Here is a 72,089-nt window from a genome sequence, read left to right as displayed (position 1 = left end):
ATCAACCAAAAAGACTTTATTTGCATTTGATGCAAAAAAATAAGTATTTGAACCCCTGACAAAAATGACTTAGTACTTGGTGGAATACCGTAAATCCTCCAATCGTGGCCGGGGCTTGTATTTACTTAGGCTGCACAGCGCACCGGCCTTTATTTGGGGCAGGCTTGTATTAGGGGCAGGCCTTTATTTCTTACTTATCTTCTGTTATAGAAATGTATTATTTAAATAATGGGCATAATTGCAGTAGGCTAATATAATTCATTGCATATGCGTTCAACACTGCCTGCACATCGTGTAGCGCTTTATGTGCGGTGTCAACGTAAACATAAACATCGAAGTTAACGTCTCTACTGTCAGTCACGGAAGAAAAGATTTCCAAAGCCTTGATTTAAATCATTGAGACACTCTATTATGCTTACCACTGACTGAAAAGAGCTGGTTTGATATCCAGCCTAACTTTCTTTCTACATCCACCTGCTAGTCGTAGCCTATTGCATTCGTCTCGGGTCAATGTCAAATTTCTTTGCTGCTTTTTCTCCCGAATGTTCATCAGCAATCAGCATACACCATCTCTTTGAATTTAATATCAAAGTTACGTAAGTCTACTACTGCTTTATTATCCCTTCTGGAAAAAGTAACCTAGCCAACTAAAATGTTACAGCTATACGATACGTGGATATGTACATTTAGGCTAAACCATAACAAATTGCCAGACGCGCCTTCATGAACAAGATAGGCTACTTTATTTTACCCCCGGCTTGTATTCAGCCTTTATTTGTCCTTTATTTGTCCGGCCTTTATTTGTCCGTATGGACCACGACCCCGGCTACTATCTGGAGCCCGGCTTCTAATTGAATCCCGGCCTTTATTGGAGGATTTACGGCAACCCTTGTTGGCAAGCACAGACGTCAGACGTTTCTTGAAGCTGGTTACCAGGTTTACACACATCTCAGGAGGGATTTTGGTCCACTCCTCTTTGCAGATCCTCTCCAAATCTTTAAGGTTGCGTTTTCAATGGGAGGGAATGAGGGAATGAGGTTCAAGCCCAATATTCCACGTTACATGGCCCCATCCATAGTCCCCTTGATGCGGTGGAGTCGTCCTGTACCCTTGGCAGAGAAACAGCCCCAAAGCATAATGTTTCCACCTCCATGCTTGATGGTGGGTATGATATACTCTTGGGGTCATATTCAGCATTCCCCCCCTGTCAAACATGGCAAGTCGAGTTGATGCCAAAGAGCTTGATTTTGGTATCATCTGACCACATTCTGTCTTCCAATCCTCCTTAGAATCATTCAAGTGTGCAATGGCAAACTTCAGAAGGCCCTGTACATGTGCTTCCTTGAGCAGGGGGACCTTGCGAGTGCTGCAGTACTTCAAAAAATTACGGCGTGGTGTGTTGCCAATGGTTTTCTTGGTGACTGTGGTCCCAGCTGCCTTGAGATCATTCACAAGCTCCCCCTGTGTAGTTCTGGGGTTATTCTGCACCTTTCGAATGATCACTGATACCGCACGAAGGGATATCCTGCATGGAGCCCCAGACCTTGAGCGATTAACATTTGTTTGGTGTTGCTTCCATTTACGAATAATCGCACCAATAGTTGTCTGTAGCCCATTCCAGCCTAGTGCAGGTCAACAATCTTATCTCTGACGTCCTTGGACAACTATTTTGTCTTGCCCATGGTGGTGAGGTTGAAGGTGTGAAGTATGATTCTTTGGACAGGTTTCTTTTATAAACGTCACCAGTTGAGATCATGGTGTACCTTGTTAGACCTAATGAGGACTAATATGTGTGCTTCTTGGGCACATAACTGGTCATTGTGAGCCAGAATTCTTGCTGTTTGCTTGGGGGTTCAAATACTTATTTTTTGCATCAACTGCAAATAAAGTCATAAATGTTATAAAATGCAGTTTTCTGATTTTTTTTTTTTATGTTTCTCACTGTTAAAATACACCTACCAATACAATTCTAGATCACACATTTCTTTGCAAGTGGCCAAACTTGCAAAGAAATGGGGTTCAAATATTTATTTTCCCCACTGTATGTACAGATGAAGCGTCTGCATTATGATGTCATGACCAGGTGCAATGTCACAGTTCCAAGCATGCTGATGTCACTGTAGCTAGGCAACTTAGAATCTCAACATTCTAAAACACTTCAGGCAACCATAAAGACATGCTGGATGCAAACTAATGGTAAGCTATCTTCATTAATTGTTAATTTAATTAATGTTTTCAATTCAATTCAATGACTTTAGTTCAACTTCCATTTCACAATCTCAGGTAAACATCATAAATCCACATAGTTTTATTTAAAATAGCTACTAAGCGCTTAAAATTGAATTGCCACAATTCTATAGCATACAAATTGATTTGATTAATACAATCTAAAATATTCTTAAAATGATGTAATATATATATATATATATATCAATACAATTCCACAGAAATGTTTCACATGCCATTAATCCATTGACAAGAGTGAGATACGTAGATCTTCATGTCAATCCAGGATAACTCATGAACAGACACAAACGTACATATGTTAGCCTAATAACCACTCTCTCTTTCCCCAGATGACTTTGAGTCTTAGCGAAGATAGCTGGGAGAGATACCTGGGCTCCAGGTTACAGAGAGCACAGGTGGAACTAACAGACCACATGAAGGACATTGAACAGCAGCTGGACACAAAGTTTCAATGCATGGAGTTGGAGTTCCATGCCAAATTTGATAACGCTTTCTTCCAGCTGAGTACCATGGTCAAACCTACCAGGAAGGTTATGGCCGAGAGGCAGCAGGTAAAGTTCCACCATATTCCTAAAATATTATTTATGAATGTATTTGCTTTTTTATTTGTTGTATACTTCTACTAATATGACTATAACTACTTCTACTAACTATAATAATAATAACAATAATAATACTGAGAATGAGAAATAAGAATAAAATAATAGTATTCATTTTGTATGTGCATGGCTAAATAAATAGCCACAACTATGGCCAAGAAAGGCAAAGCTCATTGATAATTAGTTCTATAATAATGGTCAGCTCTCTGTGCAGAAGGATAATGAAAGAGCAGAGGAGGAGAGAAAAAGGCAAAAGGAGGAGAGACAGACAGAGAACGAGGACAGGCCACTGAGAAAGAAGTTGGAAAGGGAGATAGAAATGAACCATCGGAGGCAAGAGGAAGACCTTTGGAAAAATGAGAAAATGATGACAGACACAGAAAGACTAAGAGAGGAAATAAGACAAAGAGAGCTGCAGGCCGAGGTTGGCAAAGAGAAAGACACAACGATTGACGAGATGTTGAATGTGAGACAGCCAGAGGAAGAAAGACTGAAAGAGATCACCTCACAGATCGCAAAAGAGAAAGATGGACTGATGGCAGAAGAAATGAGACTAAGAGAAAGGATAGAGATAGCGATAAAGATAGTGAGTAGACTGAAAGAGTTGACCAAAGTACTTGAGAAAGAGAAAAAGAGACTGATGGAAAAAGAAAGGAACATGGAAAAACTGCAGACTGAGAGACTGAGGAAAGAAGACAGACTAAGAGAGTTGGCCATGATGCGTGAGAAAGATAAACTCATTGAAGAAGAAAAAAAGAGAAAAAAGGAAGAGACCAAGAAAGAGTTGCTTGTAGCAATTGAAAAGGAGAAAGATAGACTGATGGAAGAAGAAAAGGGACAAAAGGTGGAAATTGAGAGAAAGAAAGAGGAGGACCATTTTAGAGATTTGATCATAGTTATTGAGAAAGAGAAGGTCAGACTGAGGGAGGAAGAAAGCAGGAGAGAACCAGTGAAAGATGAAAGAATGAGAGGGGAAGAGCAATCAAGGGATTTGGCCACAGTATCTGAGAAAGAGCAACTGATGGGTGAAAAATGGAGGAGAGGAAATATGGAGAAAGACAGAAAAAGAGAGGAATACCCTCTAGCTGAATTGAAGAGAGAGAATGAGACATACAGAATGAAAGAAGTGATGACTACAGAAATAGAAAAAGACAGAAAGCAAGAAGAAGTCCAACTGGGACATTTAGAAATTGAGAGGTACAAAGAAAAGGAGCAACTGATTGAAGAACAGAAAAGAAACAAAATTGACACAAAAATGGAAGATGGGAAAGTTGGAGATTTGCAGATAAAAAAGAAACATAATTTAACAGAAAAAGAGTTGGAAATGGAGAGGAAGAGGGAAGAGAAAATTAGATGGGAGGAGCAGATGAAGAAAGAGCTTGAGATTTGGAGCGTAGAGACGGACAGAGAACGGCAAGACAATCTGCAAACGCAATGGCGAGAGATAGCGAGAGAACAACAAAAACAGGTAGAGAAAGAGCTTGGAATGGCAGAAAGAGAAGTGATGGAGAGACAGAAAATCAATGAAGGGGGGGCCCAGGGGACACAAAGAGTAGAGATAGAGAAACAACAAATGGGAGCAGAAGTAAAGTCTCCCCACTCACAACCTTCAGGTGACTCTGCAATTCACAATGTGCAGGGCCAGGCTCAATCTGATCAGGAGGTCCCCCCTGAGAAAGATACGAAGGACAAGAAAGACAAGAAAGGGTCCTTCCTCAACTCCATGGGGAGTGCCTTAAAAAAGACTATGTGCTGGAGCACTGGGCTAGCTGAGCACAGGAGGCAGCGTAAGCTCGTCAAGGAGAGGAGGCTCAAGGAGGAAGAAGAGCTCTTGAGGCAACATAAGCTCGATAAGGAGAGGGAGCTCAAGGAGCAAGCTGAGCTCAAGAGGCAACTTAAGCTCGAAAAGAAAAGGGAGCTCAAGGAGGAAGAAGAGCTCTATTGGCAACATAAGTTCATCAAGAAAAGGGAGCTCAAGGAGCACGCTGAGCTCAAGAGGCAACTTAAGCTCGACACGAAAAGGGAGCTCAAGAAGGAAGAAGAGATCAGGAGGCAACTTCAGCTCGAAAAGGAAAGGGAGCTCAAGGAGCAAGCTCAGCTCAGGAAGCAGCGTGAGCTCGACAAGAAAAGGGAGCTCAAGGAGGAAGAAGAGCTCAGGAGGCAAATTAAGCTGGACAAGGAGAGGGAGCTCAAGGAGCAAGCTCAGCTCAGGAAGCAGCGTGAGCTCGACAAGAAAAGGGAGCTCAAGGAGCAAGCTCAGCTCAGGAAGCAGCGTAAGCACGACAAGGAAAGGGAGCTCAAAGAGATCTAGACACAGGGTGTCCTGAAACTCTGACAGAAGCAGGCAGAGAAACACGCCAGATAAGAAGCTCTCCATGCTGCCACAATGAAGAAAGCTTAAAGGAGTCTGTATTTAGTGGAAATATCTACAGATTTAATAAACTAACAAATAAAAATTTCAAATACACCTTTTTATTGTGAATTTTTGAACCCCACACTAGAGTTTATTATAGGAGCAACAGACTTTTTGGAGGGAGTATTTTGGCCATCAGACATCTAAGTGTGTAGATATCACCCATAGCACACACTATGGTCAAAGCTCCACAGTTAACCTTGCTATTTAGGGTCACGTAAAATGCTGATGCCTAGCCTGTGCCTACTGTACTGTTCTATCTATGTGTAATGCTGCCTAAGGATATTAGCCTTCTTGCCCCTTTATTGACATAGTCAAGCTGACAACATTGAATGGAGTGAAACTACAAATAATAACAGAAAGTAGAAAAAAGTGCTTAATTATAAAATACATAACAGACATGAATTAGCTAACATGCTGTTCAAAAGAGACACTCTACTCAAGTATGCTCCTTATAAACTTGGTTTGCCATAGAGAACCCGATAAAGAAATTCTACCTCCTGAAGTTACATCCTGATTTTCTCCAGCAATACATTTGCTTCAACCTCCCTCAACAGCAGGACAAGTTCAATGCTATACATGGGTAGCCTGCCTTTTACCCATCAATTCCATAAAAGGGTTTCAAGAAACTGAGATGCAAAATTAGAGAAAGTCTTTTATTGTTTTAACCACAATATAAAGTGCATCCTCGATATCCATTGTTCCATATCCATGTTTGAGTATCCATGTTTGAGTTCAGGGCCTGAAAAAAGACAAAGTGAGAACTCCCTCCGACATGAAAACAGAATTTGAGAACAGAAGTGGACAGATACCTACATGGCAAAGATCAACCTGGCAAATCTAGCCTTTCCTAAAGAGAAATAAATTAGAACATTCAAACACTCACTTATGACCACAGACATACAGAAACACCCATGCCTACCTTGGAGTGTAGTCTACAGTTTGGTCAGTCTGGGCTTTATGTCCAAGAAAAATAGGGTCAGAAGCAGGATGAGTAGCACTTGGAACGTCCAGTGGGATGTATTTTGTAGAGGAATATACCCTTTTTCCACGCTCGTAACGATTGAAGGATTGAACAACAAAGCGTGTTTGAAAACCTGATGGCCCTGTGATCGCAAGGTAGCGTTCTTGCCCTGATGAGGGACCCTCAGCATCACCACCATTAGAAGAGGTTTCTCCACTGACATACATGGAGGAACTGCCAAGACTACCTAAAGGATTGGATTGGGTCATTTGAGCTAAGGGCATCTCACCCGGGATTGAGGCCATCTGGGCCTGCACATGGGGCATCTTGGCCGCCTGGCTCACTGGGGCCGGGGGCATATGGGCCCATAATGGGGGCATCTGGGCCTGCACCTGGGGCATCTTGGCTGTCCGGCTCACAGGGTGCATCTGGGCAGCCTGGCTCACTGGGGGCATCTGGGCAGCCTGGCTCACTGGGGGCATCTGGGCTGCCTGGCTCACTTGGGGCATCTGGGCTGCCTGGCTCACTGGGGGCATCTGGGAAGACTCACTGCCAGGATGCCTAGGCATGAAACCATAGTACCCATAACCCCGGGGAACTTCCAACCCTAGAACAAAACAAGGGCTTCAATTAAAATATACTCTAGTCTATATGCAACTATACAAAAAAAAAAAAAAGACCAACTCATACCTTGTTGAAGTTGTTGACAGCATATTTCACTTATTAAGTAAAGGCATATCCAAGGCAACCTGCAGAATACACTTTGTTTAGACCAAGTAATTGATATAAAAGGATATACTTAAAGAAAACAATTGAATATGTACCTGCACATCATGCCAAGAGTTATAGCCAACTTCAGGGGTTTGAATCAACAACCCAAAATTAACACTCTCCTGCTCAACACTGCAAGAGCAACTACCCAGGTTTAACTCCCAAACAACCAACCTGGTCTTTTATAGGCAAGGCTCCTCTGTCTGAATCCTAATTCACCAACTGGCTTCAGCTGATTGCAATTGCTGTGTGTGTGGTCAGGTGTGAACTTCTATTCAACACTTTGAGAAGTGTTGACCTAACAATATTCAATGTCACTTTGCCATTACAATACAAAAAGGAAAAGCAGCACCATTGTTTGGCCTAAATTAGCAGCACGTTTGTTGTATTCATACCTCTTTATTACTCTAATTCTCAGGGTTAGGGTTAGCAGCACGTTTGTTGTATTCATACCTCTTTATTACTCTTATTCTCAGTCAGGCCTTAATGAGCTTGCTTCAGCCCAGCGTATCCTACTTCAGTTCTCATGAATAAAGTGACTGAGATGGCATGAGTGACCTGCAGTAAAATAAAATGTGTAATGTGTTAATATTGCACAATGAAATTCCACATTTTAGTGTATGTCTGAGTTCAATGTTCTGATGGCCGTCCTTTAGACACGTGTTCCTTGCTCTGGGGGACCTGGATGTCTGCCGAACCCCGTCACACTGAAAAACAGGCATAGAGCGACAGAGGTTGGTGTGCCTCACGAAGCTCTTTCCCATATCCCGGAGATAGATATCCACAGCCTTATTTAGGGAACTCCTGGCCTGGTTGAGGCGACCCGGGGCGTCACAATTCCCCCTCATCTTTTGTTGGTGTTTGTTGGTACCTGTATTTTTATTATAGGAAGTCTAATGTAAAGTGATGCCATTTTGAATAATTTGACATCAGTGTTTTGGCACAGAAGGGAGGAAGGTGTTGGAGACGGTGGAAACACAAGAAAAGGGATCTTTATGGAAAAGCAAGAAACAGACGACAGGAGATTGTAATTATGATGCTAAAGGAAAATGTATTTATTTTTTACCATATAGTGAACTGTATGTGTTCTGTATATCTGATTTGTGTTATGGTTTGAATGTCCTGCATTCTTTAAGGCTGTAAAACAAACAAAAGCAATAACATTGACTTGTGTTACATTCTTTCGGTTTCAAGTAATTAACCATCATGAAAGTTTAAAACAAATAAAACTATTTTAAGGCTGACCTTGGGCTGGGTGGAATATATTTCCTGTCATGTCCACAGGAGTCAGCAGGGATGTTCATTACATCAATGTATCTGTTCCAGGTTCCTAGTGAACAAGACCACTGATTAGTAGCTGGCTGTAAATCACTACATGCCAATATACTGAACAAGAGGTTTTCAGCAGGGCTGGTTAATGTGCTAATAATAGTAAATGGAAAGCCTAGAATACCTATGGTCTAAGGGCTGAATATGATTATAAAAAAATAGAACTCTGGAGTGGAATATTTTGCCAAATAAATGATCTGATTTGGTGAAAACAACGACCTAAAGTAAAAGACAGACAGCTCTCAGTCTGTGAGATCACTCAATTGAATTGAGTGAATTGGTGTTTTCCTTGAAGTGCATCCTGAAATTGTGTAGAGAGTAAGCTATAGTTCAACTCTCACTTTAAGAACAATCGGTATCGATAATGAATTGTTCCTTCTAGCCTTTTGCAAATTAAAATGTTTGGTTAACTTTATCGATCAACTATTGCTAAAATTGTGTTATACCTGCGTCGGAAGAATATTGTCCAAGTCTCTGTTGCTTTGAGAACAGCATAATTACCTCCAGCAAGGAGGTTATGCGATCGGGTCCGTTCATTTATTTATTTATTTGTCCGTCTGTTTGTCTGTCTGTCTGTGGACAAGATTTCTCAGAAATTACTGGGCGGATCTTTCTGAAATTTTCACAAGAGGTGGATCTTGGTCCTGGGACATTCCCATTAAAATCACGTACAGTGACAACGTATCACATACGTTTAGTTAGTCATGCGAAGCACATGTCTCGGGCATGTTAGGATCAATATCGTATTGGGACATTGCGAGAAAGATCGTGTATTAGTCTAAACATCATTCCTTCTTTTGACAAATAACCTCATTGGGATTTTCCACGAACCAAAATCCTCACCCATACTACAATGTGAATCATTCGCCCCGAGAGATAGATCTTGCTTTACTATCAACGTCAACCCTTGCTGATGTCAGAAATCTCGGATTGCTCTTGTTTGATCATAAAATAATCAGGGGACTTGATTTGTCATACATTATGACCGTGAATCTCTCTAGCATCTGGAACTTCTCTGAGAAGACACTCAGATGCTGGAAGGGATGAGCTGCAATGTGGTCCAAGGCAGGTGTTACCATTACAGTGATAAAATAAAAGGATTTTGTTCAGATAAAATGATTCTCCAAACAGCTGTCAATATCAAGAAAACACAATATATATAGCCTCAGCTGCATCACAAATGTCAAAGAGAGTGAATCCGGGTTTGGTAATCTTGAAAAGTTTCTATCAGGATCAAAGTGTTCCAATCCGATGTTGAATTGAAAAATTGGCACAAAAGTAAGATAAATTAACTTATCTGGGATAGCAAAAAACAGGATTTCCATGAAGGCTTTAAACTAGGCCCTGGCTTTACCAATTGACCTATCGCTAAGCCCCGCCCCCCATTGTGACAGCTGCTAAATCGGACACTTTATCAGAGCTGACTAGAGTTTACAATGGCAGCTATCAGTGACAAAACTATATCCCAAGAGGCTCTAGACAACTTTTGGAGACAAACGGACCTGATTTCGCCTAGAAGCCTTCAAAAGGGACTTAATTATGCAATGGAGGAATATGTATACAATTTAAAACTCGATATGGTGGATAACAAGCTTAAATTTGAGGGGAGAATTTACAGAGCTCAATGCAAGAGGGAGAAGCCTAACTCACGGTCATCGCGATTGCAGATAAATACATCCAATACCAGCATTGTTCATGCACCGCATGGGAAAGATACAATGAATTCACAGTCAGTTAATTTAACTAATCTGGAAGGCACCGAGATGTAGGCTACACCTACGTTTACTAACTAGCAGGAACCTGCCCCTGACAGGACAGTGTCCAAACCATAGGCTATGGTCCTAACTGTTTAGCTTGTTAATGTAACCTTTTTAATTACCGGCATGCGTGTGTTTCGTTCACGTTGCCATGTTAATCCATTATTAAACCTATCGTTTGTTTAATAAACTGTCCCATAACTGACAAAGTTACGCTAGCGCAGCTATTGAATCATTAACGTTAGCTAATTTGAACCAGAGATAACTTGCCTAAGCCTAGCATAACATCAGTGGTGAAAGTAAGCAGGTACTGTGAATAATGAGTAGGCCTATGCATTTTATCATGTAGGCTTAGTTGATTGCTTTAGCAATGGGAAATTCTAACAAGAGTATGGCAGAAAGCTAATGAACGTAGCGTTCACTGTGCGGTCTGTCACACAGCTTAATCCACCGGAGATATTTTGGACCGGTCTTGTTTTCGTTTAGGAAATGAGATACAATATACCCCATTGCCTATCTTCTCACGGTAACTCGTATCAGTGTTGTATCTATCCCATGCACATCGTTTGGCCATTTATGTTGAAACTACATTACCACAATTACACACTTGTTTTTGTCCCGTTGTGGCTTGGGGAAAGGGATGAAATATACCCCATTCTGCAGCCTATCGGGATACCTACTGTCGGTGTTACATGTACCCCAAGCACATCGTTTGACCATGTTTTTTTTTTTTTCATAAGCAACATCAATCGATCATTAAATTATTGTAACATGTCTCCTCCCTGTTGTTTTCAATGGAGTTATCGGAGCCGATGTCCGAGTCCAGTTCAGGCTGGAATGTCATTGGTTCATCTGCGTTCTAAGGGCGGCGCTTAGCGACAGGTCAATTTCCAAACATATTAACAAACACATGACCAGGGCCCTGTTCGGCGTACAACTGAAGCTAAGATAATTAATTTAGCTCGCAACTGGAGATTAACTAGCTCGCTAAATGAGAACAGGCCAAGCCGGTCTGGCGACGGGCGCTAATTTATTTTAACCTCAAGTTAATTTATCTCGTCAGCTAAATTGCGCGTGCACGTCCTGGGTACTATTCGGCGTCACTCGCTAAGCGGTTTAGCGAGCTAAACTCCAGGCTAAAAAAAGACAACACCACTTTAGCGGATTCGGCGAAGCAACTTTTGCTCAATTTCCATGGTAATTAATCGCTTAGCCTTAGCCTGCTCCAGGGCAGGCTAAGCAAAGTTTAGCTGGCTAAACTTGCCATACCCACGCCAAAAGGAGGGATCCCATTGACAAGGAGTCAGTTTGATTAGCGTAGGAAGAGTTCTTTGCGATCGCCAAGAAGATCCATTTTTCCATAATGATGAGTTCTTGTATGAGCGCTACCGATCCACCCGACAAGGAATAATTAATTTAGAAGACCTTCTTGAGTCATTTATTGCATAGGCTATACCACCGTCAAACATTGAATGTCATCACTTTCTTGCCAGTGGTAGCCTTCATTTTTGTAATGTCGGCGATGCGGAGAACAAAGCACTCATAATTATATGACAGTGGTAGATAGTACAGTTGAGACATACAGTTGATAAACCCGAAATAACTTTCATGTAAACGTTAGTATTCATGTGCAAACTAAAAATCACGTGATTTTAGTTTGCACATGAATACTAACGTTTTCTTTGATCCCAGGAAATTTGAGCACATAACCCAAATAGATATTGGCTAAAGTTGTTTTACCTACTTTAACTTACATCATTGCAAACGTTTAGTTTTGGAAACGTGTCTAGTGTTTGTGCGGTAGTGAATGGTGGTGGAGGTGGGTGCATGATAAGAAGAGAGAAATAGACACAATTTATTTTCATTGCTTAAATGTATTGAATCTCTTATTAATATATTCACATTTAGTCATTTAGCAGACGGTTTTATTCAAAGCGATTTAAAACTACAATTCTTACGAGGGTGAGGGGAGTCGAACCAGTGATCTATAGCATGCATGCCAGACGCTTAACCCGCTGCACCATAGTACCATATCATTTAGGGAGAAGATGTCACGTATTATACCTCTTATAGACAGTTTCTTATATTGCTGTGGTAGCCACGGGAGTGTTGAATTTTGACATGATTATGGTCTTGAATTCTTCATAACGCGTTCATGATCATATCCTGCGTTATCGGAGAAAAAAAATAGTCTTTTTCTTTGAGTTTAGACCATTATACCTTTCAAAAAAATCATGGTTTTGGGGATCGACCTTTCTTGCCTTTTGAAGCAAGACGTGCACGCGCAATTTAGCTGACGAGATAAATTAACTTGAGGTTAAAATAAATTAGCGCCCGTCGCCAGACCGGTTTGGCCTGTTCTCATTTAGCGAGCTAGTTAATCTCCAGTTGCGAGCTAAATTAATTATCTTAGCTTCAGTCGTACGCCGAACAGGGCCCAGCTTTAAAAGGCATGAAAGGTCGATAACCAAAACCAGGATTTTTTGAACGGCATTATAGTCTAAACTCAAAGAAAAAGACTCATTGTTTTCTCCGCTAAGGCGGGATATGACCATGAACGCGTTATGAAGAATTCAAGACCATAATCATGTCAAAATTCATCACTGTCGCGAGTGCAACAGCATTAAAGAAACTGTCCATAGGCTGTCTAATTAGTGATATCTTTTCTTGACCCTAACATGTGACTTTGGTACAGCGGGCAGAGCGTAGGGCTTGCATGCAGTAAATCGCCGGTACGATTCCCTTCACCTTCGTAAGAATTGTAGTTTTAAATCGCTTTGAATAAAACCGTCTGCTAAATGACTAAATGAAAATGTATTAATAAGAAATTCAATAAATTGAAGCAATCCAAATAAATTGTGTTTCTTTCTCTCTTCTTATCATGCACCCACCTTACCATCCACCTCCACCATCCACCATTCACTACCGCACAAACATAGACACGTTTGCAAAACTAAACGTTTGCAATGATGTAAGTTAAAGTAGGTAAAACAACTTTAGCCAATATCTATTTGGGTTATGTGCTCAAATTTCCTGGGATCAAAGAAAACGTTAGTATTCATGTGCAAACTAAAAATCACGTCTCAGGCTGCATTATGAAAGTTATTTCGGGTTTATCAACTGTACCAATGTCTCAACTCTACTTTAGGCTACCACTGTCGGTGGTGCAATAAATGACTCGAGAAGGTCTTCTAAATTAATTATTCCTTGTCGGGTGGATCGGTAGCGCTCATACAAGAACTCATCATGATGGAAAAATGGATCTTCTTGGCGATCGCAAAGAACTCTTCCTACGCTAATCAAACTATGACTCCTTGTCAATGGGATCCTTCCTTTTGGCGTGGGTGTGGCAAGTTTAGCCAGCTAAACTTTGCTTAGCCTGCCCTGGAGCAGGCTAGGGCTAAGCGATTAATTACCATGGAAATTGAGCAAAAGTTGCTTCGGCGAATCCGCTAAAGCGGTGTTGTCTTTTTTTAGCCTGGAGTTTAGCGCGCTAAACCGCTTAGCGAGTGTCGGCGAATAGTACCCAGAGGTGGTGTTGAGAATAATGCCTAGCGGAAAGCCTAGTGAAAATGTTGATTGATGGCTAGTTTTTTTCACCTGACCCTAATTAATCAATAAAGTCTTTGATTGGCTGATGTCTACATGTTTTCCTCCATATATTCTCCACCGCAACTAGGTAGTTATTTTATGTTTTGGGACTGAGGTGGTTGGAATCATGGATATTGTCTTGATATTGAGGTAATTCTTTTTTTTTTAAAAAAAGCACTTAAAATGGTTTAACTTGATCTTAATGTGTTCTATTGGCATAGTTGTGGAGGTTCTTGCAGTTGCCAGTGCTGATTTTAAGCAGTTCTTAGGTGTGACTGGCTTTACAAAGCTAATTGTTCAGCTCTTTTGCTTAATCTCTATTTTGAATCTAAACTTGTTTACCACTTTCAGGGCTTTTGTTCTGTCTGCCATGCTGTGTTGTGTTTATAGCTTTCCAGCTCAAGGTAATATTATTTTATTATTATTATTATAATATATAAATATTATTTTTGTTTCTGAAGCATATCACATTGTAATTTCCTTTTGGCTTTATCCTGTTGCAATCTGAAAATGCCTTTGTAGGTTTTTGGAAAATTCGTTCTAATATTCTTTCATTTAAGGATCTAATGGCCATCAACCTCTACCGCAGCCTGTTCAAGATGGCATGAATCCTCAGTTTGATCCACATTTCAACAACTGGCAGCAGATGCAGCCTGGTCAAATGGAGACCGGTTGGCCATCTTCAAGCTCCACTGATGTTCAGCAGTCAGGTCCACCTCCACCTCAGACCCCTGGGCTATATGCACAGTCCAGCCAAGATGTGTCTCAGATGACCTTCTCTGCCTAAGCCAAGGGCTCCATGCCTCAAACTAGTTCTGGATATGAAGAGTTTGAGGCTGTCCCTGTAGCTTTTGATTCTTATGAACCACTTGAAGGCCGGTTTTATTCCCCTGCACCTATGAAAGGACTTCCTCAAGCAAGTCCAATGGATCCATACACATCGAAGCCTGAATCTCAGATGCTGTTTGACCCTGAACAGCCAAATCCTGAGCTTGTAGTTATAGCAGGTCAACCACCTGAGCCCTTCTACAAAGGTGGGAAACTCATTCAGAGGGTTGCTACTTATGAACATGGCAATGAAGAATCTGAGTTCCATGATTCTGGATACCTGCAGCCTCCTCCTGGCCCAGCCGTCTCTGAGAACGGTGCCCCAGAGGCCAGTAGTTATGTCAGTCCACCCCAGGAGGAATATGATGACCAGTTCTTTCAAATGTTCATCACTGGCCAACTTCCACCTGGTACAGTAACTCACTTCAGTTCCACTGACGAGCATGGCAGCAATGCCTGGACCGACATTAGCTTTGAGAGGATTCCTCAAACCCCTGTCAGGAAGGCTCCAGGTGGCTTGAACAAAGGGCAGAATGTTTCAAAGACCAACACTAAGGTTCCTCAAGGTTTTTCACAGCCCCCTCAGGCACCCTGGAAGTTAACTGCTGAAGCACCCTTTAAGAGAGCCTGGTGAGGTGGCGACCAGAAGTACCAGGTAAGGCACATGATCTTCATGCAGTGTCTGTTCTGTACAGTTTTTAAAGGTTCTAATGTTTCCCTTTTCTCAATAGGGGTTACCTCATGGATCTCCATATTTTGCTAATTGAATTAATAAAATATTACATTTCAAGTTCAACTTGTGTCTTTCTTTGAGGGAGGGGGTTGTATTGGTTTCCAAATCTGACAAACTTGTTGTGTTCTTTTGACAGTGAAGAATCCCATGTATTTTTCTTTTTTCAATTGAACCGTTTTAATGCCCATTGGCCTTGCCTTTCATCTTTTGGATGGGGGGTGGTTTGCTTCAAAAACGAGTCATGGGCTTCCATGGATCTGATGGAGCCCAGTCAATTTCTGTAGGTGTTATTTGGGCCTACAAATTTAAAATTGTGGTTCTGTCTACAACTGCGTACCATTAATTTGTCAAGAATATATGCTGTTCTGGGCCATGTCGTGATTTTGTTCATCCTAAACTAAGGGCTGTAATGGCAAACTGTTGCACATTTTAAAGTGATGAGGCCTGACTTGGTAATCGGTACCTTTTTGGTCTATTGAGGACATTTAAGCAGTGTACTGACTTGTTTCTACTGTGGGGCCTGTATTTTTAATAAAGTATATCTAATGTAAAGTGATGCCATTTTGAATCATTTGACATATCAGTGGTTTGGCACAGTAGGACGGAAGGTGTTAGACGGTAGAAACAAAAGAAAAGGGATCTTTATGGAAAAGCAAGGAACAGACAATAGGAGACTGTACAGTAATTGTGATTCTAAAGGAGTTTATTTTTTGTGGCTACTTTCCATTATGTCTGGTTTCTGTGAACTAGTTTGAATGTCCTGCATTCTTTGAGGCTGTTAAACAAACAAAATCAATAATATTAAACAGAAGGAATGTAACACAGGTCAAAGTAATTAACCATCATGAAGGTTTAAACAAAAAACTATTTTAAGACTGACCTTGGTCTGGGTGGAATATATTTCTTGTCAGGTCCACAGGAGTCAGCAGGGCCAACATGGTTGGTGGGGGGACAGACAGCCCAGGCTTATATCCACCTGGGTTCATTACATCAATGTATCTGTTCTGGGTTCCTAGTGAACAAGACCACTGATTTAAGTATTTTGCTGTAGATTAGACTACATGCCAATAAACTAGAGGTTTTTAGCAGGGCTGGTTAAATTGCTACTAATAACATTAAAAATAATACCTATGCTCTAAGGGCTGAATATGTTAAAACTGGAACTCTGAAATGGAATATTTTGCCAACTAAGTGATCTGATTTGGTAAAAACAACGACCTTAAGTACAAGACAGCTCTCAGTCTGTGATCACTCAATTGAAAAATCAAACTTACTCAAGTCAGGTCTTGTTGGTAGCACACTATAGACAAACTTGCCTGCTCTTTTCCGGAACATGTTAGCCGGTGGTCCGTTGGTTGGGGGTCCACTAGCTGGGCCTCCACTTCCAGTTTGACTGCCCATGTTACTGAGGGGCATCAGTGGAAGGCCCATGGGTGGAGGTGGAGGAATAGCTTTAGTCTTTGGAATAAAACAAAATCAATAATCTTGTCGTGTCTTTCATTCTGTAATCCATGGTACTATTTGATTTTCATTTAAAGAGGTTGTGCACACTTAAATGTGTAAACTAAATAATATGACATGATACGTAACACATAAACACATTGTTGATATTGACAAAAATACCTTTTTATATTTTAATCTGCATTTTATAGATTGAAAATGGCTCAAGACACCATCTACTGATTGAAATCAGACCTGAGCCTAATGAAATGTATATGTTAACGCCCTCTAATCATTTTATTTGCTAATTGAGACTTTTACACTCTCCCCCTCTCAGACCCTTGCCCACTCTTTAGCCTTTTTCATAATTATGCAGTGGATGGAGCTGGGCTGGGGGTGAACTTTCACTTTAAAACTGTAATTAAAGATCAGTGGAACAGAAATGATTGTCTGATTAATTCCTATTACTCATTTAAGACATTACCTCTTCCTCTGGTTCATTGCAATCCACCCATCGCTGTTTAGACTTGTCCCAAAAAATCTGTAAGAACACATTTGTATGCGAAAGATGTGATTAACATCTACCGTGTATCATTATTTGACCTGATTTTATTAAACTCAAATCAGATTCCTTACGGATTTGTTGGTGTCATCAGGAAGATGAACCTCTTTCTTATGAGCCACTATCCACCCTAACCAGCTTTGACAAAATCTCTGTGGAAAATACATAAAATCAATTCATAAGTGCAATCTATAGTAAATGAATTACCTAAAAACACCTTCTTATAATAATGAATTACTGCTGGAACTCTATTATTGTGTACTTTCAATACAAAATGTAATGCAAATCAAACTTGGTAAAAAACTCTCACACTAAACGAAACAGAACAAAATGTCATGTAGTTTTATAATGTCTGTAAAACAGCATTTGGGTCTTCAGTTTCTGTATCCAAACCTTAAAGGATGGTGCGCCATCCTTGGTGGAAACAGCCCTCACTGTTGGTTGCCAGGAGCTCGCTTCACAGTTTGCGCATCACTCAGAGATTTTATATGGGAAGCCTCCAGACCAAAGACAACCGGGCCCGCGATGGTAGCAAGATCAGTTGGCCTGGTGCCACACATCACCTCATGCTGAGAGGAGGTGTCACATTATTTCTCTTAGGATTGTCTCAGGTTGTCTATGTGAAACCATTTACCATTATCCACAAGTGGTTGTGATCACTTTGAACCCAAGACTAACTGCCTTACATTTTGCTTCAGGTTATGCATTATGCATAAGGAAACATATAGGTTTAATCTTATTTAATCTGTTGAGAGGATACAGTATAGAGGTTATGGCATTAGGTCAATCCTTTAAAATATTATTAAATCCTTAATTATACAATCCAGCCTGGTTATGTGTATTTTGTGTGTGTTGACTACCTGAGCTGGAAGACAGATTGCAGGTGTGGTCAGTCCAATCTCATCTGCATATACGATTCAAGAAACAAGCATCAACAGATTTGTATCTGAAAAAGTTCTCCACCCTTTAAAACTGCATTTAATTTTGCCAGGCACATTTTTCATGAAAACATTACATAACACAAGTACCAGTGAAACTAATGGCCAGCACAGGGAGCTGATCTTCAGTAATAAGTTCATATTTTGAAGAATGTGAGTGTTTTTTTGTGTGACTGACCTTGGTCTTCCTTGAGGTCGGGTATGACCATTGGTGTCATTAGGTCCCACATGTTGGGAGGGGCGGCTGATACTTCAGGCTGTGATGTATTAAGCACATCCATAAACCTCCTCCTGGGTCCTGCTGGAGAAAAGACAATCAGTGCTGCTTTTAGAAGCCTGCTGTAAATCACTAAACATCCCATAATAACCTACAGCTGACTGGAGTACATCCACATCAGATCTGGACCACAGTAAGCAGCTACTGGGAGTCTCCCTCCAACATGATGGTTTGGGAGACACCTTTATAACATAAACAAAGAGCCTCACCATTCAGATTGTAGCTCTCAACATAGGTCCGTTCCTCAAAGGACTGGGGCGAGATAGGAATTGGGGCTGCCACTGTGTCCCCTTCCACTGCGAGATGCAGATTTGTCATACTCTCAGATTGGTGTTCAGCCTGAGGAATGTTGACATCAAACCCAAGAGAGTCCTGGGCCGTGACCACAAAAGTTGGCAGTGAGTTAGATGATTGGTCATCTCCTGGAGACGTGCCAAATTTGATGGCTTTTTCTGCATCCTCTTGGTTGGCCAGATTCTGGATTGCTAGCGGCTGCAAGCAATCAGCCTCGATATCAGCTACGGGAGAATCCTGTAGCCCGCTGGGCTCAGAGTCACTTGTTATCTGTTGAGAGGATACAGGATAGAGGTAATGGCATTAGGTCAATCTTTTAAAATATGATTAAATCCTCAAGAACACAATCCAGCCTGGTTATGTGTATTTTGTGTGTGTTGACTACCTGAGCTGGAATACAAATTGCAGGTGTGGTTAGTCCAATCTCATCTGCATATAAGATTCAAGAAACGCATCAACAGATTTTTATCTCAAGATTTTCTCCACCTTTCAAAACTGCATTTGAATTTGTCAGGCACATTTTTTGACAAATAATTACACTAATTAATTCAGCTGTTTATCAGTAGCTGAATAAGGTTAATTTGTCAGATTCTTTTGCACTTACCGCCTTCTAAAAAAAAAAAGAAGAACTGAAATGACATGTAAAGTTGCCTAGAGTGAAAATCAGCCTAGAGAGGACCTTGTGTATTGTGGTGGTGCTAGTGGGAATAGCACCTCCACTAGTGGGCGCTCCGGTTCCAGAGTTGTATTGCTGTGTGAATCTTATTTTCTCCTGGCTCCCATCAACTGTCATCAACCCATTCTTATTCATCTGGGGTGGAGGATAAGGAGAGATTGTTTCTCTGTCAACCCCTCTTCATTGTATAGCACAGATTTACAATACAATGTAAGCAAACACAAGTCATTTTTCTCTTTAATAAATACACTTTTTTTAACAACTCGTGTTGCATTGCAATATAATGGAGCATCTCAGTACAGATAACAAAGAGGAGCGGTTCTACATTTGTTACAGACCCTGAGTCAGTTTTTGTCAGTTCAACACTCCGGCCAGGCTGTGTGGTCAACAGGGTGGTGTGTAGACTGAGGAGACCTACGAAATGGTAAAAAAAAAACCGTATACGCCAAGCTAACATCGCAAGGGGCCCAGAATGGTTGGAAGGTAAAGTTGTTCCCTGTTGAAGTGGGATGGATGGAGAGGGTTTTCCCTGGGCTGCAAGGTGCTATGAAGCTGAGGGGGCTCTCTTCTACATGCTCTCTTCTCAAGGCTCTCTTCTCAAGGCTCTCTTCTACATGCTCTCTTCTCAAGGCTCTCTTCTCAAGGCTCTCTTCTACATGCTCTCTTCTCAAGGCTCTCTTCTCAAGGCTCTCTTCTCAAGGCTCTCTTCTACATGCTCTCTTCTCAAGGCTCTCTTCTCAAGGCTCTCTTCTACATGCTCTCTTCTCAAGGCTCTCTTCTCAAGGCTCTCTTCTACATGCTCTCTTCTCAAGGCTCTCTTCTCAAGGCTCTCTTCTACATGCTCTCTTCTCAAGGCTCTCTTCTCAAGGCTCTCTTCTACATGCTCTCTTCTCAAGGCTCTCTTCTCAAGGCTCTCTTCTCAAGGCTCTCTTCTACATGCTCTCTTCTCAAGGCTCTCTTCTCAAGGCTCTCTTCTCAAGGCTCTCTTCTACATGCTCTCTTCTCAAGGCTCTCTTCTACATGCTCTCTTCTCAAGGCTCTCTTCTCAAGGCTCTCTTCTCAAGGCTCTCTTCTACATGCTCTCTTCTCAAGGCTCTCTTCTACATGCTCTCTTCTCAAGGCTCTCTTCTCAAGGCTCTCTTCTACATGCTCTCTTCTCAAGGCTCTCTTCTCAAGGCTCTCTTCTCAAGGCTCTCTTCTACATGCTCTCTTCTCAAGGCTCTCTTCTACATGCTCTCTTCTCAAGGCTCTCTTCTCAAGGCTCTCTTCTCAAGGCTCTCTTCTACATGCTCTCTTCTCAAGGCTCTCTTCTCAAGGCTCTCTTCTCAAGGCTCTCTTCTACATGCTCTCTTCTCAAGGCTCTCTTCTCAAGGCTCTCTTCTACATGCTCTCTTCTCAAGGCTCTCTTCTACATGCTCTCTTCTCAAGGCTCTCTTCTCAAGGCTCTCTTCTCAAGGCTCTCTTCTCAAGGCTCTCTTCTACATGCTCTCTTCTCAAGGCTCTCTTCTACATGCTCTCTTCTCAAGGCTCTCTTCTCAAGGCTCTCTTCTCAAGGCTCTCTTCTACATGCTCTCTTCTCAAGGCTCTCTTCTCAAGGCTCTCTTCTCAAGGCTCTCTTCTCAAGGCTCTCTTCTACATGCTCTCTTCTCAAGGCTCTCTTCTACATGCTCTCTTCTCAAGGCTCTCTTCTCAAGGCTCTCTTCTACATGCTCTCTTCTCAAGGCTCTCTTCTCAAGGCTCTCTTCTACATGCTCTCTTCTCAAGGCTCTCTTCTACATGCTCTCTTCTCAAGGCTCTCTTCTCAAGGCTCTCTTCTCAAGGCTCTCTTCTACATGCTCTCTTCTCAAGGCTCTCTTCTCAAGGCTCTCTTCTCAAGGCTCTCTTCTCAAGGCTCTCTTCTACATGCTCTCTTCTCAAGGCTCTCTTCTACATGCTCTCTTCTCAAGGCTCTCTTCTCAAGGCTCTCTTCTACATGCTCTCTTCTACATGCTCTCTTCTCAAGGCTCTCTTCTACATGCTCTCTTCTCAAGGCTCTCTTCCCAAAAACGCTCTCAAAAGTTCCCCCTCTTTTTGGTGCTCTCATAAGGCACCCTTTAAATAGGGTGGCCACTTGGATAAATTGGTCCAACTAGCTCCCCTTGGAGCCAACCACTGTTGTGGGGGAGGCCCGACCCAGCCATCGTGGTGGGGGAGTCCACCCTTCATTAGTGCCAGTCACGATGAGAAGGGGGGGAAATTCACCTTCTCACACAGTAATTAAAGGCAAAATGTCAAGAACCGCTTACGGATTCACAAACGTTCAAGCACCACTCTATGTTATTGTCATAGTGCCAAACAAATGGCGAAGTTACACCAATATGAATGCAATAATCAGTTTAATTTCAAATAATGGCATATTTACATGGTGTTTTATATACAGTGTTGATGAATATGCATGGTCCCTATCAAATAAACCAATAAATAAAAAGCCAGATTGGGGTTGAAAAAAAAAAGTAGTAAAAGGAACTGAAGAGTTCTTAGAGGATCCGATGATCCAAGGGATCATTAGCTATGTAGGTGACTTAAACAGCTAGATGAGACAGTCCCATCTCTGGAGTAGATTTGTTGGACAGCCTATGCAGTCTCTTCCAGTTTAGTTTGGTTCTCAGAAGTAGTCAGTTCAGCAGTAGCCTCATTGAGCCGAGTCTCAAAAGATGGCTAAAAAAGAGATGGCAATAAAAAAAACAATACTTTTCAAGTACCTCTACTTAGTGAATACTCAATACTCAATATAACAGTGAATGGATGTATCTTCATGTGTTCAGACTTTGACCTGATTTGATTTAGTTGTTTCACTTACCTGAGACATTGATGTTCCCTTCAAAGGACTATTTTAGCACCTTTCCTAAGTAAGAGAGAGTAAGAGAGAGATTAATCATTTCAAATTCAAATTTTAATGATTAAAGACATATCTAAACTGCATACTCACAGATCATGTTACATCAATGTGTTCTTCACCCAGTAGCCTCTGTGATCAGTACATATAATGTACATATAATGTCTAAAATTACAATAACATCTCGTATGGAAACTGCACGCCACCTTGAAGGAGAACTTGAATTTCGGCATCCTTAAGAAACAGCACCCTAAGGTTTCTTCCTCCTGTGGCATCTCCAGTGGGCCAGCAGAGACAGGAGCCTTGGTGACCTCAGCCAGCGTCTCACTGAGCTTAGACACTGTTTTTCTCATCTCAGCATTAGCTCTAGTCCTGTCAGACAATGATAGCTGCTTTCGTAGCCTACTAACTAGCGCTAATGTCACTTCAGAGGTACAGTACTAAGGACTAAGCCCTCAACAATAGCCTACATTTGTCGTTAGTAATAAAACCATGAAATTGGAAGCAATTGCAAACCATGAAACATCAAGGATCCACACCACTTGCATTGTGGTCTCTCATGCTCAAGCTCAGCCTCTCCATAAAGCACAGGAATTTAAACAACTCACAGACATGTCATGTTGCACATTGCTCTGTTCCACTGTTCTAACCTCTTTATTATCAATACAAAATGGAATTCATTTTCGCTTAACCTACAGTCTGCTCTGACCACTGATTTTATTAACCACCATAATGTGTAACTGTGCAGATTAAATGTTGGCTATGCGGATAGGCTAAACGTTGCTAGATGGAGCTTGACTACTTGTCACTACCGGATGGTAGTCCTCTACTCGATGGTAGTCGCCCATGCGCACTACTCGATCAATAGCCACCCGATGGTAGTTGCGCACATTGCGCATGAGTCACTTTGCGGCACTGTCGACTGCATATTAAATATATAACATACCCACATTATGCTTGAAGACAACCCTCATATGTTGACGTTGAACCTTATGCTGAAACCCGTTTACAAAAGTATTCAAAATAACGTTAAATAAACCCACATTAAACGTTAAAACAAGTAAACCATTTGTGTTTGAGCATGCGCGATGTGCGCGACTACCATCCGGTAGAGGACTACCATCTGGTAGTGACAATACTGTCTTCTGTCACTTTATTAGCGTGCTCCTGTCTTCTTCTCCGTTTTTTCTGCTGTCCGTAGCACCATTAAAGCGCCACCAACAGGTGTGGGGGATGTACTACAGCGGATTCAATCCGATCCGCTTGAAATTCACCCTAACCCTAACCCACAAAAATTCACAAAACAATCTAAACACATACTGTGACCACTAAGTTCTTCTGTTATTTGGCATTGGCTATCTCTCATATAATGCTACTATTAATAACTGTCCAACTTGTCCTTTCTATTTAAAACACAAATGTCCTGCTAACATTTAAGCCTTGTCTCACCAAGTTTTGACTGTGTGAGTTAAAGGCTGGTATAAATGTTGCTTATAACTCAACATTGCATGATTGAAGTTAAACTTAACTGAGAGAATCACTGAATAAACTAAAATAGACTTTTAGTGAATAGACATTTTCCAGCTTTGACACTGTTAATCAAATGTCATTCGTGGGTCCCTTGTGTCATAAGGTGATCGTGGGACTCGTGACATGCTTTATCTCTTCTACTCTGCTCTCAGTAATAACACATGAATTACGTGTGAAGTCTCAGAACCTCTGCTTCTCAGAGACGAGCTGACCCGTCTTATCTCCCCAGAGACCCAGCTAAAGCTTACAATGTTGCAAAGGCCACATTCCTCTGTCCTGGCCGTAACTGCCTGTCATTTCTAACTCTGGTCACAGAGAGACAATTGTTTTGTTTGGTACTCATTTCACAAATAAAACTATACTGAACTGATTTTATCTTACAGTTGTCACAATAGTAATGATAGTAAAACAGATTAAAAAACTTTCTCAAGTAATAAATGCTTGTCAGTTGTCACTTGTCAGTCAATGGTCATCAGATATAGTTCAGTTTCTTCTATTGAAGGGAAAAGTAGGTATATGGAGAAATGGCGGTGTTCTAACATGAGGGTCTGTTTTAGATCTTTAAGGGGAGAGTTAAGGAACAAAACGGTTTGTAAGAGAGTTAAAAATTAATATTAATTTCATGCTGTATGACTTTACCTGAAACTCCTGTATATATGATAATGTATATATGATAGTAAGTTTACATGGTTGAAGAGTTATGTGTTTATTGTTTTCAATGCTTAGTGGATATGTTTTCTTTTGATTCCTGTGAACTGTACGAGAAACTGATGTTTGGAAAGAGTCTAAACACTTGGGTGCTTGTCTGCCTATAGACCATAATGTCAGTGGGTTCTGATTGGTTAATATATCTTTTAAATTCTGGTTAGGTTAGAAGTGTGGGATGACGGGGGATTAGGAAAAAGACTGGGAAAAGAGAGATGGTGACCTGAGGCGAGAGACGGAGAACTAGAGGCGACAAGGTTCTTGCAAGCACTTTGTGCTTGTTGTATGTGTTTAATCACCAGTAGATAGTGTTTAAAAGGCCAACAAGGCTAAACAATCCAGAATGTGACACTGACAGCTAACCGGAGTGTGACCAAGTTGACAGATTAATACTCGACACTGCTGAGGGAAGACCTGTTCGCTGTAAACCAGGTAGACTCTTGTATTCTTTTATTTGCTCTACAGAGTGAAGCGGCCAATTATATGGGCCACAGCATCCACAAGCAACGATCCATGTATCAGGGCCGGGCTTGGGAAGCGAACACTGGCCGCTGGTCTTTTAATCATTATGTATTGTCCCTCCACTGTGGAGGTATTAACGTATTTATTCACCAGGCTCAGCAAAGTTTTCATTATTATCTGCCTTATGTCTAGTGTGGGCTGATGGTGTGCGTGTGTGTGTGTGTGTGTGTGTGTCTGTATGTGCGTGTGTGTGTGTGTTTGTTTACTGTATGTATTGTCGGGTATGGACACACCCTGCTGCTCCTCCACATCCGAAGTTCCTAGCGGAAAAATAAAGTACTTTGAATTGAATTGAACTGAATTGAATTGGTTCTCTGGTCCAGAGAGTGTTCACTGAGCTAATGAAGGACGTAGGACCCAAGTGCAAGGTGCTTGCAGGAATTGTTGTTTAATCAGATAATCAAAAACAGAGAACCAAAGCAGAGAAGCTGATCTTAACAAACATGAGACTAGGACAAACAAAAGATTTGCAAAGACTGTGACTAGACTGAGAAACTAGAACTAGCAAACGTGATGAGCCGTGAAAGACTAGAGAGCCCTGAGAGACTCAACACTTGAAACACGAAACACGTTATTAAACCTGTTGTTATTAATATTTAAGTGGATGAGCACAGACCTACACCATCCTAAGGCCAGGACGCTAAGTGTAAGTGACATGAACCGAGTGCCTGTGTCTTAAACATGTTTTACATTCATCAGAGAGTCCTGACCTTTGATGTTGAGGAGGACGCCATCACTGAGAAGAAGATGGTGCAGGAGATCCCTTTGGATACAGGTAAACCGGTATCCTTCTTACTATCCCTCTGGATACAGGTATGTTTAAAATACAGATTGAATGACAAAGTGATTTGGGGGATGTTGTGTTGTGGCATATGAAAGAAGAGTATTCATCAGATTTACCAGTGGTTTGTGAAAGAATCAGGAGACTGAATTTAATTTCTTTCATCATGAAAGTGGTAATTTTATACCAGAATCTACAGTGATATTTGTATGGTTACTGCTGAGTGAGGACCAATCATGGCCATGCACTGAACTGTGATTTGAACGTCTTTAATATTTGATAGGCACCGACTCCACCAGCCCCAATCTGTGTGAATTGGGATATGATCACCAAATGGAGGATGAGGTGCAATCTGAAAACAAGGAAGAGCAGGAAGTCCAAGACCTGAACTCGCTTGACCAAGCAGAAACTTACTGGAACACCTTTAGCCTGAGTGAGTCCAACTTTATAATTACCACAGAACAAGACAGAGAGGCTGAAATTCTCTGAGGTAGATTCTCATGATGAATAAGTGTTTATTTTCTTTTATTAAGCTTCCTGTCTAAGCCAGAGTACTATAGTCTATAACTAAGTGACGCTAATTACCTCTTTTTCTTATGTCTTGTAAATTGTGTTGCAGGGTGGCTGGGCTCTGTCAGTCTGGAGCTGTGGGCGGAGAGACCGGTGCCTGACTTCAGCCCCTATGACCAAATGAACACCCTCTCCAGCTACATGGACATGAGTGAGGTGAGTATACAAATTACTTCAAGGAGAAATAATTACAGAAGGTGGGTGTTTAGGTCGTTAATAGAAACTGCGACCATCTGTGATCATCAGGATGTGTAGGAAGCTTGGGTCATTCCATTGAATTTTGATTAATGGAGGAATCGACTGACTTGAATTAATGTCTGTTCTCTCTGGTATATTATGGCACAGGATATGATGCTGGTGACGTTACTGACATGTCTCCATACGTCACACTTGATGACTGCAGAAAGGCAACAGGAGCTACTATTTCACCTTTATTATTACTACTATTATTATCAGCTTTCTTTGTTCAGTATTTATTACCTCCAGCAAGGAGGTTATGCGACGCGATCGGGTCCGTTCATTTATTTGTCCGTCTGTCTGTTTGTCTGTCTGTCTGTGGACAAGATTTCTCAGAAACTACTGGGCGGATCTGTCTGAAATTTTCACCAGAGGTGGATCTTGGTCCTGGGACATCCCCATTAAAATTTCAGGATGATCCGGATCTGGATCTTATTATTATTTTCAAATTTTGTTTCCGTCCTGAATAGCATGATCCAAATGTTAAGTACCTTAATGCAAAATGAGTATATTTAATGTTTATATTTGTGTAAATAAAGTATAAGGAGTATTATTTGATGTGTTATGGTGTTATTTTATATAAAGTGTTCATCTTCTACCATTTACAGTATTATAATGCTAGTGAAGGTAAAATAATTAGATTCAGCATGGAAGAAAACATACAATTCAACACCAAGATCACTCAAATCCATCAAGTACATGCATATATATGAGCAAAACCATTTTTGGCAGACGCATTTGGCGTCCATCTTGAAAAATGACCGCCATCTTGGATTTTTGAATGGCACGTCAGGCAGATTTGTTAAATAGACCCTTGGGAACCACCATGCCAAATTTGGTGCTTGTATCACAATTTGCACAATATTTCTATTATCTGCCCCACTAGCTCTTTCTCCCAGCGGAGATAGAGTAGACACTGGAGCCAAGACTCCTCCACCCCACAGGACACGTTTCCTCTTAAACACACAGGCAAAATATGAGTGATCACACTCTTCAGTCAGTAAAGGCCTAAAGCTGGTTACAGTTACATACTCAGTTCCAAACATTAGGCTTCAAACATTTAAAAGTGCCTCCTAACAAGGGGAGGTCCTTAGAGATCTGGGGCCGTATTCACAAAGAATCTTAGGGCTAAAAGTAGGTCATAAGTGGCGAATTTAGGAGAAACTCCTAAAATAATGGGCGTGGCAGTCTTAAATGTAGGACTCCTAATTTTTTTTACTAAGAGCAATTCACAAAATATTTTATCCCTAAAAGTAGCACCTAAGTCTAGGACAGCTTAAAACTCCTCATGAGGACTCCTAAATCACTAAGACCTATTCACAAAAAATCGTAAGATGGCTGCAGCCGACTTGGAATTGATAAAAGACATTGCTTAAACCGTGAAGGTATTAATATTGTCGTAGAATTAGCGCGGGATGCAATGACGCCTTTAAACAACGATGTGTCCCGAAGTGAAATGTTTGGAAACATAAAGATAGCCTTATTTGGCTTCGCGGAAAACGCAAATGACGACCCTGGGAATCATCAGTCAGCCGTTTAATTCATCAAACTATCAACGCACTGTAGACCCCACATCATCCAACAGTTTATCCAGTTGCTTTTGGACAATCGCCCATTACACAATATCAAAGTAAATTCCATGGCGATCGCAGGAATGTCCAGTGACGGGACACACATTACAATAATTCGTCCACCGTGGCCTGGATGTACCGATGACTTGTGCATTTCAACGGAGAGCGGTCGCAGGTTTTTGAGAACTTACCAGCTGGATGCCGCTGGGGTGACAGTGGCTATTGGTCCTGGGACCAGTAGGCTTTCTCTTAGGCTATACGTTTCACGTTCGTTTCGCTTTGATCAATTAAGATTGGAGGGCTTAAAGGGCCGCATGTGCTGATATTTGAAGTGGTCAAGGGCTGGAAATATAATAGCCTTACAGTTTGCTGGGTGCTTTAATTATTACTGCCTTGATTACATGCAATTGCCATATTTTATATTGATCGCTTTATATTTCTCTTAACGTGCAAAGTGTCATTCCCGTTGGATGCACAAACTTGTCATCATGCGTGTGCATTCTGCTAACTGCACTGTCCATAACTATTTAATATGACTTAATTTGAAGCCTAGGTTATTCTCTTATTTTCAGTCGATATAGTGGGATTGTTAGAGAGACGTCACGAATGAGTTTTTAATGAGAGAGCCTGTCAACAACCAATCACCGTCCTCACCCCTTCTAAACTCGTGCATGAGAAGCGACGTCATCCATAGCAACGGAGTTTTTATCTTAAGCTTAGGAGTTGGTATTATCCTTAGTATGAGTAGGTCTCAGAGCCGTTGTGAATCACTTTTAAGAAATTACTCCTACGTAAAAGGTTTTAGCGCGAGTTAGGAGCACTCCTAGTGGTAAGATAAAAGGCTTTGTGAATACGGCCCCAGGGGCCGTATTCACAAAGAATCTTAGGGCTAAAAGTAGGTCATAAGTGGCGAATTTAGGAGAAACTCCTAAAAATAATGGGCGTGTCATCTTAAATGTAGGACTCCTATTTTTTTTTTACTAAGAGCAATTCACAAAAAATTTTATCCCTAAAAGTAGCACCTAAGTCTAGGACAGCTTAAAACTCCTCATGAGGACTCCTAAATCACTAAGACCTATTCACAAAAAAATCGTAACATGGCTGCAGCCGACTTGGAATTGATAAAAGACATTGCTTAAACCGTGAAGGTATTACGTAATATTGTCGTAGAATTAGCGCGGGATGCAATGACGCCTTTAAACAACGATGTGTCCCGAAGTGAAATGTTTGGAAACATAAAGATGGCCTATTTGGCTTCGCGGAAAACGCAACTGACGACACTGGGAATCATCAGTCAGCAGTTTAATTCATCAAACTATCAACGCAGTGGCGGTTCTGCATGGAATTGCGCCCCGGGCGATATCCCCTCCGAGCGCCCCCCCCCCCAACCCGAAAAAAAAATCTTACTTTTTCCAATTATAACAATATAAGTGAAAGAAAAAATGAAATGTATCAATTGCACAAATCCTTCAATAGAACATTTGAATAACACACTTAAGATAATTATTGCACACATAATTTACATTAATGTTAGCTAACCAGCCATCTGCAAGTTATGTTGTGCAAGTGCAACGCTTGCTAGTCTAGTGGTGTCAAAAGGAAATCTATGGTCTAACCAGCTAGCTATCGACCTGTTAATTATTAAGATTATACTAGTACTCTGTATGCTTTTCAATTGCACAACTCTTTCAATAGAGCATTTAAATAACACACTTTAGATAATCAATGCACACATCATGTGCATTAATGTTAGCTAACACCAGCTCTTTGCAAGTTATGTTGTGCAAGCACTCAACATGCATTATAGTTAGTTGAGTTTGCTAATAGTGGCTAATGGGATTTCGCTAACGCTTGCTAGTCTAGTGGTGTCAAAAGGAAATCTGTGGTCTAACCAGCTAGCTATCGACCTGCTAATTATTAAGATTATACTAGTACTCTGTATGCTGTTACATTATGTAGTTGTGGCTAGCGGGATTTCGCTAACACTTTAGCCTAGTGTCAGATGAATGAACATGTTCATACCCTATGGTCAAATCAGCTAGCTAACGCTAGCTAGCAAACAACTCAGTTGGTGCTCAACATTAGCTGGTTGCCTTACAGTAATAGAGTATTGGTTAAGCTACACTTGATAAAATAAAACACATTTTTACCTTGTCCACTCGAGCATCCTTCAATAGCTTTATCGATAATGTAATAGACTACTCTGTTAAAGATGTATTACATTTCCCTCGGGATGAATAAAGTATCTATCTGACTGTCTATCTATCTATACTCTGCTCACTATTACCTTCACCAGTTGGATAAATTGATGCAGTTAGTGGTCTCCTTCCACCAATTAACCTTGCCCTTGGTGACCACATAATCGTTCTGTATTACCTATTTTTATAAGCCATATCACACAATTCAGAAAAACAAAAAGTATAGGGTAATTATAATGTTTATTGGGAGACCCAGAGCTGAACTGCCCGCCGCCCCCTCTCTCTTTCTCTCTTTCCCCCTTTCACCCAGGATTGCGCTGCACCTTCTTAGCGAGCAGGTGCGCCTGCAGCTGCAGGGGGCGCCAATTTGCCAATTCCTCACGCAGTGATATGATATATAGAAATAGAAAAGCGCTTCGCGGCCCAGATTATTATTACTATTTTTTTAAGTGCTCGTGCCGCCCCTCACGTGTCATGAAAAAGTGCCGCCCCGGGCGGCTGCCCGGGTCGCCCGTGCCTAAAACCGCCACTGTATCAACGCACTGTAGACCCCACATCATCCAACAGTTTATCCAGTTGCTTTTGGACAATGGCCTATCAGGTACACAATATCAAAGTAAATTCCATGGCGATCGCAGGAATGTCCAGTGACGGGACACACATTACAATAATTCGTCCACCGTGGCCTGGATGTACCGATGACTCGTGCATTTCAACGGAAAGCGGTCGCAGGTTTTTGAGAACTTACCAGCTGGATGCCGCTGGGGTGACAGTGGCTATTGGTCCTGGGACCAGTAGGCTTTCGCCTAGGCTACGGTTCACGTTCGTTTCGCTTTGATCAATTAAGATTGGAGGGCTTGAAGGGCCGTATGTGCTGATATTTGAAGTGGTCAAGGGCTGGAAATATAATAGCGTAACAGTTTGCTGGGTGCTTTAATTATTACTGCCTTGATTACATGCAATTGCCATATTATATATTGATCGCTTTCTATTTATCTTATCGTGCAAATTGTCATTCCCGTTGGATGCACAAACTTGTCATCATGCGTGTGCATTCTGCTAACTACACTGTCCATAACTATTTAATATGACTTAATTTGAAGCCTAGGTTATTCTCTTATTTTCAGTTGATATAGTGGGATTGTTAGAGGGACGTCACGAATGAGTTTTTAATGAGAGAGCCTGTCAACAACCAATCACCGTCCTCACCCCTTCTAAACTCGTGCATGAGAATCGTCGTCATCCATAGCAACGGAGTTTTTATCTTAAGCTTAGGAGTTGGTATTATCCTTAGTATGAGTAGGTCTCAGAGCCGTTGTGAATCACTTTTAAGAAATTACTCCTACGTAAAAGGTTTTAGCGCGAGTTAGGAGCACTCCTAGTGGTAAGATAAAAGGCTTTGTGAATACGGCCCCTGGGGCCGTATTCACAAAGAATCTTAGGGCTAAAAGTAGCTCATAAGTGGCGAATTTAGGAGAAACTCCTAAAAATAATGGGCGTCTCAGTCTTAAATGTAGGACTCCTAATTTTTTTTACTAAGAGCAATTCACAAAATATTTTATCCCTAAAAGTAGCACCTAAGTCTAGGACAGCTTAAAACTCCTCATGAGGACTCCTAAATCACTAAGACCTATTCACAAAAAATCGTAAGATGGCTGCAGCCGACTTGGAATTGATAAAAGACATTGCTTAAACCGTGAAGGTATTAATATTGTCGTAGAATTAGCGCGGGATGCAATGACGCCTTTAAACAACGATGTGTCCCGAAGTAAAATGTTTGGAAACATAAAGATAGCCTATTTGGCTTCGCGGAAAACGCAAATGACGACACTGGGAATCATCAGTCAGCCGTTTAATTCATCAAACTATCAACGCACTGTAGACCCCACATCATCCAACAGTTTATCCAGTTGCTTTTGGACAATCTCCTATTACACAATATCAAAGTAAATTCCATGGCGATCGCAGGAATGTCCAGTGACGGGACACACATTACAATAATTCGTCCACCGTGGCCTGGATGTACCGATGACTCGTGCATTTCAACGGAGAGCGGTCGCAGGTTTTTGAGAACTTACCAGCTGGATGCCGCTGGGGTGACAGTGGCTATTGGTCCTGGGACCAGTAGGCTTTCGCCTAGGCTACGGTTCACGTTCGTTTCGCTTTGATCAATTAAGATTGGAGGGCTTGAAGGGCCGTATGTGCTGATATTTGAAGTGGTCAAGGACTGGGAATATAATAGCCTAACAGTTTGCTGGGTGCTTTAATTATTACTGCCTTGATTACATTCAATTGCCATATTATATATTGATCGCTTTCTATTTATCTTATCGGGCAAAGTGTCATTCCCGTTGGATGCACAAACTTGTCATCATGCGTGTGCATTCTGCTAACTGCACTGTCCATAACTATTTAATATGACTTAATTTGAAGCCTAGGTTATTCTCTTATTTTCAGTTGATATAGTGGGATTGTTAGAGGGACGTCACGAATGAGTTTTTAATGAGAGAGCCTGTCAACAACCAATCACCGTCCTCACCCCTTCTAAACTCGTGCATGAGAATCGACGTCATCCATAGCAACGGAGTTTTTATCTTAAGCTTAGGAGTTGGTATTATCCTTAGTATGAGTAGGTCTCAGAGCCGTTGTGAATCACTTTCAAGAAATGACTCCTACACTGTAAAAAAAAAATGTAATAAAACAGAATTTTACTGTTTATTTTACAGTTTTTTTCTGTATTTTTAAAATACCATTCATTTTACAAAAAGAAACTGTGATTTTACATGACAAATGTAAAATAACATGAAATCACTGTAAATGTAAAAACACAGAATATTTCTGTTGTTTTACACAGAAAAAACCCATTAGAAATACGTATATTTACTGTTGTAACACGGGTAGATGAAATCAAGCATTCTGATTGGTTGAGAGTGAGTCACTCAAAAATATCGAAACTGAACAAAGATGGCGGCGTGTAGCCTGTTAGTGGGAAATATTTGATGTGAATTAAGCTATCTACACGACTTTTTATACGTCTACATTGACTCGGTTAGTTGTTTATGTGCAACACGGATGGTGCTTGGTATTGGTGGTCTTAACTGAAGCTCTCAAATATTATTTTAGGTTGCTGATTTCGCGTAGACCAAAACTCCATTAAGACACATAGTAGCTTAAGCTAGCTAGCCTCTCTGCTAAAAGTATACCGTTAGCATACAGATTATGCTCTCATACATTATGTATTATTACACGGCTCTTCTTAATGCTGTAGAATGCTTCATTCACTTGAATGGGGCTTCCCAACGTTCTGCGGTCAACTATTTTCCGATAACTGACCGTTGCTATGCAATTAATGACCGCTGTCAAGGAAAGTGGCCTTTTTGCCTCTGATTCACATCTTTCGTAGCACTCCGCAAGTAGTACGGTAACTTATCAAGGGAGTTTCAGCGGACGGTTGAGCAGCTGTGTTCTAAAGAATGTTCAACTGTCTTTGAAGTTCAACGTCTTTGGCGAACTATTTCTCTGCTTTTTAACACTACGTATAGTAACAAAAACAAATACATTGTAAAAAGACACACTGTGTTAAGTAATTGTTTTAGTTTTAGCCGTATACTAAGCGGGATAATGTATAGAACGCCGGTCATTGTCGGGAAAATAAGCCCCTTCACGGTGAATCAACACCCCTCCGCTTCGCGTCGGGGTGCTGTTCGCCCTGTCGGGGCTTATTTTCCCGACAATGACCTGCGTTCTATACATTATCCCTTACTTATGTCTATGCTCTCATACGCCTCCCGCATTGAGGCCGATGTAGGGTCTGCGCGCGCCCAAATAGAACATTCTTGCACTGGTTACCACGGAGTTTCAACACTGACAGGACAGCAGAAGACTAAAGGTAAATGTCTTTGTACTTTAATAGAGTTCTCAAAAATAAAAAGCTTAATACCCTGGCATTGTATTTGACGATGAAAGGCTCATTGTGTATAGGTTGTCGTGCTGTCATGTTGGTGTGCTGAATGGGGGCCGTAATGTGAGTGTAGCCAACACCATATGAGGCTCTGGCTAACTTTGACTAGCTAGCTTGCACTGACAACCTTCAGTTTGTAGTCGTTAGGTAATGTAAGCCATAGTAGCTAGCTAAGGTAACATGTACAGTTCAAGTTAGCTAGCTAGCCAACCTGGATAATTTAATCTGTAAAATTGGTTGGCATTTTGTATTTGCTATTGAAAACATGCAGAGTGAGAGAAAGTAAAAACCTGGCTAGTAACATATTGCGTTTTCTAATGACGAAGGCTCTTTTAAGCACATATCATAGATACTCTTTTGCCATAGCTTTAAGGCTAGCTATTTAGCATATCGTGTTGGCTAGTTTGCTCCATTTTATATTATAACCATAGAGCAGGGGCAACGCCAGTGGTGTAAATCAGTTTTCCCCAAACCCTTTTCTCGAAGCACAATCTATGTATTCTATGGGGAAAAAAGTCTCACGGCACACCAGCATTACATGTTATTGTGTTGTTTGGTTGTGAAATGCCTTTTAAGTTTAGTTTGTTCGAGTCCCTCCCCCCCCCCACAGACAAGGCACAATGGAATCGGGAGCAATCTCCTGTGAACTTGAATGCATAGCTTGAGTATTGGTCATTGTATTGTCTGTTCCTGACCTGCTACATTTTCTTTTTCTGTTCAATTCTACAACAGAGTAACCGGCCTTGAACGGTTCAAATAAAACACAGTTCGGTAAGATTTAATTACTCAAATGCGGCACTATCTATCAATCTAATTTTGCTACATGGTTTGATAAGCTAGCAAAACAATGGCAATGGTAGAAGTGGCTGTCTGTTTTTTTTTTTTTTTTTTTTTACTGTAGTGAATAATGACTAAAACCTTGTTTTTCTTCTCTTTATCAGCAAATGGAGGCTAGCTTTAAAAAAAATACTGGCATCTATCTACCTAGATGGCAGAGAGATCTGCAAGATAGTTTACCACCTGCAAAGGAATTACTTGATGAATGAAAATCTCAAGATGGCCTACCTTCTGAAGTGTATATATAGATTGATTTCTCATGTATAATGCCGACTTCAATGAGTTTATTGATACAGATCGTAACACAGACATCAACGAACTTGATACATTTCAGTTGTTTTTTTCTGGTCGGGTTCTGAGCTAGCGGATGCAGAAATTCAACTGATATGTCCGGTAAGTCTGTAAGATAAGAAAACTTTGGTTGAATAGTTGTTGCTAATTTTTTAAGTAATTGTGCAGTCCTGTTGAAAATATGTGTTTTAAATGTTTGTTTAGGGATTTTAAACTGCACCAATGGCTCATACATTTTTGCTTTGGTTTGTGTTTTTCTCCAGCCTCCTCCCCTGCCAAGACAGACACATTTTCTACCTTCCCATGACAGGCTGGTCGACAGTGGATTGGAGTACTCAAAGTACTAATTCAATCAAAAGCTCCAAACATACTCACAGAATATGAGAAATCTGGTACCATATGCACAAAAAACAGGGTGCTACTTGTGAGGGTTGCTGTCAGCAATCTTGAGGAGAGATGAGGATTGTAAGTTGACGACACTGTCAAAGTGTGAGATTCAAAAGTATTGACAGTGGAGTGGAAGTTGTTCTTATATATCTCATACTTAAAATTAATATTTTAGTCAATACATGTGAAGTGTGAGTATAACTGATGGCAATACATGTTTCTAATTGAAGAGTTCAGGTGCAAAAACTTAAAAATTTAGGTATGATATAAAGGGAAATATTCTCAGTGCCTACTATACGATAATCATGCCAGCTGTGTTTTTTCCAATTTACCACAAAAAAGGTCAGGTGGACTTCTGAACTCTTCAATGTGTGTTTAGAAATGGTTTGGTTGATGCTGTCTGTTATTTTCAGTTACCCATCCAGTGATGACAAGGTGCGTCTTGACAAGAATATTGTCACCACGTTTCCTAAATTGAGTGTCAAAATCCAGGAACACAATGAGGGATATGTAAGTGAAAAAAAAATGATGTTTACCTTCCCACCCCACATTTTACTGATGTACCAAATGTTTATTGTTTCAGAAATAAGGGCCATTGTATTGTTGGTATTATTGAGTGATGCCTCATGTCCACTCTCTACCTTCAACCCATGAAAAAAATGAACAAATGAATAAATTGGATTGAATATTTATCTTTGTACATCTTAGTTCGACTTCGATAGCCAGTTTGAGGGGAAAGCTGATCTTTTCCTTCGCAAATGGCAGATGAACATCATCCCTAAGCTAATGAAGGTTGCTGCATTGGAGTTGTCTGAGGATCTGGAAAATCCTTCAACCACCAGGAACAACAGTGATGGTATGTTGGTTCGCATTCAGAAAGATAGGGGGGAAATGCACTTATAACTTTTATGCAATGGATAATAACTGAAGCCAGTTTAATTGTTCAAGATGACTTAAAGTGCATATGACACCTCAATACTAATTTTTTTTAATAAATAGAACGAAGGTGGTATTTCACAATCGATATATATATGTTGAGGAAAAATATACACATTTGACTTGTTAAAATCATCATTTGAATGCAGCGCCACTGAGCTACCGACTTCCCAAGCGACTCACTACCACCCTGCGTTAAAAAATTTAAATTACTTAAACGGAGGTACTCTGTTGCACTTGGTCGCCATTTTTCCTGACAGAAAACAGATTTTCTCAGGGAGCCACCGGCTATTTCTTAAGGATCAGTTGTAAATATGCCTTCACGGTGTGTTGCAGCATATTGCTCGAACGTCAGTTCCCATTCTTTTAGCCTTTTCAAATTTCCAAAAGACGAGGAAGTACGCGAGAAGTGGGTGCAGAATGTGTGTCGCACAAGAGTGCCTTCTCCAGCAAGCTTGAAATGACAACTAAAGTAATTTGCTGTGAAGTAATGCTGGAAGCATTGCTCTCTATCCATTAAATAGGGAATGTATTTCACGTATTTAGAATGGCTGACCTAACAAACAACAGCTGTGAAAGAGCTAAGAGACTGGAGGCAAACAGTACATCTGCCTCAATGAGGGGGGCGTCATACTTGTTAGCAGCCAGTGGCGGCGCCAGAGATTTTTTTCTGGTGGTGCTATGGGGGTGCTCAGCGTTTTACTGAGGGTGCTATGAAATTAGGGTGATAGCATATGAGTCTCATTTTTCTCTACTACAACACCTCCCCACCATATCGTCACATATGTTTACACGTTTGATCTCTAACGCGTCTTTGGGGTACATAAAAAGCGTCATTCAAATCGATCGTATTTACTATTATCATTAGGCTACTTCTGACGGACGCGCACAAAGCTGCGTTCATCTCCGACGGTCAAAATGGATGCAGCATGTTATAGATAACGTAATCCCAAATACTTCACTTACTTCAGTGTGTGGATTAAAGTTTGCGCCAGATGACTAACAGGTCACCACTACCATGTGTGACAAATTAAACTAAACATACCAAGTTCAATACACTTCTAACTAAAGACGGCAGATTAGAATATCAGATAGAATTAACTTAAACAGGCAAAGAGTCAGAAATGCTTTCAAAAAGTGTATATTATTTTAAGTCACAATCAATAAAAACATGAATGAGACCAAACAGTAGGCACTCAAAACCACAATAATAAGAGATCAAAAAGTGCACACAAAACTATGCTTAAAACATCCCTTAATTGTTTCCTAATCATTTCTGCCATTACATTGATGATCTCATTCTGCACGTCATGGTGCACATACTTTGCATTTGACGGGTTGTTATCTAACTTTTTCTGAACGGTTTTATCAAATTTTCCAATTACAGATAGCAACTCGCGGACATTACCCCTGTTTGCTGAATCCTCATCTTCAATGTGGCCTCGCTGTGAGATCCCCTGACAAGCAGCGTGTAGCGCAAGCTTTCCACAACATTTTTGTAATATTGGTCTTTTCGGACCATCCTGGGCGTTCATGCTTAAGTCACCCAGGGTGCTAGCAGCATGGCTAGCAGCGCCCTCAGTAGAGGTGAAGGGTTAACTTGGACCAGGACGTTCCTCTTCTTCTACATCAGAATCAGAATCCAATACCTCTTGCATTTTTTTCTTCCTCTTGAACATCTTATTCAACTCGAGGAAATTTGCGGATCAAATACCGATCCATTTTCGTGATTTTGTGAACGCTTGACTTAGAATTGACCGATCGCGAGGATTACTGTTACTTAGCCTACTACTCATTGAACAATCACGTTCACGCGCAACTTGTCTGTGTCGTGCTACGTGAACAATCTGTTTATTTCAATCTGTTATTTTCTGTTATTTTCTTTTGTGATTAAAATATTATTATCACACAATACATTTTTATTAAGAACTCAGAATGAAATTAAATAACAATAATAGGCCTAAATAAACCATTATTTTCTTGGGGGTGCTATGGGGGTGCTATGGCCAATCTAGGGGGTGCTCTAGCACCCCCTAGCCCCCCCCTGGCGCCGCCACTGTTAGCAGCGAGGCTAGCTAGCTACTATGTCATCACTGTCAGAACTCGGCTCTTCTGCTGGCTCGTCTTCCAGATACGGCTCAATGCTCACAATCACCTTTACAAACTGATCCGGATCGAAGTCTTCCTCAATCTCATCTCTGCTTGAGTCTGTTGCAGAAAATTGCTCAAAATTGCTGAATTCTTCAACCTCCATCGCTAGTTGTGTGGCGTGGGAACGAATGAGGTCTACCGCCAGGTGACCCTGTGATGTCAGTGGTGGTAGACTTCATTCGTTCCCACACCACACAGCTATCGATGGAGGGTGAAGAATTCAGCAATTTTGAGCAATTTTCTGCCACAGACTTCAGGTTTCAGGTAAGCCGGCACTGCTTGCCGAAGAGCGTCGCGAAAACCACACTTTGAAATCGTGTACAAACCTAATTTTTCAATCATCGGGTTTACACATGACTTCAAAGTACTATGTTTTATGTATAGTCTTGATAATTATATGCCGTTTACCTTTTTTTTTTAGGTGTCATATGCACTTTAACCTTGTGTAATGGTAGATATCTAATTTGGATTCTAATATTTTCATGTAGACATGCTTTGCTTCAAAGCACTTCAGATGCTCATACACCTTCTTCCACCAATGCCATCAGGACGAGGGGCTGGATGGAGTCGCTGCAGTGTTAAATCAGCCATTTCCTACCTCATGGACTTTGTGCAAGTATGTTTGTGTCTTATGACTTATTGGTTGCATCACTGAACCTCCTGATGTTGTGTTGTGGTCTCCTCCCCATGCTGGTTTAATAATGTAGTAATTCTAACGTTTTGTGTTACAGCCTAGAACGAGCATTTCATCATTGCTTGAGAATCCTGATTCATCGAGAGGCCACCAGCCTAGCATTGTGTGCATTGGACACCCAAGCGGAGCTGCCCAGCAGTAGCTGATCGTCGCAAGAAGTGACAAGATTGCTATGCCACTTGGAGATGAAGGGCTGATGTATTGGGCCTTATTGAAAATTTTTTTTTTACATTTGCAGTAGAGTTGGAAATTATATTAGAAGATATCAAGAGTCTGTGGATTTTTGTTTCGTTTTTTTTAAAACTTTTTTTCTTTCATTTCCAATTCAGTTGAATTTGTTTGTTTCAGAACCAGTTGCTGTATGGTTACCTGTTAGTTATTTTTTATATATATACAGAATAAAAATACAGAGAATGGGAAATTGTAGTTGTTCTTGTTCAGCTTAGTCTTGTTCAAACACAATTCATTTAAGCCCCTTTTCCGACTGGCCAAAAACTGGTTTAAACCATTTAAAATTAAAATAATTATGGTGTTATTAGGTGAGTATAGTTTTTTTTTAAGTTGAAAGTGCTTTAAATATTCATTTTTTTTAACTAGTTTTTAAAGATTAATCAAATTATTGTTGTATACTATTATATAACATCTCATAAAAAATTATATACAGGATTTTTAAACAAATAATGCCATTAAAACCAACTAATAACAGCACATTTCTGTAAATGTAAGCATTATTACTCGTATAACAATGTTAATCTACCATCTTCATGGGTAATTTAATTTAACAGCACATTTCTGTAATTATGAGACCAATAAATGGATTTAGTGTGTGAACAAGTGATAGAGAGAGGCATATTCTCAAAGGCTGAAAGATCAGGTAAGTGACTATACACTAAAAATTATAATAAACGGTCATTTTCTGGCAGCTGGGGCGCCAGAAAAAATACCGTAAAATAACATTAAATTACAACATTTTCACATTTTAAAACAATTAAATGACCTAGAAAAATGGAAAATAAATGTTGTATTACGAATAATGTTCGTAATACAACGTTTATTTACCGTTTTTCTAGGTCATTTAATTGTTTTAAAATGTGAAAATGTTGTTATTTAATGTTAAAAAACCTGAAAATAAGGGAAAATCTTGGTAAAATTACAACTAAAAACTGTATTTTAATTACGGGAAATAACCGTATTTTTACGGTACAGTAATTTTCTGTTATTTTACGGTATTTTTCTGGCACCCCAGCTGCCGGAAAAAAAACGTTTTTTTACGATTTTTTTTTTTACAGTGTACGTAAAAGGTTTTAGCGTGAGTTAGGAGCACTCCTAGTGGTAAGATAAAAGGCTTTGTGAATACGGCCCCTGACATGGAACTAATTGTTCACTACAATGACATAATCACTAAGGAATTTACTCTTGAGGTAAGAGGTTGGGTTCAATCTATTCATTGATGAGTTTTGTAGCAGAATGATTATGGACATACTGTTTTAATTTTAGTTAAACACAGGAAAAGATGTTGAATTCCTTGTGCTATTGGTTGTGGACTTTCAACAGTGGCCATTGCTCTCACTGTCACATGGAAGTACTCACAGCCTGTAACCTAACCTAACCAATATGCCCAAACAAAGCTCCTGTACAGAAGGATAAATCAGCAATGCAATGCTGGAGACAGCCACAACATTCATGTTGAACCCGGGATCCGTAAAAAGCCCTTCTTCACAGTAACTGTTTGTAGCCCACAAGTGCTGAGCACAACATGGCTGCCCAACCATCTGCAACCAGTTTAGCATACTTTAGCCTTCCTTTCAAATGTTTCTTCAATCTTCAAAAGAAACTGTTAACTCAATAACTCACACTCCGAATACAACACCGTGTCTGGTCCCAGTCACAACCATTTAAGCTTGAAATTGTCTACCATGTAACATCTTGATACATACTTAAAATCGGTTCCTCATTTAGGATACTCATGTCATACCAATTCTGCCCTGCAGAGTGTCTAAATCACTTTAAAGCTTGCTAATCCTCTTAGTGTCTGTGATGTGACTTGCTGCCAGGTTGTCTTTTTGGGTACGTCATGCATCATACTCCAACTGGAGGTGCTTGCTCTGTTCAGTGAGGTTGGCGAGAAGAGGGCTCTCCTCAGCACTACTGAAGGCTTTATCTGTAAGTACCTTATCTGTAAAGTACCATGAATAAACAATCACACCAAAGAGCATTCCTTCTTCTGTTATTGTTTGTTCTTTGTAAGTCAAAAGTATACATAGTTTTGAGATGTTTAGAAATGGTTATTTAGAAATTGTGTTTCAACTCTGGGCCTGTACTCACAATGGACACAAAGAGATATGGTGACAGCCAGTAGAATAGCACACAGCAGACCCAAAGATATTGTGGTCTTCCGGTAGTATCTGCAGTGGCGGCGCCAGAGATTTTTTTCTGGTGGTGCTATGGGGGTGCTCGGCGTTTTACTGAGGGTGCTATGAATTTAGGGTGATAGCATATGAGTCTCATTTTTCACTACTACAACACCTCCTCACCATATCGTCACATATGTTTAGACGTTTGATCTCTAACGCGTCTTAGGGGTACATAAAAAGCGTCATTCAAATCGATCGTATTATTATTATCATTAGGCTACTTCCGACGGACGCGCACAAAGCTGCGTTCATCTCCGACGGTCAAAATGGATGCAGCATGTTATAGATAACGTAATCCCAAATACTTCACTTACTTCAGTGTGTGGATTAAAGTTTGCGCCAGATGACTACCAGGTCACCACTACCATACGACAAATTAAACTAAACATACCAAGTTCAATACACTTCTAACTAAAGACGGCAGATTAGAATATCAGATAGAATTAACTTAAAAAGGCAAAGAGTCAGAAATGCTTTCAAAAAGTGTAGGCTATATTATTTTAGGTCACAATCAATAAAAACATGAATGAGACCAAAAAGTAGAAACCACAATAATAAGAGATCAAAAAGTGTATCAAAAAGTGCCACAAAACTATGCTTAAAACATCCCTTAATTGTTTCCTAATCATTTCTGCCATTACATTGATGATCTCATTCTGCACGTCATGGTGCACATACTTTGCATTTGACGGGTTGTTATCTAACTTTTTCTGAACGGTTTTATCAAATTTTCCAATTACAGATAGCAACTCGCGGACATTACCCCTGTTTGCTGAATCCTCATGCTTAAGTCACCCAGGGTGCTAGCAGCATGGCTAGCAGCGCCCTCAGTAGAGGTGAAGGGTTGACTTGGACCAGGATGTTCCTCTTCTTCTACATCAGAATCAGAATCCAACACCTCTTGCATTTTTCTTACTCTTGAACATCTTATTCAACTCGAGGAAATTTGCGGATCAAATACCGATCCATTTTCGTGATTTTGTGAACGCTTGACTTAGAATTGACCGATCGCGAGGATTACTGTTACTTAGCCTACTACTCATTGAACAATCACGTTCACGCAACGTGTCTGTGTCGTGCTACGTGAACAATCTGTTTATTTCAATCTGTTATTTTCTTTTGTGATTAAAATATTATTATTACACAATACATTTTATTAAGAACTCAGAATGAAATTAAATAACAATAATAGGCCTAAATAAACCATTATTTTCTTGGGGGTGCTATGGGGGTGCTAGCCTATGGCCAATCTAGGGGGTGCTCTAGCACCCCCTAGCCCCCCCCTGGCGCCGCCACTGAGTATCTGTGGACTCGTTCCTGCGAGATGTCACACCCTGTTTTCTGCACATGTTCAGGGCAATTTCCTTTGAAATATGGAACACAGGGCATTCAGGGACAACATCAGAAAGGTAATGGAGTAATACAAAATAACTAAAATAACGTAATCTACAATAGGGCTCCGTGGGGCATACATCCTAGAAAGGGAAATAAATAACATGAACCAACAATAAAGCATACAGGTTTGTTTGCAAAAAGGTTATGAAGCAGTTTAGTTATAACATTTCATAGCGTTTCTATATAAATAATAAATGAGTATTTTATTGAAGGCCCATTCTACTGTATTGTATTGTAGGCCCATAGATATAGAAAGTTTTCATCTTGATCTTTAAATTGTTTAAAAGAATTGTATAGTGGAGGTATGTAAAAGATTCTGAAATGGCAGCATCTGGGAGTGATTTTTACTGTTTCATATTCTAAAATTAACTTGTCATTATGACCAGTGAAAAATCCCTTTAAATCCATAGCCCTTTAAATACTATGGATATGGTTATGCATTTGGGATTAATATAGGCCTACCGTAATTTTCAGACTATAAGCCGCGACTATTTCCCCATTTTTCGACCCTGCGGCTTATATAACAGTGCGGCTTGTCTATGGATTTTTACAGCTAACGGCCACTAGGGAGGAACCTAAATCTTTTTAGAAAAAATAAATAAATAAATGTTCCATCCACAATGTTTACACATTTGCTTCAACACGCTGAAGTAGCCGCGAAGCAGACTTCTACCGCGAATGGTACGAGACAGAACGACAGCGAGAAAGACGGTCATTGCGAGCGCAAGACAGTTTGTGAGACACCCTCATTATGGAAAACAAACGTAGAAATGCATATGATGCAGCGTTTAAGTTAAAGGCAGTCAATTTGGCAGTAAACCAAGGAAATAGAACAGCTGCACGTAACCTTGGAATCAACGAGTCAATGGTGAGACGTTGGAAACGCCAGCAGGAAGAATTGTCTCAATGCAAAAAGTCAAAAAAAGCTTTCAGAGGTCACAAAAGCAAATGGCCCGAACTTGAAGACGTTCTCGAAGATTGGGTGAACACTCAAAGAACAGACGGCCGAGGAGTTTCCACCGTGCAGATCCGACTGAAGGCCAAAACAGTCGCCACCGAAATGAAAATTGAACATTTTAGAGGTGGACCATCCTGGTGTTTCAGATTTATGAAGCGAAAGGGACTGTCCATCAGGGCGCGGACAACAGTGTGCCAGCAACTCCCTCCCGACTACCAAGAAGAAATAACAAACTTTGGCGAATTCACACAAAGAAAGATAGAGGAATATTCCATCGGACCGGACCAGATCATAAATATGGATGAAGTGCCATTAACATTTGACCTGCCTCTCACTAGGACTGTTAACAAGAAAGGTGAATCGTCCGTCACGTTGAGAACCACTGGACACGAGCGAACAAATTTCACTTGTGTTCTTGGCTGCACAGCATCAGGAGTGAAGCTTCCGCCAATGGTGATTTTTAAGAGGACTACAATGCCAAAAGAAAAGATCCCAAACGGCATCTCCTTTAAAGTCAACAAGAAAGGGTGGATGATGGAAAGCGTAATGAAGGAGTGGCTGAATGAGTGCTATGACAAACTCCCTGGAGGATACTTTCGGCAAAAAAAAGCTTTGCTCGTTTTGGACAGTATGAGGGCACATATCACAGATTCGGTTAAAGCAGCCATCAAGAGCACAAACTCCGTTCCAGCTGTGATTCCTGGGGGCACAACGAAGCATCTGCAGCCACTGGACATCAGTGTCAATCGTGCGTTAAAAGTGGCACTACGCGTTCAGTGGGAGGCGTGGATGACGAGTGGCGAGAAATCGTTCACCAAAACGGGTCGCATGAGAAAAGCCACTTTCGCACAAGTTTGCGAGTGGATCCTGATGGCGTGGAGGAGTGTGAAAAAATCCACAATCACCAACGGGTTCAGACTGGCTGGACTGCTGCGTGATGGAGAGGAGGACGCCGCCACACCTGAGGCCTTTCAGAGGCTGTTCGATTCCGACAGTGACAAAGAGGAGTTTGTTGGTTTTGAGAGCGACATCGAAAGAGAGGGGAGAGTGGCTGACGAAGCCCTGAACCTGTTTGTTTCCGACACTGAAGATGAGGACTTTTGTGGTTTTAGTACGGAGGAAGAAGACGAAGATGAGGATTAATGACTTGACTTTTCTGGTTACAGCCGTGTACTTCACCAAAGATGAAGAGGAGGGTTACGGTAGGCTAATAACGTATTTTAAGCAGCCGTGTTTCTGCAATTTAGACTTACCGTCGTGTTACAGGCACTTTATTTGTTGTTGTAGCTTTATATGTTCTGTAGCTTCTGTAGCTACTATTGCAGTAAATGGTTGAAAACGTTATGCAAATTGTTTGTTCAAATGTTACATAAGCCCGCCCTTACAATTTGATTGGTCAGATCGCTTTTCTGTGGGCTTGAATACCTCCCAACTAGTTCAATTCCAGACTGAATCTCCAAGACCAAAAATTTTGTGGGCGGAGTTCAGGCTGGTATCCAGGCTAGTCTGGCCCTGTTGTCTGTGGGACTGACCTCACTGATACTAAACCACATTTCTGTCAAAACTGAGGTGGGGTTTAGTTTTACATTTAGTGGGTGGAGGGATTTCTGTTACTAACAAGTTCATGGCATATATCAAGTCATTTCTGTACTCTAAACGCATTCAATAAAAATGATTCTGCAGGTTCTGTTAGACTGTAGACTGAACAGGCAACATCATCAATTGGCGGCGGTCATGATCATTTTAAAGATATATTTGTATGAACATCAAATCGTTTCAAAGAACAGTTTTATACAAGCCACATAGAAATGCTGAGGTAACCAGTGGACATAACCACAGCTATTCCTATCATTTTATTTGCCTGTGGTGTGGTGACCTTACTCTATTACGCTGTCACCACAGCACCCTCCTTACTAATACGGGTGCAGCTTTTACTTCTTTTTTCATTAGCTTCTTTTTAAATGTCATCATATTCTCCCAGGCACGGCCATGCAAGAACGTGTATGGAATTAAAGTTGTCAGCAGAGTCTATTACTCCGTCATCAGTTTTGATCAGGTTAAAAAAAGTAATTGTCCAGACAATGTGCTGTCCTCTTCCCTGATATTGCTGTGCTTCCTGAAAATTCTTTGTGTGAAGTGTTTCAAAATGCATTTGTTTAAAATTGTACACATATGTGCAAACATCCAATAAATAAGCTGAAAACCGAAGAACACACACCATAGAATGAACTGTTATAAACTGTGTCATTGCCTCATGAACTTCAGACTTAATTATAATGTCTAGAAGCATTTTTATTTCTTGGCAAAAATACGTTTCCAAATATATATCACGTGTGCCATTCGGTGATGAAAAACCATTGTGGAATGGGGGTGAAAATGTTTCGTAATAATAATACAGTGAATAACCCATATTACATATGTTCTACTACATTGACCTTTAAGCTGTGTGTGTGTGAGTGGGTGCGTGTGTTTGTGCGCGTGTGTATGCTTACCTGCAGATTTAGGGTGATGGCCATCACCTATAGTTGCATACACATCACCATCAATATCAAGAGTAGCATAAACTTTAGTAGCCTATGTTTGTCCATGCCTGAACGCACTAACCTCAGGTCTCAACTGGTTGAGTTGTTTGTCTCTCTAGTTGTTTCAACCTTGACTGCAGAAAATGGAGAACTAAACACAAAACAAAGAATAACTCTATCTAACATTATCTGAAAAAAATGTCTCTGCCTAGCAGTTAATTGTCTCTCTCCATTCCCCATACAATGATCGGACATATTGACTTTTGCTTCATCATGTTGTTTCCAAGACGGAAATCCGCAATTAACCCAATAATTCCACCCAGGAACCTATAACTAAACAATAGTGCTGTTAGAAAATAACCAATTGCTTGATTCAGACAGGTAGGGGTAGGGTTGTAATGCCTGCAGTATTTTTAGGATGTCTTTTGGATGCCTGTTTTTATGAATCTGGTTCCAAATACACACTTGATCTCCGATGCAATTGTTTATTTACAAGGAAGGCAATTGCTGTGGACTTTATAATCTTTTTTGAAATGTGTAACTAACAATATATTCTGTTCATCTCTGAATCTGCTGGCATGCATTGCGTTAGTAACCGTAGAATGCTATGCTATAAATGGAAATGTAAAGCAATTACTTAGACTCAGTTTAGAATGCAGTCCTTGACTACTGTTATAGCGCAGAATTCAGCATAAACCGCTATGACCCAAAAAAACCCACCCAATATGCAGAAAACTAATATGTGAGTGCATGTGATTTCCTGTTCTGATGTACTTAGCTTCCCTTTTCATGGTTTTCTATGTTCCTTAAATTTGTCTTCAGGACACTGACCCTTCATGACCATTGAAGAAAACACCAAATGCTACTTAGCAGTTTATTCATTCTAATTTGTAAGTGGTATCTGATGAAGTCGAAATACAGTTGCTTTCACACAAAGCTAATGACAACATAGTTGGAGTCGGTGGCTCCAGGAGCTTCTGCCTCGATGGTCAGCGTGACGTCGGTGCCTGAAGGGGTGTCTGGCGGAGCTGTGAGAGTCACTGTGCCCTCAGCACGGCCTCCAGCCTCCAGAGTCACACTGCTGGGGAAAGACACGCTGAAGCCGCGGTCGTTCCTCACTCTGATGGTATAGCTACCTGCTGTGGTATTGGTTTCCACTGTGAAGGGCACAGTTATGGCCGCTCCAGGTTCCAAAGTGCCGTTTAATGAGGCCTGTGATGAGGAGGCATCATAAGAATACAGTTTTAGTGTCGTCAGTTGTCATGGCTCTGCCAGTATCCTCTCAAACCTTAATGCATTTTGATTGCCTCATCTATAAAATATGATATTAACATATTAATAAACATTGATATGAACATGGGCTATGAAGTATCTAGCTCCTCAGGAGTAAATAACATGCATCTGGGGTTACAGTCACAAAATAGGAAGAAAAAGACAATCTGGAGGTAAAATGTAGAAAATTTGAACTTATCTTCGGCTGCATAGTTCCACATTGAAATTGCCATATTCATACAACATCTCAAACATGACACATGCAAAAGATTCTGACTTTAAGGAGGAATTAGAAGTTAAAACACTGTTAGCTCACCGTCACAGCCACCCTGGAGGCCCTGAGCTGTGTAGAGGACTGCCTATGGAAGAGGATGGGGGAGGACCGGGAGGCTCCACTGGTTTCCCCCCTCAGATGGATGATGAAGTTTCCCACTGGCAGTTCGTCGACCGTTACCAGGAAGTCCTCACCTCCCAATGCCTCCACGGTTCCCTTTACAGCCCCAGATCCAGAGACAGGCACCAGAGCCACCTCAGTCACCCTCAATGACTCACTTCCTGTTACTGACATCAAGAGGGAAGCGCTCTTCCCTGTTTTGGAAAGACAATTGATTATTCAGTGGTCACAAACAAGCTAAAACATCTTCCAAAAGATGGAATCAAACTGGTGATGCTTCCGGTCCCCTACATCCAAATATCAGTAATTTACACATTGCATTCACACCTTATAAGCAAGCACAGTTGGAGTGCTTTGAACATACCAGCGGATGGACGACTCTGTTTAAGGTTTAAATCTCCATGTGCTCTGCCAAAGGCCTCCACAAAGTTGAACAAGAAGTTGATTGAACTTTGACCTGCACAGAAACACAAACACAACACATCGAGGAACACACAGTATGAAGTTACAGATAGTAGTTAGTAGATTGTAGGTTTTATGTTCCATCATATTTCTCTGCACAAAATGTTGAGAACTGCTCACCTCTGACTTTGACAGTAAATGTTGCTGTGGAGTTGATGGTGATTTCCCACAGTCCTGTGCGATTGTGGGTATTGACTTGCATACGCTGTAGGTTTCCCACCCTCTGAATCGTACCCAGAGGTCCCTCTGACAACTCATGACTCTGTGCCTCGCCTGAAATGGATTGGAATAAAAAGTTGGAGTACATTAACATTTAGTCATTTAGCAGACGCTTTTGTCCAAAGCGACGTACAAGGGAGAGAACAATCAAGCTAAGAGCAATTAAACCTGGTGTAACAATAAATACTGCTTATTTTTTCAAAAAATAGAAAACGACATAGAAAGCAAAGAAAAAGAAGTGTGGGACTGTCACTGCTTAAGTGCAAGTCAAGCCAAGGTGCCAGTTAGGAAGGGAGGTGCTCTCTGAAGAATTGGGTCTTCAAAAGCTTCTTGAAGGTAGAGAGGGACGCCCCTGCTCTGGTAGTGCTAGGCAGGTCGTTCCACCAACGTTGAACTACAACTGAGAATAGTCTGGATTGCCGTGCTTGCACCGGGGGCAGTGCCAGAGTCCTGGGTATAACATTTGCCCTTACAAGAGCATTTAGGTAGGTGGGAGCAAAACCAGTAAGCATTTTGTAGGCAAGCATAAGTGACTTGAACTTGATGCGAGCAGCTACCGGCAGCCAGTGGAGCTCAGTGAGTAGCGGGGTGACATGTGCCCTCTTTGGTTGGTTGAACACCAGACGCGCCGCCGCATTCTGGATCATCTGTAGTGGTTTTACCGCGCAAGCCGGCAGGCCCGTTAGGTGTAAAATAGAACTACTGCATTACAGTTTCATAATGCCTTCATAAAAGGAAGATCCATCTCTGCCATATGAAACAGAATGGAGGGTCGACATCTAAATGTAAAGAAAATATCTAATATCTGTTTAAATATCTAATATGTACACAGACATGAGTGATGGTCACCCCTCAAACCTGTGGGACTGTAGAGAGTAAACGCAGGTGAGGACCCTGTGATGTACAGCATCACATTGGACACCAACTCGTCCAGCAGGAAGGAGAAGTTTTCAGCCCTCACCGGGGTCCTCACGGCCTGGAGCAGGGTCACCTGAGGGGGGCAGGATGATATCTTATTACCAGCACAGAAAGCCAAGCTAACCAGTCTTTAAAACACAAAATTATCCCCCCATCCCTAATCGATGTGAAAACCTATTGGGTACCAGATTAAAAAATCTAAAAGCAAAAAAAAAGCAGTCTTGAAAACTTTTAAAGCAGTCTTTAAACCACAAAATTATCCCTCCATCCCTAATCAATGCCGAAACCTATCGGGTACCAGAGCAGGGGTTGAGGAGTCCTCTATGATCACAGTGGCCTGAGGCAGTGAGGACTTGGAGACCTCTATGGCCTGGCCCCCTGAAGCCTGTGCTAGGTCCCGGTAGAGCTGAGCATCCGCCTCAGCCAAGCGATTTGACGGAGGGCTCCCAGAGCCCTGACGGCGACGTGCTGAGCGGGAAGAGTCAGTTAGCATGAAGGTGACCTATGGGACAAGATAAGTGCTTTTAAATAGAATGCAAAAACATGAGATGTATAACACACGAAAAGTATCTACACAGTTCTGAACAGAATATGGGACATATTACACACGAAAAGTATCTACACAGTTCTGAACAGAGTATGTAAACACTACCAAGATATGCAGGCTCAGATTAACAAGCAACATCTACTTTGCAAACGTTTTGAATATAAAAAAAAGCATATACAGCTAGTTGACATAAAAAACAGACAAAAAGCCTACAGACATGAACACAGACAGTGTCACAGAGACACCTTGCTTTTTGGTTGATCCCACCAAATTCACCTTTGACTTGGTGCTCTCAGTCAGTGCAGTCACAGTGCTCTTCAGCTCAGCATCTTTGGCAGGAGCGTCGGTGAAGACAAAGATGTCAGAGGAAGCGGGAGCTGCAGTGAGTGCCAGCTGGTCATAGGACGACAACGGAACCCTGCTGTTTACTCATGCTGAAGCATACAATCATTCCTGACAACTGTCAAAACTGGAGACAAATTTTCTTAATTCATGATAGCTAACGTAGACCTTCTCACGAATAGACTACATACTTGTTTCATCCAATCTCTCACACCTAGTAGCTATAGAATTCTTACCCAGGCACCTATCTGATCACAACCCAGTAATGTCCACTTTTCATTATGGAGGAATAAAGAATAGGTTCAGTAGGTGGAGGTTTAATGCTTCCTTGTTAAAAAACGAGCATTTTATAACACAATTAAAATCAGGCCTAGAGGAATTTATAAATTTCAACAAAGATAGTGTTTCAGATATGACGGTGGTTTGGGCATCTATCAAGGGGTTCATACAGAATAATGCAATACGGTTCAGCTCCTATCTACATAATAGTAGATTACAAAAAATAAGCACCCTAGAGGAAGAATATAGGCTCTTGGAGAATGACCTTAAGGAAAACTACAATTTAACAACAGAAAATCATCTTAAAACAAAACAGGCAGAATTAAATGATTTACTAAGACGAAGGGCAGAATATATGATACACATAACAAAGCATAAGTATTACGCAGAGGGCAGCAGGCCAAGTCATTTGCTGGCATTGACACTCAAGCAGCAGTAAGCGAAAAGAGCGATACCAGCTATCAGATGTGCTAGGAAGGGTGTGGTGACATCAACAGAAGAAGTAATTGAGACTTTTAAAGATTTCTATCAAGACCATTGGCGCCGGAACCATAGAGGCCGCGGGGCCAATGGCCCCCCCACTTTTCGGGATTTTTTTTTTTTTTTTTTGTATTGGTTGCACACGTCATTCCTAAGCCATTCTATTGACATTAAATTTCTGCTAACCTGAAGATACTCATAGTGGGGGGGGCCATTAGAAGTGCCAGGCCCAGTGGCGTAACTATCGGTAAGCAGGGTATGCGGGCGCTTCGGTCTTCGAAATGTTCCACTCACGTCGGCAATATCATGTCCCCTGCCAGGGTCCCTTCATTGAGATTGAAAACATTACGGATGAACATAAACAGTTTTGTATTATTCTGAAAATACATGCCTACATCAGAGACAAATCGGGATGTATATAAAGTCATTAAAGTCTTACACTTCTTTACCATGGTGACCCTGGAAGAGTATCCATCCAAATAATAGCATGCTATATAAAGTAATTACACAAACATATTTGAAGTAATATTGACAACTTTTTTATATTTTAGGGATCATTCAATATTTTTCGAAGCTACCAACGATGTATTTTGGTGTATTTATTTTAAAATTGTGACTGGGGATTGTGGGATATGATATTGAACGTGTATTGCGTAGCTTAGGCAACCATTAAACAACTAAAAGTTTAAGAGTCGAATTCGAAATACAAACACAAAAGTGGATCTCAAAAACGAAAACAAAAAGAAAAATTGGACAAAGACAGGAATAAGTTGCCAAAAATCTGATTTTTTTTCCAAAGGATTCCTAAGGGGGAGGTCGAAATTGAGCGGGCGCAAGAGAGATCATATGAGGCAATAGATGGTAGCAGCAGCTCGCTGGCTAACACCAGCCCAAACATCAATGGAGAGGGTGAAAATATGGAAGAGAGCGAGGTAGATGAAAATATGGAAGAGAGCGAGGTAGATGCCATGCCAATCGTATCGACTCTCCTTGAGTATCCGACTGACATTGGACATTTTCCCTGAGAGTCTAGACTCAAATGTCAAACGTTATATAGACATGGCTATGCTACTCACCCCAACTAAATGTAGCCTACTGTGAGCCCTGCTGGCTGTTTGCTTCGCTAACATGGAAGACAATTAACTGGCGAAATGTGTCCAGGAAAATTCAGCTATGATGTAAGTAAGCACATTTTTATCTATTTAAGTGATCGGGTATTGCCTTTTAGTTTTTATTGTGTCTTTGGTCTTTTGGTGTGCAGTTTGGAGTTTGTTAATTTGGGTGCGCCATCACCAGTTTTTTATTTGTTGTGGTGCTCTTGCAGGTCGTCTAATTTCTACTATGCCGTGGGCAAAATTACCTATGGCGTCGTTTCCACGCTGTCTTTAAGTGTTTGGCTTAATTTTCAGTACCATGGTGAGAGACCTATAGTCAGTAATAACTGACCTAATCATGTCTATGGCGAAGACCGCTAAACAGGGGGACCTGACTGTTCCCATATTCAGGAGAGGGAGACTGAATGCTCTCTTGAGATGGCGAGAGATTTGGACTTTAGCGAGTGCCTTACAATACAAAGACTAGCCTATTTCGCGGTATAGATAAACATCGGACAAAAAGTAAGGAAATGTGTGTTTGGTAGATTGTTTCTTTTTGTATCAATGCCTCTGGGCAATACATATTATACCATTGGAAAGCCTGTTTTAATTTGTGCCGCATAAGGAACATGTATTTATAGGATGAGTAGCAGAGCTGAGTAGATGTAGGTTGCGTTCATGAAAATGTTGTCAAACTGCTTAGCGCCTGGCTGCCTGCATGCGCGCGATTGATATAGCAAAAATTAAGGAGAGTGACACATGCACGCGCATTTGGCCCCCCCACCACTGAAATCATTCCGGCGCCGCTGATCAAGACCTATATACAGGTGGACCAACACCTTCAGAAAATGACTTTTACAGCTTCTTTGGTGGACTAGAGCTTCCGTCATTGACAGCAGAGGACAGCGAGGATCTAGATTCGGCCATTACATTAGAGGAACTACTAAATGCAGTAAAAGCTACAAATAGGGGCCGTACTCCTGGCTTAGACGGGATACCGGTTGAACTATATCTTGAACTATGGGACATTCTTGGACCAATATGGTTGGACACTTTAAATTATGCTATTGAAAAGGGTGCCTTTCACAGTGACTTAAACACAGTCCCGATCACAGTCATTCCTAAACCCGGTAGGGACCCCTTGGAGTGTGCAAATCACCGCCCAATATCTTTGATAAATGCTGATCTCAAAATATTTTCCAAAGTTCTGTCCAGAAGACTTGAGAGAGTAATAGGGGAAATTATTACCCCAGATCAAACTGGTTTCATCAAGGGGCGCTTGGCCTGTGATAATATCCGTCGGTTATTACACATACTAAGTGCATCTCATAAATTACCACCTGACAGTGGCCTGCTTTTTCTAGATGCTGAAAAGGCATTTGATCGCCTGGAGTGGCCATTTCTTTGGAAGACCATCAAAGAATTCAAATTTGGTGATAAATTCTTGAAAATGATTCAAACACTATATGCCAATCCTTCAGCCCGAGTGTGTGTCGGGGGAGGTATGTTAGAGTTATTTGACATAAAACGGGGTACAAGACAGGGGGACCCCCTGTCTCCTTTACTTTTTACCTTATCCATAGAACCCCTGGCACACTTGATCAGAAACACTCTCACGATGTCCCCTATTACAATTGGTTCAACATCACATTCTATATCACTTTATGCTGATGATACATTGGTTTATTTGGCAAATGTCCAGCAATCGCTGCCATGCGTCTTAACAACACTGGATCGTTTTGGATATCTGTCAGGGTATAAGGTCAATCTTTCAAAATCCGCCCTTTTTCTTATTAATACAGATAAAGATAAGATATCTCTCCCAGCCAAGATTAAGGTCATAAATGAGGTCCTATACCTGGGTGTTAGAATAAATACTTCCCCTATGTCTGTGGCAAAACTAAATTATTCAACAATTCTGGAAAAAATAGAGGAGGATATACATAGATGGAAACACTTGCCAAGCTCTGTACCTGCCCGTATTTCAGTCATAAAAATGAAAATTTTTCCCCGCATTAATTTTGTTAGCTCAATGATCCCACTTGCACCTCCAGTGGGATATTGGAAAAAATTGGAGGCCTTACTAAGAGGTTATGTGTGGAATGGTAAACAACCACAGTTAAAATGGTCAGCTCTTCAGGTTGATAAAATCAATGGGGGAATGGCCTGTCCTAATTTCAAGTTATACCACTGGGCGTTTGTATTAAGAAGTTTCAGATACTGGATAGATGAGGGCTATGATTCCGCATGGAAAAATATAGAAGAAGAATTAATAGCACCTATTAGATTAAAAGACTTCCCTCTAACGTGCTTTGCACTATGGTCCAATTTTGACATATATGATTCAGGTGTTCAGGGCAGCAGAAAAATGTATAAACTTCAAAAACATATGGTGCAAATCATCCCCATTATGGAATAACAATCACCTTTTATCTGGGGGAAAACCTTTCATTAACAAACACTGGGGGGCTAGGGGCATCAACACACTGCAGGACTGCAATAGGGCTGATACAATACTTAATTTTCAAGAGTTGATATCTCAATACAATATTGATAAACATTCTCTTTTCTTTTCTTTTAGAATAAGATCAGCCTGTAAGGCCTACAGGGTTCCTTGGGGGTCAGAGTTAAAGGAGCATCCCATCTTAAGCTGGCTACAACATTCTCCAAAGCAAATAGTATCATACCTCTATGATAGATTCAACTCCCAAAAATATACACCCACACCAGGAATGAAATCCTGGGATAGAGACATAACAGATTTGGGACAAGAATTAGACTGGGAAACCATTTGGGACAACGTCTCTGGTGCCTCAAAAAATCCAAATCATAGATATATACATTTGAAATTCTGCCATAGGGCATATGTAACGCCAAGAATAAGACATCTGATGGGATTTGCCCCTGACCCTTATTGCTCTTTTTTTTCTGGGGGGATTGTGTATATCTGTATCTATATAACACGTTTCCTGATGTTGTTGATTGTATATCTGCGATATGGAAATAAAAAATGGATGAGAAAAAAAAATGTATAGCTAACGTGATCTTTGCATAATATGATTTAACTTAATGTGAACACATAAAACCACTGTTGAAACACTGGGCAAACAATGTCGTGGATTGAGTCACTAGATAATAATATTAATTGATTTAAGGGAAGTGTTACGACCCCCTGCTCCCCTGCAGGCATTGCAGTGGCCGTGCGTGGCCTGCAGGCAACCATGGGGATGACGAGCGTCATGATGGACTAATTATCCACACCTGGGGAGGTGTGCAGTATAAAGGACCAGTGAACACCTGTCTCTATCTCTCTCTCTCGAGCTGGCATGCAGCATTGGACGTTACCCCTAGACACGTCGCCATTGAGTTGTTATTTTGTATGGATTTAATAAATACGCGTTACTTTTGTAGAAAACCGTTGTTGTCTGCCTCCAAACGTTATTGTTTCGGACACGAGCCGGCCGAAGCATAACAGGAAGGTTACAGTTTTAGCTCATACATACATACATACATACCAGTAGTCCTGATAAGCTCATTTCAGGAATATCCCCTCCACCCGAGGCACTGAGCTTGTTGATATGCTGCTTGAAAATATCGGCATCAGATGTCCTGATCAGTGGCCCGATGTCTGTACAATCACAAACAGAGACACCAGCAGTCAATGAACACGTGTAACGACAAGATCTGTGCATTTTTTATATACTTCATTTTTTATATACTTCATTTCTGAGTTTTTTATTGTGTTACGTTTATTTTGTCTGTTTTGTTTTGGTTTATTTATTTATTGTTCTTCTGTTTTCTGTAGCTTCAGTCAGGGCATTGCTGCAAAAGAGCCCTGTGCTCAGTCAATTCTCCCTGAATAAACAATGATAATGAAAATGAATGATTTCACTGCTGAGGTCATCCATCTTCCCTAATGTTAGATGACTGGCGCCCCCTGCTGGCTTGACCTGGGTCATTGAATGGGACCAGGATGTACTCTGAGGGCTCCTCCTGGGTGCCACGTTTGAGATCGATGATGGAGAATGAGACCCGCTTTGCCTCGGTGATGTCGTCAGACATGCTGCCTGTGGTGTCAACCACGAAACAAAGCACCGATGACTGTGACATTCCCACTAACCTGAGGGACAAAAGACAGAGAGGAGGGGAGAGAGAGAGAGAGAGAGAGAGAGAGAGAGAGAGAGAGAGAGAGAGAGAGAGAGAGAGAGAGAGAGGTTTTTAATGCACAAACAGCTGTTAACCTGTCCGAATGTTCTGACTTCCTGCAAAGAGGTCAAATACTCTAATAAATACTAATAATCAGTCAGCCTGTATTACCGCAGGAAGTCTTTGTCCCCTGTGGTCAGTCTGATGTCCTCCAGGAGCTCCATGGTGGCGTTGATGGCCACCTGTGCTGCTCGCAGGTGCAGGTGCCCATGGCTCGCTGTGGTGTCATCCTTGTTAATCCCACCAACTGGATCCTGTTTACTGGTCCTGTCAGAAAAACCACCATGGCTGCACTTTCCTGCAGTGAGTTGGGCACACATTAATGCTATGTTGATGTCTCTGATGGGGTATGAGCTTCAGTAGAGCATTCATGAACAAATGAGCAGGAAAGAAAAAAAAACAATGAAATCAGTCGTGCCATTGGCTCAGGGCTGATGTGATGTGTAACCCCTTAGAACTACATTTCCCAGAGTTCTGCAGTGATTGTTATAGGGGGAGTCTAAGCACTGATATGTGTCTTAGGGAATATATGTGAACATGGCAACCTGGTGGCTTGACAGGAGATACGAGGCTGAAGTAGCCTGATGTGAGTTTCTCCTCCTGTAGGATCTCAGGTAGGAGGTTATCACTGCAGTCTCCTCCTTTACAGTTTTTGCAGGTGGCTCTATCAGGACCTGGGGAAAAGAAATATTGTGCAGTGTGTTTGAGCTTAGATGAGAGAAAGAGAGTGGGTGTAAGGAATAGCATTGTGTAATGTTTATCTAAACCCCCCCCACCCCCCCCACACACACACACACACACACACACACACCTGCCAGATTATCCAAAGGCGTGTCTGGCCTGATCAAAGTGGAGAATGGTACCGTGTTTCCTATCTCTATCCAGTTACTGTGGCTGTAGAAGTCCTGTGCAAAAAAAGAGATGTTGATTGTCCTTAGTGTTAATGTTAAAGTGAGAAGGTGTCCATCTGTCTGTTGGAGACCAAAGGAAGGAGGTGAAAGAGGCTCTGTCCATCTGTTTCCATGGCAACATTAGTGTTTGGGAAGAGTGAGCTTTTACTGTCAGCAGTGCTGACTGACAGGACAAGCCATGGGTGTGCCTGCTGAATGTCAACACTCAAGGTATGTTCTATTGACCAACACCTGCATCTTATGAAGAAGGGGTGTTTGGTGAACTAATATTTGTATTTGTTTGTAATCCCGAAGTTGGTGTAGCCTAGCCAAATGTACATGTAACGTCATACATTGAGTCCAATATTTGCGCCTTTCTGAGTAATGTATTTGAATTTATGAACATCCTATTATGCAGATGACAACCTTACAAATGGAGCAAGTCTGAGAATTGACTATGCACTGCCAATGACTCTGACAGGAGCTATAGCCTGCACACCACACAATTCCACTTGTAAACACAAGAACACAAAAATAATCCAAACATTAAGGTGCGCAGTAAATGTACGACATTTAATGTTTCTATACAATAGAACAAGTCAGTACCTAGAGTGAAACCAAACTGACTTGTTGTTTAGTTCATGATTTTCAAAATGTCTCCAAACAGCACATCATGAAGCTAGGAGAATCCAGGGCAAAACAACTGAAACTCTCCAACAACCAACCAGTCTGTGTGACAACAGCTCTACCTCATCCACAGCAACCACTCAAGAACACACACACTTATTATGGACGCAAGCATTCACCTGCAGTGTGTGACAGGCAAAACCCAAGCTGATTCTGGCAGAGAGGAAGTCCCGGCGGTTCACGGCAGCCTTGACGGCAGCGGCACCCTGGGCCACCAGGTCTCGCCCTTCAGCGAATGTCTCGTCGTCGAAGTGGTGCGGAGCGCTCAAAGCCGCAAGAACGTCCACAGCCGCATTGCTGAGGTAAATAAGTATCACAACTGACTGGAAGGCCGGGGCCAAGAGGGAGGACGCCCCTGGGGAGCATGCCCGCGACAGGGTGTATGCCGTCAGATTATCATCAATCTGAGAGACGGGGTTGATAAGAGAGGGCAGTTTTAATGAATGACTAGAGATCATAAGAACATAGTTAGAATATAATCTGTATGGCTAATGCAGTCTCTCTAAGCTTCATGAAATGTAACACTACAGAAGCCTCCTACATGGTCTCAATAACTTGTCAAACTAGATTTTCACCAAAGGCTACAACAGGGGTGTCAAACATACGGCCCGCGGGCCTGATCAGGCCCACCAGGGTGTCCAGCTCGGCCCGTCGGATGACTTTGCTAAGTGTGAAAAGAAAGACATAAATTGCAAAAAAAAGTCGCTGCAATACCTAATCCGTCCACTGGGGGCCGCACTGTTAAACTAACATTACACTGAGAACCATAACTAACAGTTAATGAAGCTGCTTGCAGCTAGCAGCTAGCCAGCGAACTTGAGTAGGGTCCGACTGCGTCCTGCAAGACGGGGGCGTATATTTTGAGGAGGCGTGTATTGTAAGGAGGGCGTGTATTTAGTCGGCCCTGATTGGTCTGATTCACGACGGCGTCTGGCGTCACACATAGCCTCGTGCAGAGCCATAATCTATTTGACATTTGCGGATCTCTTCTCTTGTCGAAACTAGTCCGGAGATTTAACGAACTGGTCAATAGCAGTTAGACAGCATAATGATGATTGCCTCGATTGATTTGGTAAGTGGACTGCATTATCAGTCAGAGATCGTATACTGTCATTGTTCTTGGTGTAGTTCTACTTTAAATTTTCATGTACACTCACAGCGTAATAATGTGTCGTCAATCCAACCACAAATTGGCTGCGTTTTTGGGTTGTCTCTGCTAACTTTTCCTTTATGTTGATATTGCTTAAGCTTAACAGTTGTTGCTTTTCATGTTACCTATTTAATTGTTAGGTACCGCGTTTGATGCCGTGTTTGTTTTGTCGCAATATACTCTCACTGGTTTGTATTGATTTGATTATCATCATTTCGCCGTGTTACCGATTTGAAGTTGTCATCCCATGGCTATATGGTTAGCCGCTAACTAGTAGGAGCGGGAAAGGATCTGCACACTGCTTGCAAAGGACTTGATTAGATCAAAGATGCCTGAGGAAGATCTGTCTGTTTGTGTGAGCCATGTTACAGCATCTATGTCACACCTGCGCTTACATTGTATACACTTGCATTTATCTATAGGGTTGGTTTAGTTAATTACAAATCGGATGCCTAAGAGCTGACTTAAACTGTAAATCTGGTTGAATTGTTTGTGCAGCAGAAATTACTTTTTGTCTTTTCAGATCCATCCAACTGTTTGCAAACATGGATCTCTGATGCAGCCAGTGCGGTTGGGAGATTCTTACGGGTGCCAAGTTTGAAGAAAAGTTGGCGATTACCCAGCCATGGTTGCACATGTTCAAACACATGACAGAGCAGCCATATCTCACAATGGTAATTGAAAGTTAAATGCATGTCACTAATGTTTTATATTCTATGTTCTTTATACTTTTATCAAACTCATAACATATCAATTAGCTTGTGATGTAGTGAACAAGGAATACTAACAGTTAATATTTTCTAATTTACTTTTCTGTTCCTTTTTGGAAGGCTACAAAATCTATAGGTGCCAACACAACTGTGCCAACACAAGATCTCCACACTACCACAGTGTGTGCTCAACCATTACTGGCAGCAAAACTTCATGGATAAAGCACCTGCAGTCCTGCCCTGGCATGAGGACACCACCTCCATCTCAAGGCCTCAGCACGCCGAGCCCAATGTAATGTAAAGGTCTGATTGGATAATGCGTAACCGACAAATCAAGATTTATGACTGTGCGCAATGACGCAGGTCATTGAGTCCGTCATCACCACAGCGACAGCGTACACAACAAGGCAGCTGAAGTAAGAGTTTCGTGCGAGTTCAGATCTAATTTATATTCTAGTCCTATAGTTTAGATTAGTTTATATCCTCTATTGCATTATTGTCTTTTCCTTCATTCAAAAATGAAGAAATATAGCACCTAACATGCTTTAGAGTTCCTGTTTTATGACGGCGAAGGACACTTTGAATTGGCCGATGATAACTCAGATGGGGCAATCCCACGAGGAGTTGGATTGGGAATATCGCATTGACGGTGTCCTTGACATGTTAGTACATATCTGCATTAACTACTAAGAGCATGCATTTCGGTATGTTTCCACGAGATTATTACCAAGTAGTATCTGACTAAAAAGCAGGAATGCTAGCAAGCAGGCTAAGCTACTTATGTTATGTGGGTGGATGCAACCGTCATCACGAATAGGTTATTTTGTATAGCACGTTTTCCTGGTCTTATTTGTTTGCTGTTTACATAGTAATATTGTTATAATAGTAGTAATATAATCGAACTAATAGTGTTGTTTACATAGTAAGAAATGCTCATACGGCTGATGGAGCAAAATATACTATTGTAAATTAACTTTGATTTACGGACACGCACCTGACCCATTCGCACCTCGATAAACCAACCTAATTCCTGCTATCAAAACCCCCGTATTCACCCTTTGTTCCCTGATCTCATCCCATCAACCCTAGAGAATTATCATTAGTATGTATTATCAGACTCTGTAACCAAGACATCAAGATATATATTCTCTTTTGTCTCACAGACAACTACGCAATTAGCACCTAACCCCACCCCATAATATCAAGATCTAGTCACCATGTTGCATATATCTTATGTTTAGTTGCATATTGTGTTTTGTTATTTTACAAAGTTGTTTTTGAGATGTACAGTTATGCTTACTCAGTAATCTATTGTTTTATTTTCGCTGGGTTGCTTGTATAACATTTGCCAATTGATTTTGTTCCCCCAGAGATGTCCCTGCAAAAGACACACCTGTCCTCTCCCAACACCCCTCAGCTCTTTGACCTGCCAGGACCATCAAGGCCTCCAGCTTGAAGGTTTTTCATTTTGATTTTATTTTATGAAAGACTGAGACCACTGGAACAAACACCAGGACAGGCTTCACTTCAAATAAGTACAAAACCACAAAAAACATTTGTGATGATGTAGCCTACTTCTAAGTGGATTTGGGTAGGTTTTGGATAGCCCAAAGGCCATCATGTATATTTTTTACAAGAAAATACAGTACAATTCAAATGTTTACATTGAAATTAATTCAAATTGGTTTGCTGTAGTACAGATGGCAAGAAAAAAGTTTGAATGCTGGATATTCAGTGACTTTTGTATTTGGTGACTTTGGAGAGGTTATGAGACACTTGGAGACGGCTAAAAAGACACCATGTGGAAACTGATGGGTAGCACTTGTAAACTTTTGTCTATCTTCCTCAAATTTTTTACACACACTGTCAAGATGTTGGTGAATCAGGAAATAAAGGTTTTGGTTTCCTCTGACATTCAAAACCCAGTTCTATACTGGAAAAAAAAAAAAAAAAAAAAAGGTTGTTGTGTTTTTCCCTGACAATTCTTACTTTTACTGCTCTGAAATGTAAACTAAAATGACATAATAAACACTTTAACTAATTGCAGTTGATGGCCCGAGTGTCTTCTTTAATTTAAGCAATGAATGGTTATTATGCAATGTATAGAACCAGAGATATTCAAGTTTTAAATGTGAGAGAGACAACAGAGCAAAATGGGTGGAAATTGTGAAAAAACGCCCTGCTGGTACAACAGGTTAATGTTTTGGATACATCCTTCCACTGCATATTGCAGTCTCTTTTGCAATATGAAATTGCACTTGTTTTCTTAATAAATGTCAAGGGTTGTAAATCAGAATGTCTGTTAAGAATATGGAAGTTTATGAGTACCAACGTTTTGTCACTTTTTGAAATGGTCCTGTAATGGCTTTAAAAACAGCGTAAATGCGATGTCTGCTCCTCTGCAGACGTCAAACGCGTTGCAAGGCGAGGGAATATGCCGAGGAGAGCCATAAACAGTGGGCTAACTGGGCTGATGTCTTTATGTTTGTGATATATTAGAAAGACCTTAAAACAGGGTTTATCATCCAAAAACCTTCACCAATGATTTAAACATAGAGAAATATTGTCATTATATGCGTTATTATGCTATGATTTTACTGGTCCGGCCCACTTGAGATTACAGTGGGCAGTATGTGGCCCCTTAACTGAAATGAGTTTGACACCCCTGGGCTACAAGGTCTACCATGTTTCATCACACTGATCTGACTCAGTGATACTGATAAAGGTTTGCCACTTTAATATCTTTTGTTTTTGAATGTCCCCTGTTACAGAGCTTAGTGTTTTTGTTTTTAAATCAGTGTATATTAAAGTGATAGCCGTGTTGATCTGGGAATGTGGGCTGAACTTCCAGCGCATCCCTCACTCTATCTCTCTCTAACACACCTGTCACACGTACGTGTTCCAATGCGTTGATGCGACAGGGTTAACGGATCCCCATTCACTTTGAATGGGGTGACGTCATCCTTTTGCCGAAACTGAACGGAGCCACAATTCAGTTCGGCAAAGGATGACGACACCCCATTCAAAGTGAATGGGGATCCGTTAACCCTGTCGCATCAACGCATTCCAACAAGTACGTGTGACCGGTGTGTAAGGAGTGTGTCACATGAGGTCCAGGTCACTTACAGGCAAGGTCCAGTTCTGGCCTTGTGCTGTGGCCATTGCATGGCACACTTGGCCAGTCTTGCGGTAGATGGCCCTCTGGGTGATGTCACGGTGTGTGAGAGAGTCATCCCCACGAGAGATTAGTGGCTTGAAGGTTTCGGTGAGCGGGCAGAAGAGGAGTGTCAACCAGAGCAGAGATGCGTGGGCCGTCACTGAAGAGAACATGATGAACAAAGAGTTCCTGGGCAGAGAAAAGGATTGACCTTTCTTTTAATTATTGCCTTTTCCTCTTGTTCTCTCTCTCTCACACACACACTTCCCCACTACACCTCATTCACCCTTTCCAACACACAAAACTTTACCATGGAAACATTTTTTTTATTCTTATTAAATACTACTTGATGTTCTGTATTCTTTATAAATACTCATTTGACTTAAGATTGCTGCTTCAGACACAAAACAGTGACAGCAAAGATCAACTCTCTCCCATTCAAATCCACTGAGATAAAATACAAGTAAACAAGCTAACAAGCAACTGGTACTACAGGCCATTTGCTGGCATTTGATTCGCTGGTTACTGATAAAGGCAATGAGGCAAACTCAAAACAGCTGTGGCTTTCAGATAAATGGAGACTTGTAAAGCACATACTATAGAAGAGTGAATAGAGCTGTTTGTCTGTCTAGGAGCATGTATTGCCATGTTATCAGCAAAGGTGGTTTCAGGTCAATTTTCTGGTTCAGCTGTCATTAGAACATTTGAGATGTTTCTGTTCTTCTCTCAGGGAGTGCTGGCTATGCTATTTAAACAAAGCTCATGTTCTGAGGTAAGGGGTTTCACCCAAGGCCCAAATGAAAGGATTCAGGTAAAGTTTGTTTAGTACATGTTTGATCAGTACCATATCAAAGATTGGTTAGAAATGTGAATCACTTGCTATCACACTTCCAATATGACACAATTAGAATTATACTTATTTAAATACAGACATATACAGCCGCGGAAAAAATTAAGAGACCACTTCAAAATTATCAGTTTCTCTGGTTTTACTATTTATTGGTATGGGTTAAAGTAAAATGTACATTTTTGTTTTATTCTATAACCTACTGGCAACATTCCTACCAAATTTCAAATAAAAATATTGTCATTTAGATCATTTATTTGCAGAAAAATGACAATTGGTCAAAATAGCAAAAAAGATGCAGTGTCTTCAGATCTCGAATAATGCAAAGAAAACAAGCTCATATTCATTTTTAAACTACACAATACTAATGCTTTAACTTAGGAAGAGTTCAGAAATCAATATTTGGTGGAATAACCTTGATTTAAAATCACAACTTTCATGTGTCTTGGCATGCTCTTCACCAGTCTTTCACATTGCCGTTGGGTAACTTTATGCTACTCCTGGCGGCAAGCCAGGCCAGTAAAGGTGTGGATGGAGTACCACCAGATCAGGACCCTGTCATGGCCAGCCCAATTTCGAGACCTGAATCCCATAAAAAACCTCTGAAATGTGATCAAGAGGAAGATGGATGGTCACAAGCCATGAAAAGAAGCCGAGCTGCTTGAATTCTTGCGCCAGGAGTAGCATAAAGTCACCCAACGGCAATGTGAAAGACTGGTGGAGAGCATGCCAAGACACATGAAAGTTGTGATTTTAAATCAAGGTTATTCCACCAAATATTGATTTCTGAACTCTTCCTAAGTTAAAGCATTAGTATTGTGTAGTTTAAAAATGAATATGAGCTTGTTTTCTTTGCATTATTCGAGATCTGAAGACACTGCATCTTTTTTGCTATTTTGACCAATTGTCATTTTTCTGCAAATAAATGATCTAAATGACAATATTTTTATTTGAAACTTGGTAAGAATGTTGCCAGTAGGTTATAGAATAAAACAAAAATGTACATTTTACTTTAACCCATACCAATAAATAGTAAAACCAGAGAAACTGATAATTTTGAAGTGGTCTCTTAATTTTTTTCCGCGGCTGTATATATAACACATACAATTGTATGTTTCTGTAAATCAATCAACAAGTTAAACAAAAAAAATCAGATTATTAGAATAATTTTTCTACCTGTGCTGGGTGAAGACCGGTCTAAGTGCTCGGGAGCTTTTCACCTTCTCAGGTGAGTCCCTGGTATTTATGCTGGCATCCACTTCTCCCTCACTAACTGACTCACTGTCACACAACTCCCCAACGACACAGGAAGCCACGTTTCACCAGCCATGTTTCACCAGCCATGTTTCTCCAGCCACGTTTCACCAGCCATGTTTCTCCAGCCACGTTTCACCAGCCATGTTTCACCAGCAAAGCGTGTTTGTGTGGTGTGTTCACGACCACACCCCATGATGTGAGATTTCGCGGGACTGGTATCTTAAGATGCTCTTATCTAATCTAAAACAACAATAAAATGCACAATCCCTCTCTGCTTAAGACAAAGCTGTACTGACAAATTAACAACTCTCAATAAGACTCATCAAATTCCTTTATCTCAGTATTCCTCAACCAGAGGGAATCCCTCATATGCTCCCACTCCTGACTCCTCAAACCATCAAAATCTGGTACACATCCACTCACCCCCACCTGTGCACACAGGCCTCAGCCAATCAGGGGTTTAATAATGGTCAGGTGAGGTGGGGACCAAAGGAAAGATGAGAAAATGTGAGGATAGCGGAGTTTCCAACTTTTTAACTCTAATTTGACCATTTGGATAGTAAAGAGTGGAAACGCTTGGAATTAGCATAAAATGTTATAAATAGAATAAGATCTTTATTTACTGGAAGAGGGTAGATTAACTCCTGATTCGCTTGGGGTATACTGCAACTAAGGTTGAGTTCAAATTAAATCAAATTTGTTGTGTTTGAATTAGGTGTTTCTGGTCCGATTGCCCTGATAAGCTAGTTTTGAAACAACAGCTGTTCACAAGTCCTCTCTTGATTAGGAGAGTAAAAATGAAAGTCACATAACACAGCAAATGGAAACGTGCACTGACTTACATTATCTTTTACTACATTTTGAAACCCACTTCATTTGACAAACATAATAAGACATATCGCACTGAGCTGTAGGTGCTGCCCTATCAAATAATATGAAAATTAGAAATAATGGGTGCAAGGCTACTATTCCTAACAAGTTTTAATCTCTTTTTGATTCTTGTGCAGCTTCAGCACCATCATTATTTAATGTGACAGGGTTTGAAATGTGATTGGGCATCAGATAAAGGATGAATGGGAATCGAAAAAACAAGAATTGAGGGGATGAATATGTCTTAAGCGCATGTGTGTGGGTTTGCGTGTGTGCCTGTGAGTGAGAGAGCGAGAGAGAGAAAGAGAAAGAGATAGAGAGAGAGAGAGATGTCATAATGGGCCTCATTTATACAAAGGGCCTCATTTATAAAACGTACTTACGCACAGAACTGATCTTAGACTGTGCGTGCGATCAAATCCACGTCTAAGTACAGATTTATAAAAAACGTCTTAGACGTAGAAAAGGACGTATCTCTACGTCTGGTTTCAGTTCGTGTAAGTACATTTCCTTGCGGCAATACTGGAGTACTGCAGGAATTCAGGACTCTCCGGCACGCAGTTTCATCAACGTCAGCACCACCGTCACCATTTGGGCTAATGGTGAAAGGCCAAATTAATGTTTCGCTCAATAAAATCAAATAAACTATTAGAATAATTTACACATGAATGAGATTCACATCTTATAGGTATTCCGTTTTAATTTCACAAGTGTAAAACATTTCGCTCAAACTTATAGCCTATAAAAAGACTAAAAGTGGCTTAGTTTTCAGTAGGAGATATGGCTGCATTGGCGTTGTTAGAGGATACTACTGACGTTCTGCTGATGAAAGCGCAGATGCGGGCCAAAACATCGTTAGAAAGCCTGTCTGCTGGCGTAATGGCAAAAGCAAAGTATGTGAAATGTAGTAGACACGTCTCCGAAGCACCATGAAGCCGCATCTACGGCAGCAGCACCATGGCTTTGGTGCGCTCCACTACCGACCACGCACGGGCATGTGCTGTATTGAAGTGGGCTTCCTAGGCTGTTTGAGTGTGCACAATCTGGAGGAGAATACATTGGGAACCCTATTTTACGCAGGAAATCTTCTTTCACAATTTGCTGTTCCTGGGCACTGTATGGAATTCTAATTGATGCTGGCATATAGAGGGATAATACTGCAAAGAACATCGGGCAAAATTCTGCTTGAAGATGACGGGGATGCGGGCATATAGAGGGATAATACTGCAGAGAACATCGGGCAAAATTCTGCTCAATGATGACGGGGATTGCTCGACTGGCACTGCACGAAAACCAAGATTATCGGGCCCGTAAACGCTGTGATACACCTGCGAATGATCAGCATTCATGGTTGATCACGGACATTCCCCCGAAATATCCGTCTGCCGCAAATCATCGGAATTTCCCAGGAAGGAACCAAGAGGGGAGGGGGGGCGATGTGGTACTTCTCACCTCCCGCCGACAGAGGTGCGAAAGACTCTTATTAGCATATTGAGTGTAGCCTCACACACAATACAGCCATTCGTTGAAAATGACCAAGATTTAAAATGAAACTGTCTTGTGATTGGGGAAAGAGATTCTTCCCTATTGGTCACTTTCAACTGACAAAATCGTAGCCCCTCCCATTCACAGCTATTGCCTCATAAAAACGAAATTAATAATTTATGTATAATAATATTATAATAATATACTAATAATGGTTATATATGAAATTAATGAACTTCTTATTAATCATTTAAATAATCATAATCATAGTAGGCCTAATAGAAAGGCAGTTGCTTTAGACAAATCGAGCATTGAAGACCTTAGTCAGGAATTGAAAACCAAAGCTTTATTTACAAAGACAAACAGACATTACATCTGAGAAGAAAACCAACGAGAAGAAAAAAACAGCAGCAGCAATAACAGTGACACATCACTGGGACATTTTTTTTTTTTTTACACGGCTTTAATACTGGCGGAAATGTCTCTTTGCAGCCTCAGAGTCATACACCGGTGGTGGTAGTCTTGGCGACGGTGTGCCGACACGAAGCCTTCTGTGGTGCGTCAGCGCATATCTGGGGTCCAGGTCGAGTCTTCCCTTCATCGGACATCAGGTCCAGAGTTACGTCCTCCCATAGGTCCATTTCGTCCCTCGTCAAGACAGTCATCCTCGCCTCCAACAGCTGTAAAGATAAACCAAATTAGTGCCGCTGTGCCGACACAACAATAACGCATATTTCTGTACTTCGTCCATCAAATGTGTTTTACGTCCATCAAATGTGTTTAACGGCTGGGATGTACATTTGCTTTTAAAGGACATTGTTTCTGATGCAAAAACGTCACATTTTATTAACACGATTACATAGGACCAGGCGCTGCAATTACTGTAGCCTACAGCTGATCTAATCCTTATCAACCTGGCCGCTGCCTGAGCTGCAAGGCTTGGCTGGCTGTACCGGTAATTTCTCCGGACAGTCTCGTAATACGTCTTACAAGCCTCTGGAAAATAAATAATTAAGTTAAAAGTTAGAGTTAGGCTAAGTTAAAAGTTAAATAACAGATAACATCGTTGTGCTACCTCAGATGCCACAGATAACAACAAACTGAAAACAAAAGTAATATATAAGGTCACTTACTTAAAATAATTCCAGGGTCCACACCGCTCATGTCCGGACATTGGGACAGGCTGCCACCAAATCCGTTGTGACTGCCGTGTTATGCGGTGAGCTCAATCTGTGAAAAACAAAAGGTCAATAGTTTAGTTGAATGATAGAGAATGAATGATACACCGACTTTAGCTGAACAGATCCAGTATGTCTTTAAATCTCACCCTTGCATTTGGTCATATTGCATGGCGTTATCCTCTCTGTTGTGTAAACGCCTCAGTTTCCTGTAGTAGTAGCCTACAATACACATTTTCAGAGTTAGGCTAAGCAACAGGCATGGACAGTCTGGCACGTTTCACAATGATTTCCCTGAATAATGTACATTGCTTGCGGGCAAAGTCTGAGGCCTTGTATATCTGTAAGAAGAAATCACCTAAAAATAAATAGACTTACGGCGATTTTTGGTTTATGCGCTCTTCGTTTCCTGGGCGGCGCTGGACAGCTGCAGCTGTGATGCGGCGATAGGAGATTCCCGTTGAGAGGGAACTGGAGTGGAGAACTGGAGACTTCGCATTGGCATTCTGGCAGCAGTTTAAATTCCGCGGTTCAGGTTGAAATTGTTGGCGGGAGTGATCTCATTTGTCTCGCGAGACCGTTCGTGCGCCCACGACGCGTGTGTTTGGACGATGGCTATTAGTCAACAAATAAATCTAAAGTACCTGACACATAAGCTTGGGAAAAATATGGAATTATAATCTTTTTATGGAGGTCTAAATTGCTGTGGACAAAGCTGCATGAAGAATATACAATGTGTCAACAGTGCCAACACTCAATTACACTGTAAAAAGTGGTGCTGGGTAAAAGTGCACTAGATTAAAATGTAAAGATTTACTCAATTCAATGTAGCTTTTGATTAATCAAACTAATATTGTGTTCAGAAAACTGTAACGTGTCTTAGAAAACTGTAACTTTCTGCCAATCTCTCCATTCCATAAGATTATCTTGGATGAGCATGACAGATGTGCTTTGCAAACAATGTATCACCAGATGTACCCTAACAACTGTATAATTGAGGTTGACTGTTTTATAGGGGTGTGACGAGATCTCGTGTGACGAGATCTCGCGAGATGTCATTTGTCGAGATTGCTCGTCGCTATAAAAATCGGTCTCGCGAGATTTGTTATTCAGCTAGCAGCCAGCCACAGGTTCGGACACATTCGGACCTCAACTTCCACAGTCAAGCGCCAAAGCCACAGCAATAACAAGAGACATAGGTGTTTTCATTGCAGCAGATATGAGGCCATTTTCTGTGGTAGAAAATTAAGGATTTCGGCGACTCCCACACACTAGAACCCAAATACACCATCCCATCACGCACGCATTTTACTCGTACAGTGATCCCGAAACTCTATGAAGAGTCAAAGAGCAAGATAGTGCAGATCCTGCAAGAATCATTAAGCATCGCCATAACGACAGACGGTTGGACATCGAGAAGTACACAAAGCTACATCACAAAGCTACATCACAATTACAGCCCACACAATCAACAATTACTGGAAAATGGAAAATGTTGTACTACAGACTCGCCCACTTTTCGAGTCCCACACAGGGGCAAACATAGCTGAAGTTTTACAGACAGCTGTTACTGACTGGGAACTTAAAAAACCCAACCACGACATCGCTAAAATACAATATTGTTACTGACAATGCACGTAATATGGACGTGACCATGCGCGAGGCAGGATTGAAGCCGCACATTAAGTGTTTTGCACACACTAAATCTTGCGACCCAAGCTGGTCTTGGTGTTCCCCGCGTCGCTCGTTTGCTCGGGCGAGTGAGACGTGTGGCTGCTTTTTTTCATTGCAGTTCAACAGCTACCGCGGTGTTAATTTCCAAGCAGAAACAGCTAAAGTTGCCACCACACAAATTGATCATGGACGTTACGACGAGATGGAATAGCACATTGGATATGCTGTCTCGTTACCACCACATATATAATTTCATTTATTTTATTTTTAACTTTTATAACATTTTATTTTAGTTTCAATTTGTAGAGGAAGAACTGACATAAGCCTACTTGTCAGTGACATACTTGGTGAGGCTCTGTTTGCACTATTTGCAGTCTGTATTGACAGAGAATAACTTTTTGTCTTGCACATATAGTTTGCACTTGAAAAAAGGAGAAATATATAATTTTATTTATTTTATTTTAACTTTTATAACATTTTATTTAAGTTTCAATTTGTAGAGGAAGAAGTTCATTAAGAAGTTCATTAAAAGGAAGAAATTCCTCAAAAGTTAACGCTTACATCATGCATGTTAGGAGTTATAAATCCATGTGCAACTCAGTTAAATAAAAGTCTGTTGTCCATTCATATAATTTGTAATTTAGTTTTCTTAAAAATCTCGTCTCGTCTCGATCTCGTGAACCCAATCTCGTGTCTCATCTCGTCTCGTGAGCTGAGTGTCTCGTCACACCCCTACTGTTTTAGCATGACATGCAAAAGGGTATCATATCTCAATGTAAATTACTCCATAGAAGGATCTAGAGCAAAGAGATCAGCGTATAATAAGTGGTGTGCCAACACTAACAGTTTTGAGGTGCCCATCATTGACCCTCTATCTGAACCAAGACCAGCTGTTATAAAGCAGTTCTTAGTTGTTAATGTCATGACAAAAAGTACAACATGCAAACATGTAGCTAAAGTTTCTAGGCTTAATCCCCATCCTGACAGACATTTTTATGGGAAGCCAGTAGAAGTTTG

General features: G+C 41.1%; 1 protein-coding gene and 2 long non-coding RNA genes across 4 annotated transcripts; 2 read left to right on the top strand and 1 right to left on the bottom strand.

Moving 5' to 3' along the window:
• The first annotated feature begins 36,686 nt into the window (after positions 1 to 36,686).
• On the top strand, positions 36,687 to 39,820 carry LOC308362262. The gene is made up of 3 exons (XR_013968578.1): positions 36,687 to 36,740; positions 39,460 to 39,587; positions 39,703 to 39,820. It is a non-coding gene; the product is annotated as an uncharacterized lncRNA (long non-coding RNA).
• An 8,061-nt stretch (positions 39,821 to 47,881) lies between these two features.
• On the bottom strand, positions 47,882 to 63,934 carry LOC308362084 (von Willebrand factor A domain-containing protein 7-like; the record flags this gene model as incomplete). Its single annotated transcript, XM_080834579.1, has 14 exons — positions 47,882 to 48,166; positions 48,543 to 48,814; positions 48,985 to 49,077; positions 49,203 to 49,355; positions 50,160 to 50,292; positions 50,518 to 50,721; positions 51,043 to 51,159; positions 56,477 to 56,589; positions 56,912 to 57,081; positions 57,279 to 57,465; positions 57,713 to 57,841; positions 57,979 to 58,072; positions 58,864 to 59,148; positions 63,731 to 63,934. The coding sequence occupies 14 exons, from the start codon at positions 63,932 to 63,934 to the stop codon at positions 47,882 to 47,884; spliced, it is 2,439 nt and encodes an 812-aa protein (XP_080690705.1).
• LOC308361489 lies at positions 59,713 to 62,394 on the top strand. 2 transcript variants are annotated; one of them, XR_013968551.1, is made up of 4 exons: positions 59,713 to 59,816; positions 60,418 to 60,568; positions 60,725 to 60,896; positions 61,975 to 62,394. It is a non-coding gene; the product is annotated as an uncharacterized lncRNA (long non-coding RNA). The 2 variants fall into 2 exon arrangements; XR_013968552.1 differs by having other exon boundaries at positions 60,725 to 60,907.
• Positions 63,935 to 72,089: the final 8,155 nt, after the last annotated feature.

The sequence above is a fragment of the Sprattus sprattus genome, assembly GCF_963457725.1.
Source record: "Sprattus sprattus genome assembly, chromosome: 3".
Taxonomy (NCBI): Eukaryota; Metazoa; Chordata; class Actinopteri; order Clupeiformes; family Clupeidae; genus Sprattus; species Sprattus sprattus.
The sequence above is the reverse complement of the archived record's forward strand: the minus strand, read 5'-3'. Positions and strand labels throughout refer to the sequence as shown.